Here is a 70,259-nt window from a genome sequence, read left to right on the forward strand (position 1 = left end):
TCCTTCAGAAACCCCAATTTCCTATAGCCCTGGGGTTGCTTGTTACTGGGTCAAAGGGCCAAAGGAGTGATGGTTTAGAGAAGGGCAAGCTTGAATTCAGGAAGATGTTCTGGCACTGGTCACAAGGCATTTGTGGAAAAACCAACTCTGTGTTTCTCTGTTCTCACACTACCTCAATAGCAATCAACCAGAAGACTTCTGTGACCAAATGTGTGGGGTTTTTTCCCCCACCTGCCAAGCAAGCAATCAGTTCTGCTGTGGATACCAGCTGGGTATCCTCCAATTCAAATCTGACACCTGGAGATAGTGTCAAATACAATACTGACAAGCCTGCCAGTGTGTGAGGGCTCAGTCCCACAAGACCACCCCTCCCCAACCATCTGGGCCTTCGGAACTTCTGACCAACTGGCTTCAAGTTGGGGTTCCCACTCTGGGTTAATTTGCTAGAGTGGGGCTCACAGAACTCAGGGAAACATGTTTACCTGTTTATTATAAAGAATGTTATAAAAAATGCAGATGAAGAGATGCATAGGGCAAGCTACGGGGGAAGGGGTGTGGAGCTTCCATGTCCTCCCTGGGTGCATCCCCCCCCCACCCAGAACCTCCACGTGTGCAGCTGTCTGGAAGCTCTCCGAACCCTGTCCTCTTGGGCCTCTCATGGAGACTTCTCTGGCTAGGCATGATTGACAACGGTGTGGAAATGTGCTGGGACCGAAAGGGTGTGATCTGATACTAACAGACTGAGCGGGGAAACCCAGCAAGACTCAGAGTCTTCCTGGCGCCTCTGTGCAGCAGTCTTTCCTCCAAGGTACGGGGCAGGACCCCTTCTGAAATGGGGGTCTTCTGACCCCCAGTCAGGCAAGGTAGGTCAGAGAATTTCTTTATGGCCAGCTCCAAGACAGAAAGGCAGGGAAGGTTCCTGCCTTGGGGAGAAAGAGGAACATGTGAAAGGAGGGAGGAGGTGGTCAGAGAGATTCTGTTTTCTGAAGCCTGCTTCTGAGGCCTGAACTGCCCCAGCATTATAACAAAAGACCATAACAAGGGGTATGCCGAGTTGTGGGCCAGGAACTGTGGATGAAAACATATATATATCTCCTCACACAAAGACAGCCCTCCAGGACTAGTCAATTCCCAAAGAAAGAGGATGCCTGTTTGGCAGTGTTGGACTCATTCACGTACATGATCTGATCAAACCCACCATTTGAAGCAGGAATTGTCCTCAATTTACTTTTAAGGAATGGAACTCACACATTAATATACAGAACATGGTCACAGACCTAGTTAATGGAACTGAAACAAAGATATGATGGAACCCAAGCTTGCTCTTCTATACTGTGCTGCTTCTCAGCAAAACAGGGACCATTACCTTAAATTGAATGACAAATTTTCACTGTGCATCTAATGTGAGCAAGGATGTGCTGGATTAGTCTCTGCCAGTGACTCATGGAGAGCATTTTATAACTGTCAGGTGAACAAAATCTACAACTGAAGGGCAATAGCTTGCCTGACCAGTTCTCCAGTTCAATACATGCGTATTTCAATCTCAGGAACATTTAGGTTTAGAACTTTAAAATACAACATAGTCCAGCACTGGCCAGATCCCTGCCACCCCCTAGTTTTGTCCACCACTGTTCTTTGTTCTCAGCTCAGGGGCAAGAGAGAGCCATTTATGCCACCCCTCTCTGGATAGGGGGGAATCTGACGCTCCCTGAGTAGGTGTGTGGGTTTTTTCCTCTCAAAAACTTCATGTTCTTTCACAACCTTAATAGGCCAGCATTTACTTCCCACCTACAAGAAAGGGGACCAGAAATGGCTTACAGAAGAAATTAAAAGGTTTTATCTCACTTTGAACAAATTAACTTTTAGGCTGTCACTTTCTCCTTCCGGCTTATCTGAGCTAACAGGAAGCGAATGAAGGCTTGTGATTCAGCTACAGGCAGGGTGTCTGCACGAGCAGGTCACATCTATGTGGTCTCATTTGCCAGGAAAAAAAAAAAAGAACCTAAGAGAATAGTCTTCACATTTTGAATGGTGCAACATTGTATCTGCTCTCAAAACTTGGCTGAATGAAGGCAGGAGTTAACAGCTATTCCGTTGATAACTGCTATCGTTACCGGTGAGTGGCTAATAATTGGGAAATTGGAAAATGCCTTGTAGAAAAAGGTAAGAAAAGCTCCAGCAATATTGACTTAAATACATGACTAGGTTGAAAACATAAGTCTTGATTCCTGCATAGATTATCGGCTGTAACGTTCTGACTTGATATTTCCAGATGTCAGTTCTGCACTAATGTCAACAGCTTCTATTCGCGTTCTGCTCTCAGACACTGGTTCTGCAGGATTCCAGACACTACTAAAGTATTCACATGGCCCCAACTGTCCTTCCTTGTTCCCCGGCCCTGGGACAACGAGTAGTCCTAAGAACAAAAGGGCCTTGCGCTCCCGCTCCGGGCACACTCTGGCCTCCCGAGTTCTCGCTACCCGGTCTCGTGCCGAGCCCCTCGGAAGGCAGCCTGGGCCTCTGAGCCTCCAGGAGCCTGCGGCCCCCCAACTTCGCGTTCGGCTGTCTCCGGGGGTGCCAGGGGCAGGCACCCGGGGTGGGGCGGGGAGTGGCAGGGCGGGGCCAGAAGAACGCTGCTCGGGGACCCGTGAGTCTGGGCCCAGCCCGGTAGGCGCAGACGACTGGGGCGGCCTAGGCCGGGGGCCAGGTGAGAAGCCGGAGTCCGGCTGCCCAAGTTGGCGGCGACAGGTGGCCGGGGCGCCCGGGGGTCTGGGAGGGAGGTCCCCGGAGCTCCGGGGGCGGATCCTGCTGCCTCGCCACTTCCCCATTGGCCGCCAGAGCCTGTCAAGGCTTTGACTCGCTACACCGTGTCCTTCCGCCGCGGAATGTAGTCCTCCAAAAGGGCAACCTGACGGCCCGTTCGGCGCCAGCCGCGCAGCCCACTGAAGGTGACTGCGCCCGGCGCGGACGCGGAGGGGCGGGCGCAGCCGGGATTGGGCGGGGCGGGGCGGCGGAGGGATTGCGGCGGCCGCAGCCGGGATAACCTTGAGGCTCGGGCTGCAGAATCCCGCACAAGCAGGAGCGACGCATCCCGCGACCGCCGAGCTCTTCCCTTTGTAACGTAGCGCGAGCCGGACGCCGCCGGAGGTGAGCCCTGGGAGGGGCCGAGCCGCGCGTCCCCACCTGGCGGCCGTCCGCCCGGCCAGCGCGGACCCCCAGCCCGCCTGCCGGCACCCAGGGGGGCGGCGCGAGGTCCTGGGCATCCCGGAGCCGGCCGGGTCGGGACAGGGAGAGGCTGCTCACGCCCGGGGCCTGCGCTTCCGAAGTCCCCAGCGCCCGTTTCTTCCACAGACGGGTCAGCCAGCTCCTTTTCTGCCCTCATCCCTAACCCTCACTATGGTCCTGTCCTCACCTTCCTCTCCCCTCCTCCTCAATCTGCTTCCATCCTCGCCTCCCTTCCCTTCTTCTCTTCTAACTGATTCATCCTTGCCTCCCCCTCTTCTTCCCGCCCCTGCTGCATGCTCGTTTCCTCCCTCTCTTCCTTAATGCTCGTCCTTTTCCCTTTCATCTTCAACCTGTTCATGTTGCCCTCACCCCGATGCTGTCTTTGTAACCCTTTGTAACCTCTCCTTGAAACAACTTCTCCATTTCTCCTCCCATCCTCCAGTAGGCTCGTCCGCTCTTCCCGCGTGCCGGCCCCCTCTTGCTACCCCTTCCCCCATTCATGCCCGTTCCTGCCCCTCCTCCCTCCATGCTGGTCACGTCCGCTCCTCCGCACCCCTCCTTCCCCTCCTCCTCGCTGCCCTGGTCCCCGCCCCTCCGTTCTGGTCACGTCCGCCCCCACCCCGCTCTCTGCTCGCGTCCCGTCCCATCTCCGTAACAGCCTCCCGGACCCCGCAGTCTCGGCCTCTGCCCGGGCCGCGGGCGGCCTGAGTGCGGTGCGCCCCGCGGACGGGCAGGGCTTGAGCGGCCGGCGGGATGCAGCGGCGGCGCGGGCGCAGTTAGAGGGTTACGTAACCCCGGCCTTTCCTGATGCAGGGGAAGGAGGGGTGGCCGCCTCGAATTTTGGCCAGCCTTCAAGGGCCTGGGAGTAGCGGGGCCCTCGAGCTCGCCCCGGCCCTTGCAGGGTGCCACGACTGCGCTTGCTGACTGCCAGGGCCCGCGCGCCCCATCCCGCTGCCGCCGGCTGCACGTAGCGGTCTGCGACCTGCCCGCCGCATCGCTGGCCTTGCGGGCCCGAGGAGCCGCCACCCGCTTCGCGGAGGCCTCCTGGCATCCTGGGCGCTCAGCGGGCTCCTCTCCTCTGCTCCGCGTTCCTTAACAAATGCACCCTGGTTGTGGAACGCGGAGACACGCGTGGGGCGGCCCAGCAGGTTACGGAGAGGATGGGACATCTGTCGCGTTCTCTTAATAAAAACAGTATGGGTCAAGGACTGTGCTGGGGAGGGGGTTGGAGTCTGGGATGACTAGACCGGTCATAGCCCACCGAGCTCACAATCTAATGATGGAATGAACATAAAATTTATCCTTGGTAAGTGCTGTGAGGATGGTACGAACTTCCTGCTGTGGGAGGGACAGGAAGCCTCACGAGGTCTCACCAGGTGGCAAGCACGCGGTTTGAAGAAGCAGGAAAGCACCTTCCGGTCGGAAGGTCTAGAGACCCAGACGTGGGAAGGCATCCCCTTGGCTGCTTAATCCGCATACTCCAAACCCAGGATGTCCGTCCTGTCCTCGCTGGCCTGAATAAAGTGCACCTGATAGCGAAGGGCCCAGCCCGGACAGAGGCGTTGGGAAGCTGTAAACAGGCTTTTTGAATCAGGTTTGACCCGTTAATTTATTGAGACCACTGATGAGGGAATTCAACTTCTGGACCTGAGTTTCCCAGGTGAAAACTGGGAATAACATTTTCCTCATGATTTTTGAAAGGATGGGTCTCTGCACGTGCCCAAGTGTGTATGTTGCATACTCAGTGCAGAGTGTGGGGAGATGCCCAGAAGAAATGCCTCTAAATGATCATATTGGTCTGGTCACTGAGCACGGTTACTTAATCCACAATTGAGCATGAGAGCCTGAACTCCTTGATTCATCTTCTTCCTGCTAGCCCCAAACATGGTACAGTTAATCTTTGGGAGTCAGGCTCTGGAAATACCAACCATTGCCTGGAAACCAGTCCCCTCAGGGATTCTGATACAGTGTTTACAAAGTAACTAGTAATGTTACTTTGCAACTCTCCACTTGAAACAGGAGCTCTTTGGTCTTCCTGGTCTTTCCAGAACACGGACCTCCAGACACAGGAGGACAGGGAGGGGATCATTTAGGCCTTTGCCGTTTGGCTATAAGAGTGGAAACAAACTGCAGAGCCCCAACACTGAAATCTTTTGCACTCCAGATGGGGTTCTAGGACTTGTTAGACCTGATGGTGAGGTTAAGATTGGAGCCAGGGGGCAGTAGTCCCCTGTTGGCAGTACCAAGGGTGTGGCCCCTCACTAGGGTACGGAGGAGGGCCTAGGTCAGGCCTGCCCCTGCTGCAGCATTGTTAGCAAATAATTTGCCCTCTGGTGGCCTGAGGATGCTGTTGGTGGTGCAGCAGGCTGTTCTGTGGGGAAGGGTAATGTAACCCATCACCAGGTCTGTGGGGGAGGGGAGGCTCTGCGGGGAAGATGGCTCGACCTTTCAATTTATCTGCTTTTGAGAAAATTCTCTACGCTGCTGGGTGAGTGGGAAAACTGCACTGTGGTTTTTGCAAGTGTAAGAAATCCCCTCTCCCCTTTCAATGAGTCAAATAATGAAGCATGTATTTCCCACAATTAAAAATGTCTCAACTAGGTGGAAAATGGTTGGTCCAGGCACCTGGGTTTCTATACTGGCCTAAGAACTTAGGTGCAGCGTGGCAGGGTCCTGGGCCCCGGTAATGCAGTGTATGCACCTTCATTCCGGAGCCTTCTGTAGTGGGCATGGCAGCCTCTCATGGGACGTGAATAACGATGACTTAAAGAATATCCTTGAACTCATTTCTGAGTTACTAGATTTGAGCCAAAATATATGGACGTTAGTGTCCGATCTAGCACAGCTGCTTTCATTTTAAGCATTGCATTAGAAATAATTTTAATTTTGAATTCATAGGTTAACAAAGAGCGTTTTTGGCTCTTTTAAGAACTGCACCCCCAGTGACTTGGCAGATTTAGGAGCTGTGACTCCAAACAGCTAGCACCTATGGGAGTTGATTCTGTTACTTGAATGTTGTGACATTAATGTGGGGTTACAGGAAAACCATTTTATTTCTTAATATTGAGGCAATGGAAGAAATGAGGAACTGGCTGTGGGCAGGGAGGTAGAAAAAGTGTAGCTCTTACGTTGCAAACTCACATCACTTGGGTTTTAATTTATCTGGCTTCAGTGTTTATGACGGCAAGTCAGGATGTGTTCTCTTGGCCAAGAGCTAAGACTGAGACCAAGGTAGAGGAAAATGACTCATTTGACATTACTTTTGTTTCTGAGTCACTCCGAATATCCAGTCAAATCCCAATTAACTGGTACACCACAAGAATGAGTTGTTCTTGTGAGCAGAGTCTTAATTGCAACCTTGTTGAGGATCTTTGTGAAATGTTTAAGTGATTTATTTGGTAAAAGGTCACTTTAAGCATCAGTTCTGGTACAGATAGGAGTAACGCTAAATGGCCTGAGGTATGAATACTATTTTTAATACCACCATACTTTCTGGGAGCTTGCATTTTTCACCAAGAGCCAGACGCAGACTGGATAATTGAGTAGTCTGATTCCTTGGGGCTTTGTTAGAGAAGCTGTTTGGGGGAAGGTGAGCCAGGGTGGGTGGTGAATGGTAGTGTGCAGCCGGGCCTTTTGCTGTGACTGCTCAGCTCAGGAGTGGGAGGGAGGCTGGCAGGGCCACCAGGCGGTGCAGTGAGGCCCCGCCCCTGCAGCAGTTTGTGCTGGTCTGCACGTAGGAGAGCTTGGAGAGCAGGCTGCAGTACCTTCGGTGGCCTCTGAGACTCCTCTCTCCCATTTCTGTCTCTAGGCAAAGCTCCTGGGAAGCACTAAGCCTCTTTGCTGATGCCAGCAAGCAGGCGGGCGCTGTGGTGGGGGAGAATCCAAGACCAGCTGTACTAGGGCAGTGAGGTTGCTGGTCATAGCATTTTAGAGTGTGGACAAGTTTAGCTGCTAGTGGAACTCTGCAGTCACAATTCTCTGAAGGGAGCCCTATCCCTTCGAAACATTTGGAATCAACCTACAGATAATATTTCAACTTTAAATAACTGGCATCTCCCCTGTCTCCAGCAACGAGCAGAAAGAATTGCCCCATCAGCAGAGTCAGTCATGGCACATAAGACACACCATATCCAGCATGCCCATTTCAGAGGAGCCTGGGAGTTTTGATTGAGTTAAGTGATAGGGAAGTGGAGACTCTTAGAAGTCTGACAGTATCAAGTGTTGGCAAAGGTATGGAAAGGCACGAACTCATGCTGGTTGTAAATTGATACAGCCACTTTGGAGAGCAATTCAGCAATATTTAGTAAAAATAGAAATGTACCCCATGACCCAAGAATTCTATTTCTGGATATATAGAGGCTCACAAATGCACAAGGAGACATGTACTAGGAGAGTTGCTATAGGTTAAAATTGGTTTAATGGGGCGGGGAATGGCCACCAGTAAAGAGGTACATAAATAAAATGGTCTAGTTGTACGGTGGACTAGTATAGTAGTTCAAATGAATTAGCTAGATCTATATACCAGCTGGATGGATCTTAAATGTGCTGCTCAGTGAAAAAGCAAATTATGATATTGTATGATGTGTACAGTACACTAATTAAGACATTAAGAAAACACAATACTATAAGGTTCCATATAGATACACTTTACCTAGACTTAAATGAACTAGGATACAAAATTCATGCCAGTGTTTGGGTGTGAAAATTCATGATGGGGGTGGGGAGGGTTGAAGGAGCCTGGGGATGGAGGAAAAATGAACTGTATAAAATTGTAATTCTTTTCATTTTTAAAAATTCTAAAAATATAGCTCAAAGGTCACTTCTGGGTGGTAGAGATACAGATGTTAGTTTTTTTTTTCTTAAATTCAAAACAAAATAGAAGCAAACCTATAAAGGCCGCTATAGAAAGACCAGTCACACTGACTAGGTAAGTGCTCTTGGAGAGCTGGCGCTGCCTTCCTCCTCATGCCCTCAGCTAGGATGCAGGGCGGGGCCAGTAAATGTTGAGTTAATGCTCACTTCACTCGGGCTGTCACCCACCCTGCTTGCACCTGACTTGGGAGGATCCTAAATCGGAGTCCCAGGTCCCTTGCTGCTTCCAGAGTGTGGGTATCATGCCCGGAAGTACTGCCCCACTTTTAATCCTAGTAAGGAGGAACCATGTCCCGAGGTGACAAAGGCTTCGCCCAAACTTCCTCCTTCTGGCTGAAACCAGTTCTCTGCTCTGAGCTTCTGGTACGGAACCAGGAAGTCCTCCTCATCTGAGGACATTGTGTGTTCTCTGACTCGGGACTTTTCCCCCTAAAGCTGAGCAGTCTTTTGGGAGATTAGGCCCATGTAGCCATTCAGCATCAGCATTTGTGCCCTATTCAGATTTTTTTTTTTTTTTTAACAAGAGATTTTTTTTTTTTTCTTTTTTTCTTTTTTTGACAGAGTCTCACTCTGTTGCCCGGGCTAGAGTGCCGTGGCTTCAGCCTAGCTCCCAGCAACCTCAAGTTCCTGGGCTCAAGCAATCCTTCTGCCCCAGCCTCCCAAGTAGCTGGGACTACAGGTGGGCACCACCACACCTGGCTAATTTTTCTATGTTTAGTAGAGATGGGGTCTCGCTCTTGCTCAGGCTGGTCTTGAACTCCTGACCTCAAGCGATCCTTATCCTCCCGCCTCGGCCTCCCAGAGTGCTAGGATTATAGGCATGAACCACTGAACCCGGCCTAGTGTATTTTTTATACGATTTTCCCCCCTGGTTTCTGAAGAATGGCCAAAGAACTGTGTCCGTCGTGAAGAAAAGTGTAGCACAAAGAGCAGGAGCCACCTGAGTGGAGGAAGGAAAGGGCAGAATGGGGCCTCGGAGCTGAGCTGCCGTGCCTGCTCCACCCGGCAGCCCAGACTCACCTCAGGTGGTCTTATTTCTCACAGAGGAGAAATGGCTCTGAGGAAGATCCTCCTGCAGGGGCTCGGGCTCAAGAATAAGGTTCCTGTACCCGGGCACGGGGTTTGCTGCCGCCAGTGCATACGCCGGGCTTCCACTGCCGGCTGGAGGTTGGCTCTGCATGTCTGTGCCTCCCAGGAGGATGTGGTAGTGAGTCAGGCTGGCATGGGTGGGGCCACATGTCCTGGCAGGCACTGTCCAGGCCACTGACGTGAGGGAGGGAGCCCTTCCCAAAGGCCCGCCCTGAGAAACCAAGGCTGGGGGAGACTCCAGAGGGTGTTCTGCATACAAATACGACTCCAGGTAGGTGGTCGGTGGGATGCCCGGCTTGTGCTGGGGAGAAGAGGCTTGTGGAGGACCTTGAAGACTGGCAGGAGGCTCTGGCCCTCCCTGCAAGGGAGACCCTAGGACAGAGCCTGAGGGAAGAGAAACCAGTTGGTGACACATGAGGCTTCTGGGTTGGCAGGATGCTTTACAGACAGAAGAGATTTTGTGGAAGTCTGGGTGGACTTGTTGATAAGCTTTTTTGACTGCTGGTGTGTAAATCCACTAAAATGCTAAACTTGTGTTGGTCATTTTTGTACTTAATAGCAAAACATTAGAGCTTGTAGACATCAGATTTAATTTGAGGTGGTGAAATAGGGTTTGTGTTTGAGGGCAATATAATTGTGGGTGGGTATGTTTATTTTAGGGGCAGGGTCTCACTCTGTCACCCAGGCTGGAGTGCAGTGGCGTGATCATAGTTCACTGTAACCTCAAATTCCTGGGTTCAAGCGATCCTACCTCAGCCTCCCAAACAGCTGAGATTACAGGCGCGTACCACCGTGCCTGGCTAATTTTTAAATTTTTCGTAGAGACATGGTCTCATTAACTTGCCCAAGCTGGTCTCAAACTCCTGGTCTCAAGCGATCCTCTTGCTGTGACCTCCCAAAGCACCGGATTACAGGCATTAGCCACTGTGCCTGGCTGAGGCAAATATAAATGTATCTGCTAATGACATCTAGTCCTGGAGGCAGCCTTCTGTACCAGAACATCACAAAGGCTTTACTGTGGAGCTTGAGAACAGACTAAACGGGAAAAGAAGTTAGCTGGATTTGAGCATGTAGCTAACAGGTTTTTGGCAAGAAATTGTCCTATGGACTTTTTTTTTCCCTTTGAGATTCTGAGTGGATTAAAGTTGACTTTCCCAAGCCACTGAAACTGTCCTGCAATGCGTTTGTGACCAAGGGCCTCGGATGTGTATCTTTCCTTTGCCGCCTTTTCAGTAGAGTATTCTTGAAGTGCATAGACCAGCAGTTGATTAATGGAATTGGGAGATTCACATTTCTTTAAATTCCTCCCCAAAATTTTACAGGATGCTTGTAATTATGTTTTTTTCCAAAGGAGGTACACTTGTAATTTTTCTTTCTTTTTTTTTGAGACAGAGTCTCTGTTGCCCAAGTTAGAGGGCTGTGGCATCAGCCTAGCTCACAGCAACCTCAAACTCTTGGGCTCAAAAGATCCTTCTGCCTCAGCGTCCCAAGTAGCTGGGACTACAGGCATGTGCCACCATGCCCAGCTAATTTTTCTGTATATATATTTCTAGCTGTCCATATAATTTCTTTCTATTTTTATTAGAGACGGGGTCTTGCTCTTGCTCAGTCTGGTCTCGAACTCCTGACGTTGAACGATCCTCCCGCCTCGGCCTCCCAGAGTGCTAGGATTATAGGCGTGAGCCACCACGCCTGGCCTGTAATTTTTCTTATTTTATAAAAGTATTTAATATCAGTATATTAAGAAAAAATTTGCCATAATCCTACTGCCCAGTTAGCATACTGTTAAAATTTTGGTATATGTTCTCTCAGTGCTTTTATGTATTTTTACTTTGGTGTTCCTTTCCCCAAAAAAGGGAAGGGACAAGAATAAATAGTGGGATGTTAGTAAATCACAGGTCTAGAGAGACTTTGGGGGGAAGGCAATCTTAGGGTGTTAGGGAAGGCGATAAAACACTCCAGGGGAGGCGGTAAGAACCCACTTCACCTGAGAATCTTCTATCAACAGTGTCTTGGTATTTTGGGGAAGAGACCTCTATTTTTGTTTATAATATAGCAGAATCCCTAGGAGTGGCTACCACCTGGATACCTGGTTATTAAGGTAATTTTTCTGTTACTCCCAAGAGCTTTAGTTACACTCAGCTTTTACCTTAATCCTTGTACAGCTCTTCAGGGCAAACCTTATTCAGCTCTGAGCGGTGTTTGCAAGTGGGGCCACGGAGCCACCCTGAGCCAAAAAGAGAGCATTATGTCACCGGAGACCCAAGCCCACAGAACCCAAGGTATGACCTGCTAAGCAGTGGCCCCAGCCAGATCTCTGCAAAGAGTTCCTAGTGTCTCAGGTCTGGAGAAGAGCTGGCTGATGGTTTTTAAGAAGAGTGGAATTGGTTACTCAGCCCACTCATTCAGATCTTAGTTTGTTCATAATACAGTCCTCAGACTGGATGACACTCTCCCGTTGGAGGCCACAGCAAGGCCTTTGTGTTCCAGTTGGCCTGATGTGCCATCTCTCAGAAATGTCCCCTCCACGGCCAGACCGATCTAAGCCTGGCCGGGAGTGCTGAAGGTACTGAAGCCCTGCCTCAGCTGTGAGTATAGGTAAAGGGACTGGCTGGCCAAGCTGTCGGAAGTGCTTAGATTTCAGGAAGAGGGAGCAGAGGTGTAACTTTGATTCTGATAAAGAGGCACCAGGTTAGACTGACGGTCATTTAACGAACACTGGAATGCCTGCAAGTACTGGGTGCCAGGAGGTACAAGACCGTATAGGTCCTTCAAGAGAGGATTCCCTTTCTTGCGTTGGTAGCTAGTGTGTATTAGGGAGTTAGGAAACACACATTGAAATCAACAGTTTATTTGCCATGTGGGATAGTTAGCCAGTATCTTATTTCCTCATTTTTAAAGCTTTAGATTCTGTTGTTGGGCACTTGTAGCCATCAGTTTTCCATAGCTGACAGACTGTTTGTTCACCACTGGTCTCATGGCTCCTTGGACCTTTATGAGGCCTCTTTGGAGGTGGCAGAGATGGGTGTAGATGCACACTCTGCTTGAGCCACCAGAGAGGCCACACACAAAGTCAGGGATGGAGGAGGGTAAAGGAGTAAGGGTCATATGTATGGATGGCTTGATTTGGGGCCCTGAGATTTAGGAGGAGGTGGGCAGGGCTAAAGAGGGGCTTGTTCCTGAGCCTTGGCTGAAGCATTTCCACTCAAGAGCGTCATATGGAGTAGCCCTTGGTCTGAGAACATGAGGAAAGGAGCCGCCCTCTGCTGAGAAGGCTATTGAGCTTCTGGTCACATCCTTGCCTGAAGGTTCTTCAGATACTGCCAGGAAGCTTCTCCTGGGTCTTTATCTCTAATCTGCTAACAACAGGCTGGGTGAGTTTCGTTGCAAATCAGTAGTGAAGAAAGCAAAGGTCAGGACAGTTGTCAGGATCATGACCCGGCTGGTTAATTACCTAGAACAGGTGGTCTCTGTGACGGAGGGGTGGTGCACTTGTCAGACTCAGAAAGGAAGTCAGGATGTTGTGTCAAAAATCAGCTGGGGAGAAAATTTGACCAGCAACTTTAATTTCCTTATGTTGCAACTGCCCTGTTAATGTTGTTGTAATAATTTTAGAACCATACCAGTGCCCTTGTGATTATCCTTGGTTGTGTGCAAATTGCTTTGCATGTCCTAAAGTCCTCTTGAACAAAAGTAGATGTGGTTTTTAGGTGCATACTTCTGGGATGGAACATTTGCATTTAGGGGAGTCACTTTGGGTTTGGGTGAGGATTGTAAAGAGGGAACGTGGGTATCTGACAACAAAGCAGATATTGCATCACAGGAAGATTGGTTACAGCTTGCTTTTGTGGAAACTCCTTCAGTGCATGTAAAATGATATTATTTATAGGATTGGTGGGAGAGCTGTCAAGGTAGATGTCAGACCAGTATAGGAGAGACCTGCTTACAGTGAGTGCCTGGGAAGTACATATAGTGAGTGACAGGTTTTAACTTGTTCGTTAAGGGACTTTTCCATTTGTTCATGATCACATGAGCCCTTTGCCCAATATGAGGAGCACCCACATATCCAGAGCGTGTCTGGCCTCCCTGTGGCTTACACACAAAGTGCGCTTATCAAGTTAATGTGTAAGCAGGAGACAGCCTCCTGTGCCACGTGGTCTAGTGTATTAATCACTTCTCAGTCTAATCACTCTCTCTTCTATTTCCCTGGCCCCAGGACCTTGGAAGCCATGCCGAAGGCCCACAGTGAAGCCGGGACTGCCTTCATTCAGACCCAGCAGCTGCACGCAGCCATGGCGGACACATTCCTGGAGCACATGTGCCGCCTGGACATTGACTCGGCACCCATCACGGCCCGGAACACTGGCATCATCTGCACCATCGGTGAGTCGGGGTGCCTGTCCTCCCAGAGGGCTTCATGTGGCAGTGACTGTTTCTGTCCTGAAAAGACCTAGGTGCTAAGGGAGATGCTACACAGATTCTTAATGAGAACTCAGGTCATAGGAAGTTACAATAAAGAATTAGTATGCTTTATGTTTTCTGCTCTAGGGAAATTTTAGAGGGTGTCCTCCTTAGCAGATCTTTGTAAGAGCATCTCAGAGACCTAGAAAAGATATTTTTTTTTTTTTTTTTTTTGAGACAGAGTCTCACTTTGTTGCCCTGGCTAGAGTGAGTGCCGTGGCGTCAGCCTAGCTCACAGCAACCTCAAACTCCTGGGCTTAAGCGATCCTACTGCCTCAGCCTCCCGAGTGGCTGGGACTACAGACATGCACCACCATGCCCGGCTAATTTTTTCTCTATATATTTTTAGTTGTCCATATAATTTCTTTCTATTTTTAGTAGAGACGGGGTCTCGCTCTTGCTCAGGCTGGTCTCGAACTCTTGACCTCGAGCGATCCACCCGCCTCGGCCTCCCAGAGTGCTAGGATTACAGGCGTGAGCCACCGCGCCCGGCCTAGAAAAGATATTTTTTTAACAGGCTCTATTAGCCAAGATTCTCGGGTTGGAGATCTGGCTGGGATCCAGTGAGAGTGAAGAGGGCTGGCCAAGTCTTACCTAGGCCTTTCTGATAGGATGGGAGCCTGAAGAATTTGAAGGAAATGAGAGAAGTATCCCTTGATGTCGAGAGAGTGGCTGGCACAATAATAGCTTTCTGTGTGCCTTAGAAAGACTTTTGAGCTATTTGGGGGAGAAAAAGTAGGGGGAGGTAAAGATCAAGAATTCTTCAAACTTAAGCTAACTTATAGTGCTTTTCCTCCTTTGAATAATTAACATGTGTGGCTTTAAAACTTTTCCTAATAGGCCCAGCTTCCCGGTCGGTGGACATGTTAAAGGAGATGATTAAGTCCGGCATGAACGTGGCTCGTCTGAACTTCTCTCATGGAACTCACGAGGTGAGCCTCAGCTGGGCAGTGTGGCCGCTGACCTGGCCTGTAGGAAATGGGGACAGGGTGCAGTGTTCATTTAGCCACAGTGAACCAGGTAAGGACGAGCCAGTGGGAAGGTTGTCCTAAGTCACCCATCTCTACTCTCCTTCCCCTTCTCCTGACACCTCTGCTGGCCAAGTCCCCTTAAGCAAGGAAGACCTGCTTTGTCACTGGCCATGGTTCTCCCACACACCTGTGCTACTGTGAGCCTTCACAAAGGAAGGTGTAGAAGGGTGCTACTGGAAACCCCTCTAAGCCTTGGGTGTCCTGGCCCCACAGTGCTTGACACTCCTGCCTTGGGGTTTCTATAATAGCTCATATTGCCGTGGTGAACCAAAAGGTCATCCTACAGATTGATGCTGGCCTGGTTTAGACCCAGATAACCGGGCAGGTCCAGGAGGAGGGTTTCCACTATTGCAAGTTAAGGACTAAGTCTAATGCACTAACACCAGCTGGCCTGTAATACCCTGCTCCATCAGCGTTATGTTCCTGGCCTGTCTCTTCCCAGGGGTTCTGGAGCATTGAAATGAAAGCTGTCAGCACTCTTCCCCAGCACCTGGTCGGAGTGTGTTTTTGTGCTGAGGCTCTTCGTTAGCTGACTTGACTTGTGGACAGAGGCCTTTCCCAGGCACTGCTGTCGGGAAGGCTCCGTTCCTGCCTTAGTGCCCAAGTTTAGAACAAACCCATTCTGAGGCGTTAGGGGTTCCCTGGACGGCTGTGCCTTTTTAAAACAGTCAGGCTCCGCCATAGATTTCCCACACACCATGGGATTTCATACTGGCATTGACTGAGGAGTTATGGAGAAGGCAACCTTTCCCCTCTCTTGACTTCTGTGCTTCCCGTTCAGAGTAAAGAACATGCTGACCCTGTAAGGGAGAGTGGTGAGGGGTTGCCCTCTGGCATTTGGAAGTTGGTATTAAGTTGGGACTAAAAATAAGACCTCAGGAAGTGCAATCCGAGAGGTGAATTCTTCCATTCTGGAAACGCGAGGCTCTTCATCATAGCTTCCCGTGTTCATCAACAGCCTACGGCCTGGCTAGCAGTCGGCTCCAAATACCATGGGGGCCTGACCTCAGACAGGTTAAGACATGTCCTTGTAATTTTTGGAAAATTCTGTAATTTTCCAAAGGCCAGGGGGTCCTCAGCAGGAGTCACCAGGAATTACTGCAAGTGTTAGCTTAGCTTAAAGAGAGAGCTAAGGACAACAGCGAAGATCACTATTGATCCTGCTGCTAGAGTCTGCCACGCTCTCCTGCGTGCAGGGCAAGGAGCAGAAATAGATTTTTAAGAAGCTGACCTTTAACTAGGCTTTATGGTTCCTTCCATCCAGTGAAATAACACCGCACAGCTCGGACATGGCAAGGGTGCATGATCTATGCTGCACCTGCCGGATGGGGGCTGGTGCAGATTTTGGTTTTGGTTTTATTTGGGAGCTGGGCGCAGTGGCTCGCTCCTGTAATCCTAGCACTCTGGGAGGCTGAGGCGGGTAGATTGCTTAAGCTCAGGAGTTGGAGACTAGCCTGAGCAAGAGCAAGACCCCCATCTCTACTAAAAATAGAAAAAATTAGCCAGACAACTAAAAATAGAAACAAAAAATTAGCCGGGTGTGGTGGCTCCCGCCTGTAGTCTCAGCTTCTCTGGAGGCTGAGGCAGGAGGATGGCTTGAGCACAGGAGTTTGAGGTTGCTGTGAGCTATGATGACGCCACTACACTTGCCCCGGGCAACAGAGTGAGACTCTGTCTCAAAAAAAAAAAAAAAAGACATTTGGAGATTATCTGTATTTTAACTTTTAAGAATTCCCAGATTTGAATTGGGATTTTTTCTTTTTTAATGAAAAAAAACCAAGTCCCTCTCATCATTTATTTTGAGGTTTTAGATTGAGATGAGGTTGTCCCTGGGATCAGGGTTTTAGAAACTGATCTGAAATTACTCTAATATCGTATAATGTCATGTAAGCAGTTTCAATTTGACCACATGTCAGGACTCCTACTTCATATCCACCTTTGCCTAAGGGGTCATGCTTTTCCAGTTCTTGACAATCGTAAATACCCTTCTGAACAGAGCATTGAAATTACGTTCTCACTCTGACAGAGGGACATCTGTATCTGCAGCTGAACTTGTGAAAGCTTTGGCACAGTATCTTTAGCCCCCATGTTTGGCAGTTCACATGGACAAGATGTGTTCTTGCTGAACATGTGGTTCCACAATGCCATGTTGGCCAGAAATACTGACTTTTAAGCAACTTAAATTTAGAGCCTTCCACAAGGACAGCACTGATGGATGAAACCCTTCACCACTTGATAATGTGCCAACAAAACCACAGCCAGAAATGTACCAAAAGATGATAATATAGAGGATTTGAATAATATAATACCTAATAATCAGTAGGTTTTAATATATGATTTTACATCACAAAGACTAAAAATGCATGTTTATTTAAAACACTCATGGTTATAAAAATATATTAGGCCACCAAAAACCTCAAGTTCTGTAAAGTAGAAATTACACAGACACATTCTCTTACATAGTTAATGGTAATTAAGAACAAAATCTAAAGTGTAATCAAGAAAACTTAGTGACTTAAATACACTTATTCCAGAAAGCAAAAATCTCAAGGTAAGTGAAATAAATATTTAACTCAGAACACTAGAAAAAAATAAAAAGGGTGAAGGAAAGAAATTGATTTTGTATAATAAAGCATAGCTTAATGAAATAGAAAATAAATTTGACAAATTAAGAGCTGATTCTTTGTGTGAAAAAATTAATAAAACAGAAGCCCCTGGAAAGCTTGGTCAAGAATACAAGGATATACAAATAAAAGTATGAATAGAAAAGGGAATATCTCCTGTACATTAGCGGTTTTTTGTTTTTGTTTTTTAAGACAGAGTCTTGCTCTGTCACCCAGGCTGGAGTGCAGTGGCATCATCATAGCTCATTGCAGCCTTCAACTCCTGGCCTCAAGCAATCCCCCCACCTCCGCCTCCTGCAGTGCTGGTATTACAGGCACGTGAGCCACTGTGTGATTTTCAAAGTCAAGAAAACTTATAGTTTAATTCCTATAGAGATGAAATTGACTATTTTCTAAGAAAACATTCAGGAGATAGAAACTATGAATAGATTAATAGGCATAAGTTGTAAAAGTGACTAAGATCTAGCTCACCTCAGACAGAACACTAAGGCCAAGTGATTTTTAATGGCTAAATTCTGTCTCCCCTTTGCAGTACAGTTAAATCCTTTGTTACCACTGCTCTAGAGCCTAGGACAGTATAGAAATCTTCCCATTGTGTTCTTCAGAATCAACAAGACCAAAACCAGACAGGTTAGTATAACTAGACCAGTCTCACTTAGAAAGTGCAGAAAGCATAGATAAAATTTAATTATCCAAATCCAGTAGTGTTTTAAAGGAATGGCATGATCTATAACCAAGTAAATTTTATTGTAGGAACTCAGAGTTCTGTGTTGGCATTAAATAGAGTGGTCATTGTAATAGAACATGATAATACTAGGTAACATTTATTAGATTACCATGTGCTTGTCTCTGTTCTAAGTGCTTCACATCAACTCTGAGGAAGAGGCATTTGACAATATTCACCACCCATTCCTTAAAATGGCTATTTTTATTTCTATCCTATATTTGTGTTCTATGTCTATGGCAAGCCAGCAATAGAAAGAAAATTTCATAACTTATAATAAAGACCTCTATAAACAAACACACAAACCAAGCCAGTGTCGCCTGCCTGAATTAGAGACTTTGAGAAACAGGCTTCAGGCCTCACCCCCATTGCAGGCTAAGCTCTGGCTCCAGCTCCCTCCCCTCCAGCCTCCTGCAAATAACAGACTGGCTTGTTTGCAGGTGCAGCTCTCCCAGACAGCGGTGGCTAAAGGACAAGGCCACCAAAAGTGGCCCATAAAGTGCTGAATTAGGTGCCCCTGTTATCAGCAATGTCATACTGATTACACTATCTGAGAACCCATTTGATATCTTGGCTGTGAGCCCTTTTTTTTTCTAATTCTGTTTGCTTTTCTTCCACTCTGAATTACCAACTGAATGTGAGTCCTTTTTTTATCATTTACACATTTAAATATTATATTATAAATGTAATTTAAGCCAACAATGGAACTTGTGGGAATTTTTTTCCCTTTAAAAGAATCCAGATATTTCAGAAGTCAGGAATTGAAAAGAAAAAAAGAAAAACAAAATAAAAAGAATCCAAATACTGTGAAAGTCTATAAAATACTCATCATTTATAATCACAAAATACAATTTTCTAGGCTTTTAAAAAAGTGAGACATAGAACTTACACTTTTAACAATATGACAGACTAGGTTATATATATATATAAAATATTTTCTATTTATATCATTTTTATTAGAAATTTTAAAGAAACATTAAAAAGTGAAACAATAGGAAACAGATGCAAACCATGTTTTGAACTGCAACCTAAGAAAATCAATTGAAAAGAACACATTTGGGACAACTGGGGAACTTCAGTATAGAATGAGTGAATGTTAAGAACTAATAAATTCTAGGATTCTACAATTATGGCAGAATTACCAGAATGAAAGGACTGAAAGTGTCATAGAATCTAATTCACATCTCATGTTTAAATGAACAATAAGGGCAAACGGAAAAGAGAAAGGGCTTAAGAGAGAAGATTGAGTCTAGGATCTGCTATGAGTGAGGAATAGCAAAGGGCAGTTTGTTCAGAAAAAGGCATATGACCACCTTTCCCTATTCTACACCCCTCTCTCATCTCTCCAAGCAGATTAGGAAAGAGAAAACCAGGTCTGCATGACCTTAGCGATGAGTTACTTAGCTTGGGCCGCTGTTGGCTTAGGTCAATCACTTTGGGTTTGAATTGTAGTTGGAATTGATAGAGAACAAACTCTCAGAATGACCACATGTGTCAGTCTGGCTTCGATTGCCCGACCAGTCTTACCCAAGTACAAGTCCTTTTGCCCCAGCTGTCTGCTTTATTTGCAGAGGGTATTTGATGAGTCAGTCGTGGGGAAAAGAACAGCCAAAAGGATGATGGGCCATGTTCACACCTATGCCTTTAATGGGTTTTGGTGGCAATATTGTGAAAAGTGTCTAAGATTTGCCGTCAGGGTAAGCTGGTGCTGTGGTGTGAGTGAGTGGAAGGCAAGGAGGTCATATAAGCAGGGGGACGGTTGTTCAGTGGGTGGGTGGCACCGCAGTTGGAGGATGGAGCTGGAGGTCCGGAAGGCCCACAGGCTTTTCTGGGGTAACCAGCTTTGGCTTCAGGGCAGGGTTACGGGGGCTGCATCCTAGGGTGGTAGGACACTCATCCATCATCTTCCTTCCGTTCCCCAGTACCACGCGGAGACCATCAAGAATGTGCGCGAAGCCACAGAAAGCTTTGCATCTGACCCCATTCTCTACCGGCCAGTTGCCGTGGCTCTGGACACTAAGGGACCTGAGATCCGAACTGGGCTCATCAAGGGCGTGAGTATCCTGGGGAAGAGCTGGGGGAGGCTCAGGTGGCCACGTACCCTACACTCGTCCTCCACAACCTCTGCCCTGCCTGGGTGCCATGTTTTAGCGTAGGTCTACAGATGCGGGTTTTACTCATCAATGTAAAAAGTGTTGACCTACTTTGCTAGGAAATGGTGCCACAAAGGAAGGTTTTTTAATTCTAAAAACGTACTTCCAAGTCTCTAACTTTGGGAGAGCAATTTCTTTTTATCTTTTTCTTTATCTTTAAGTGGCATAACTGAAACATTGTATTAATGGCTTTTCCCTTGGGTTACTTCCATGAAGTATACTCAACTAGAGAATAAGAGCGTTTATTTGCAAAGCAAAACACTTGATTACTTCTAGCTGAGATTCAGATGATGTTCCTGCTGGGGTGGTGAGGGCGCTGGCGGCCATGGTGTGGACTCTGCTTACTCTTGGCCACAGAGTGGCACCGCGGAGGTGGAGCTGAAGAAGGGAGCCACTCTCAAGATCACGCTGGATAATGCCTACATGGAAAAGTGTGACGAGAACATCCTGTGGCTGGACTACAAGAACATCTGCAAGGTGGTAGATGTGGGCAGCAAGATCTACGTGGATGATGGGCTTATTTCCCTGCTGGTGAAGCAGAAAGGTACGTGTGGGAGTCAGGGTCCAGTTGTCTGAAACCATCTCCTGTCTCTAAAATTCCTTGACACAAAGAAGATAGAGGCCGGGCACGGTGGCTCATGCCTGTAATCCTAGCACTCCGGGAGGTCGAGACCAGCCTGAGCAAGAGTTGAGACTCCGTCTTTACCAAAAATAGAGAAAATTAGCCGGGTGTCTTCGTGAGCCCAGGAATTCACGGTTGCAGTGAGCTGTGGTGACGCCACTGCACTCTAGCGGAGAGACAGCCTCTGTCTCCAAAAAAAAAGAAGAAGAAGAAGGAAGGTGGTTGGCTGGCAGCAAGATTGAGTCTATGTGTTCTCAGGAATTCCTTTTATAACTTATCCTCAAAAACAGGTTTTTAGTCCAGCATAGCTATGCTCTTCTGGCTGTGGAGAACATATTCTTTTTTATTTGTCCTTGCTTTCCTTCTCCTTTCTTCCTTCCTCCTCCCTTCCTTCCTTCCTTCCTCCATCGCTCAGTAAGAGATGAACCAGGACTCTCGTGTGCCTGGGAATGACGCTGCCATTCAAGTGCCGGGCACTATTCTAAGTGTTTTACATGATCATTTATTTTAAGTTTTAAAACAATCTTATTAAATCATCCTCATGACAGGTGAGGAAACTGGGGTCCAGAGAGGTTAGCTGGCCTGCCCAGGGTCACGCAGTTAGTGGGGTTGGGATTTGAACTCCGGTGACACGGCTCCTGCATGCCTGATGTGCTACTACCCAGCTCGCCGCACTGGGGAGAAAGGCACCTGCCACCTCCTGTTGGGGACGTGTGCCCTGGTTGCTCCGCCTCCACGACCTCCTCCTTTTCACACAGGTGCTGACTTCCTGGTGACGGAGGTGGAAAACGGTGGCAGTTTGGGCAGCAAGAAGGGTGTGAACCTTCCCGGGGCTGCTGTGGACCTGCCTGCCGTGTCAGAAAAGGACATCCAGGACCTGAAGTTTGGGGTAGAGCAGGATGTAGACATGGTGTTTGCATCTTTCATCCGCAAGGCGTCTGATGTCCATGAAGTTAGGAAGGTCCTGGGAGAGAAAGGAAAGAACATCAAGATAATCAGCAAAATCGAGAATCACGAGGGAGTTCGGAGGTGAGTCCCCCATCGTCCCCGCCCCAGGCCCAGCCCAGCACTCTGAAGGGCAAGGTGTAACCTGGGAGTACCTGGTTCCCAAACCTGGCACCTGCCCATCAGCATGCAGACTCCCGAGCCTGTTCCCGACCCACGGAATCAGAGTATCTTATCGGGGTGGAAGGCATTGGTATTTTAAAAACAAAAACAAGAACGAGCTTCCCAGGTGACTTGAGATGTCAGCAGCTAACATTGTTCCCTAGGCTTGGGGACCAACGTTGCAGAGGACAGGGTCACTGCTCACAGGATTGGGGCCATCGTGCTCTGCTCCTGATGAGGAACACTGCCAGTGTTTGGAATGGGGGAGGAAGACAGCAGAGCAGACCCGTAGGAAGGGGCTCTGTTTGGCCCTCACTGGGGAGCCATGTGGAAGCTCTGGGCTCTGGGCCTGGTGTCCATGCTGAAGCTGTGGCCTCCTGGTCTTCACTTAGCAGCTGGCTCGGTGATTGGGCTAACTCTGGTGTGGTCCTTCCAGCTTCCCAGAGGAAGGTCTGTTCTGCAGCTCGGCTTGCTCATCACCCCAGTGCTCCCGAGCTAGAGCCATATGAGTATGGCCAGCTAGGGACATCTGTTCCTCTTTGCCCCTGCTACTGGGAGAGCTGAGCACTGCTGAAACCCCAGACCTACTCGTGTGGGTTAGGAGTGTGCTTGGGGGGTGGGGCAGGGGGAGCAGCCCTGTGCACCCACCTTTGTGGCCTTGCTGTCTTTAGCTTTGTGTAGATGTCCTTTGTTCCAGACAATTTGGGGTCCTCCCCTTTTTCCATTCTGATAAGCCATGAGTGCTAGCTGACCTTGGCCCCAGGCCAGTCAGAGCCACATTCCCTCTTGCCTTCAGCAAGTCGGAGTGGCCCCCTCGAGGGGCAGCCTCCAGTGTCCTTGACTAGATGGAGCCGTGGATCTTTGTGTGGGAAACAATCAGCAGGCCCTGGGTTCCCTTTCTTCACTGGAAGTGCTGGTTGGAGAGTGGAGATCACAGAGAGACACCTTAGGAGGACCCTTACAAGATGCAGATGGGGAGGAGATGAGCCCGTGGGACTTTGGAGGAGGCCTTGCCCACCCCCCATCTTCCCCTCAATGAAGTGTCCACACTGGTTGTTGAAGAAGGCAGCATTGTTGGCCCACCCTGGGTTAAGGTAGCTGGGATGCCCTGCCACACACCATGGTGATGGCACGGATGGTACAAGGATGTCTAAGTCAGGAAATCCCAGGGGAACTTCCTATTTGTCACTGTACTTCGGGGCCCTGTTCTACGTAACCCCTCACTCTTCCCTGTCAGGTTTGACGAGATCCTGGAGGCCAGCGATGGGATCATGGTGGCTCGTGGTGATCTGGGCATCGAGATTCCTGCAGAGAAGGTCTTCCTTGCTCAGAAGATGATGATTGGGCGGTGCAACCGAGCTGGGAAGCCTGTCATCTGTGCCACGCAGGTTTGTGCCCCTCCCTGCGTTCTCCTTGCACACTCATGTGCTTGCACGGGAGGCTACCTGCTCCTTTCCCCTGGACCCTGGCCCACGTAACAAGCAAACACACATCCCCTGCCCCGCTACGCACCTATACAGAGCTGTGCTTTGCACCTACACACCATCCAGAGCATCAGGCTGCACTCATTTGTCTCTGAAGAGCCCAGGCTCACTAATGCTCTGTCCCCTCCCAGATGCTGGAGAGCATGATCAAGAAGCCCCGCCCCACCCGGGCTGAGGGCAGTGACGTGGCCAACGCAGTCCTGGACGGAGCCGACTGCATCATGCTGTCTGGAGAAACAGCCAAGGGGGACTACCCTCTGGAAGCTGTTCGCATGCAGCACCTGGTGAGTTCCTGCCCCCGGGCTTCCGGCTGGTGCTGGGGTGGAGGCAAGCTCTACCCACGGCCTTTCCTTGTCCCCCAAGTCACAGCAGCAAGAGTGACGGGGTGTGTGGGGGTGGGGTGTCTCTTGGTTTTTTTTTTTTCTGTTCTGCCTTCCCTGCCCACACTCCTTCCCCTATTTCCTTCTGCTCTGGAGGCATCTGCCTTCATCAGACATGACACAGTTCACTTTTGGCCTCAAGGTAATGAATCCTTCCTTTGGCTTAAGTTCTGGGGTACTTATGCAGTCAAAGGATGCCTTGTACCCCTTCTTCTGGACAGTCAGAGGTTCTGAGCACAAAAGGGCAAGGGCTCCTGCTCCCCACTGTCCTCTCTGTTTGGCTTCCAATTGGATTCCCCACCCATCCCACAGACAGGCGTTCCCCGCCCCGGGACTGCTGTGGACCTGCCCTGGAGGCTGTTGCCTGCACTGAGCTGACCCTGAGCTGGCCTTGCATGGTGCCTGCAGTGGGACCTGCTTTGCAGTGTTGCTGCAGCTGCTGCGCTCACCCCAGGCCAAAAAGTGGGGTTAAGTGCCTGGTGGCAGGGCCACACACAGAGACAGGTGGAAGGGTGGCTGACCCCAGCGGGCCTTGGACTGAGCATCTGGAGAGTCACAGAGACTCCCTCTCTTCTTACTCCCCTGGGAGCGAGTTCTTCAGACTCTCCCAGCTGGGCCGTGGCCCACTGCCTGGCCGCTGCTCAGGTTGGAGGCTCTGTGCCTCTGCCCTGTCTATTTCTGCTCCAGAGCTCAACTTAGGGACCAGGTATCAGGGTCACTCAGGCCAGGTAAAATGAGTGCTATACATGAGCTCTCTCCCAGCAGCCCTAGGTCAGTCTCTATAATGTAGAGCTCAGTGAACTTGCCCTCTATCCTGAGATGGTTCTTCTTTAGCCTTCTTCCTCCCGTTCCAGCCAGTCAAGGACCTCCTGCCTTTTGAGTGACCCCAGCCCCCATAAGCCTCCACATTTAAAACAAACAAACCTCAGACTAGTATCTTCCTTTCCTTTTATGTTTCCTATTACCGAGTTTAAACAGCTTCCAGAGAAGATGTGTCATTTATATTAAACACTTTTTCAGTGGTGAACTGAGTTCATACTCGGCTAAAGATGTCTTCTAGGCTGTTGTCCGCATCCTTGGCGGATTTCCCCGTATTGAAATCGTAGAGAACGATCTCTTTCCCAGGGACATTTGTGTGGCCTGACCCTGGCTGTCACATCATGCAGTTTGTGCGATATGATTGCTGTTTTGATGCTTAGGTACTCTTGGCACAGTCTCACAACTGCCCCTGACAGGAAGGTGCCTTTTCTCTCCTAGGACACGGTGTACCTTGAACCAGTCACCTCTAGAGTGGCTGCCTTTACGGGTCTCTCCACATATCCCCTCTAATTCTCTTGTTTAGTTGTATGACCCTGTGACCTCAGAGGTGGGAGAGGGGCTGAACTTGACCTAAACCAGGAAACCACATAGAATGTGAGGACTTATATATCTTTGGGCAAGTCTTTTGACCTCTCAAGACCTTACCTGTAAAATAGATTAGATAAGAAATACTTATAGCCTTAGCATTAAACATTCACTGCTGCTATTATCAAATGTTTGATAAGTCCCTGTGTACATTGATGTAATCTTTATAACTCTCTTTACCTCGATTTATAGATGAGGGTTACGTGCCAGTGAAGCCTGGGTTTGAATCCAGGTCTGCTGACTCCAAAGCCAGTCTTCTGTCCCGCAGCGTCCTGCTCTGTGTAGCAGGAGATGAGGGCAGGTCTCCATTTGGGGCCTGTAGTGGGGCCACAGACTGAGATTCAGGCTCTAGGTTCTGAATTCCATGTTGTTTCCTCTATACCCCAGTCTTCCCTATGAACAGACACCTTAGAACTGCAACGCTTGGATTGCATGGCGCTGCTCGGAAGATAAGTTATGGGGTCTGAGCCAGGCCGTAGCTGCCCCTCCAGGTGGCTCCAGGCCTCTCCCTTCTGTGTCACCAGTTAACACTGGCTGACAGCATCTCCTCTTAACCATTCACTGCCTTCTCCTGTGTCTAACTAATGTAGTTCATGACCTGTAACTGAGAGCAGTACCAGGTATGGTCCTGTCTCCCCTTCCTCTCCTCTGTCCTTCGGGCTGCATGCTTTTCATTCTTCTTACAGAAAGAATGCCTTTAACCTAGTCCATCCTGCCACACATCTGCTTACGCTGTCACATTATGAGCTGGACTACTGATTCCTCCCTCACCCATCATTCAGCACAATGCTGATGATTGTACTGTAATCCTCGATAAGATTTTCTTTCTGATTCTTGGTCTCACGTGAGCCTGTAAATAACTCTGGCTTTCTAGTGACTGTTTTAATCATTAGATTGTAATCAGATGTCTTGTTAACGTATCTGCATGCTTCCACAGGCATCTGTCTCTTCACATGGCTGTTCAGTGTGCCCCCAACAAGTTGGCCAAAGTTGTCCATTCTCTTGCTCAGTCACACCACATGGCCTTGGCTTTGAACCCAGCTTTCCAGCGCTGCACAGTCCGTTTGCATGGCAGACCGTCGGAAAGGCTTGGAGCATCCCCACGCCTGAAGCCAAGCTAGTGCTCACTCTGTACGTGCATGGAAGCTGGGCAAGGGGCCCTGCTGTAACCAGACAGCCATGTGAGGAGAGAGGACCTGTCCCTTCCTGTAAGCGTGTCATGAGGCAGTATGTCCAAGTCCTCTGCCGGGGAGTGATACGGGCCCAGCCTGGGCATATTCCCATGCCAGGGTGCTAGAGCCTACCGCCATATCATCTCCCTCTGCCCCAGTCAAAAAAAATCCTTCCAGAATGGAAGAATGAATCTCCCCTGTATTGGAGGGGAAATAGCGGCAGGGCAGTTGGACTTCCATCACCCAACCTCTGCATCTGCCTCAAGGACAGATTTAGCCAATTAACCTAAGAGTACTTTCCTCTCTGATTAATTCCCCATTCTGTCTTCCCATGTGTTGTCTCTGTCGTTTCTCCTCCTCCTTCCCTCTTCCTTGCCTCCCCTTCCCCTGAACCTTACAGATAGCTCGTGAGGCTGAGGCGGCCATGTTCCACTGCAAGCTGTTTGAAGAACTGGTGCGCGCCTCCAGTCACTCCACAGACCTCATGGAAGCCATGGCCATGGGCAGCGTGGAGGCTTCTTATAAGTGTTTAGCGGCAGCTTTGATAGTTCTGACGGAGTCTGGCAGGTAGGGCCCTGAGGGCAGGTAACGCTGTAGGATAACCAGCTTCTTGCTCTGGCCGCGCTAGGGAAAGACGGCCATGTCCAGCCCTGCACCTGGGCCTGGGCTCGGAGCCTCTTCTCATCTGCAGGAAGAGCCAGGAAGGTCATGACAGGGCAGGACCAAAGGGTCCTTTGGCTCAGTAGGCACAGTGGATGTCACAGGCTCCTGGTGAGGGACTGGTTCTACAGAGTCTTGATCTTGGCTCGGCTCAGCATCTCCAGGGACTGGGCTCCTCTTGGCCTCTGTCCTCAGGGACATGTTCCTCACCAGCTGTCCTTGTGACTCTTCCCTTCCCTTTCCACTTGTGACAAAGCTCTGTCCCCCTCTCGTCCCTCTGGACGGATGTTGCTCCCCTAGATTGCCCGTGAGGCAGAGGCCGCCATCTACCACTTGCAATTATTTGAGGAGCTCCGCCGCCTGGCGCCCATTACCAGCGACCCCACAGAAGCCGCCGCCGTGGGCGCAGTGGAGGCCTCCTTCAAGTGCTGCAGTGGGGCCATAATCGTCCTCACCAAGTCTGGCAGGTAGGAGGCGGCAGTGGCTCCTGGGGATGCCCTGCTTGGTGGCACCTCTCCTTGGGGGTCCTGGGAAGCAGTGCATTAAACAGTGCTCAGATGGTGCTGAGGCAAGGTAAGACCCCTCTGCCTGCCACCCGGACCCTACAGGAAGGAGTTCCCCTGTCCCCTAAGGCCAGGATCTGGCAGTGAGCAGAGCCCCCTCCTGGGACCGAAGCACTCCAGGCAGCATTCGAATCAAAAGCAAGTTTACCCTGGAGACTTGGGCATAACAACGGATAGGCTGGCTATAAATGGTTGATATTTAAAAGCTGGTCCTCTAAAATAGCGAAAAACAACCATTCTACCTATCCCAGTTACCATGTGGTTTTTAAAAATGCAGTTTCACTGTGCCCCCATTTAGTGCACTGGTCCCCGTCTGTCTTTGAGCCCTAAAGACAGGCGCATTCCAGCCCAGAAATGTCGCGGTGCTGCCTTGCTGGCATCCCGTGGGGTGGGGCAGCGGGCTGAGGACTGGCCTTGGCCTGTGCTAGGGATCCTTCACTGCCCGGGACATTGAGTTAACGTCCCTCCCTCTTCTGGTCTGGGAGTGTGTTGGTCGTTCCTGCCCACAGGGTGGGGAAGGTTTCCTGGCAGAGACAAGGGTGGAGAAGAGCAGGAAGGGCACTGCCCTGAGAACCAGGACACGGCTCTGTGCAGGTGCCCTCCGCAGAGGGCTCAAGCCTGCCACTCTTGGCTAAACAGCTTTAACCATCAGGGTTGACCTTTGTAAAAAGGTCCAGCCATTAGGGTTGACCTTTTTAAAAAGGTCCAACCATGGCTATTTGGCTATTTTTAGCTCTAGTCTTCTGGGATTTCATTCCTCTAGACCTGACTTCAGCAACTGTTCCCTCTGAAGGCCTTGTATGGAGGCCAAGCCTGAAGTGCAAGGGCATTCTCTACTGTGATATGTCTTAAGTTTCCCTGACACCTGTTGAGTGTCCTAATAGCTTGCCTTCTGGGACCCAGTTCCTTCTGCAAGCCCCTCCCTAACTCTCAAGACACATCTGCAACTGCAAATGTTCCGTGTCAGTGTTCAAGGAAACACCTGGCAGAGGGGCTTCAAAGGGTCCCTTGACAACCAGAGCTGCTCTCATGCCACTACTCCCATCTCCCATTCTTGCCTCCTGGGTAGCACCTAGATTTCCAGGCCTCATGTAGATACTCAGGTTTGACTCTGGGGCTCTAGAGCTCAGTTACCGGGGCTGTTTCAGGGACCTGGAGACTCCACGTCGGGTGGGGAAAGGGCACAATAGCAGAGAAGTCTGTTGACTCCCAGGAGGCTGATCAGTTCTGCTGTCCTCTGCAGATGTCAAGAGTCAGGTGCTATTCACATGCTGCTTGGCTTGTAGCTGTCACTGGCAGCAGAGGAATGGGTGCTGGTGAGGTTGGGCTGCCTCTCTGTGCCAGAGTTCAGGGTGTGAGCAGGGTTCTGCCAGCCCTGGGCCATGTGGGGTGAGTGAGTGAGACTGGCCATGCCGGGTCGGGCTGATCCTGAGGCCCTGGCCTGTGGGAAAGGGTAGAGGGCAAATGGTAGCATAGCATGCTGTAGAGGATACAGGATGAGGGGCTGCCCCAGCCCCGGGAGGCAGCTCCCTGCTCTCAGAAGGGTCCCAGGGAGCAGATGTTTAAAGTGGTCAGAGCCTTCAGACTGGCATAGCAAGTGAGATTAGAGAGGGTGAACGATTGCTGAAGGCCCTGAGGTGCTTCCTGGGAGGCCCCTGGGGCCCTGTGTAATGGTCTCTTCTGCCTGTCCCTGTCCCATCTCAGGTCTGCTCACCAGGTGGCCAGATACCGCCCACGTGCTCCCATCATTGCTGTGACACGGAATCCCCAGACAGCTCGCCAGGCCCACCTGTACCGTGGCATCTTCCCTGTGCTGTGCAAGGACGCAGTCCAGGAGGCCTGGGCTGAGGATGTGGACCTCCGGGTGAACTTGGCCATGAATGTTGGTGCGTGGTCGGGAGCAAGGGCTAGAGCCTGGAGGTGTGGGGGTGCTTGAGCACTGGCCTCTCCTGGGCCCTGAAAGTTTGAGGAACAGAAAAGGGAACATTTAGACCTTAAGGGGACAAGAGGCCCAGCTGACGACTCCTCACCCTTCCTGGGAATATTCTGAATCCCCTCCTGTTCCCTGCGGTCCCAGCTGAACCCCAGAGGAAAGAGGAGCCTTTGAATAGGGCTCCTGAGTTGACTGAGCAACTCAGTCCCTCTCCTCACTCTTTCAGTCTGGGGCCCAAAGCAAAATTGTCTATTCTTTGGCATCTGCTCATTACTGAGGTTTTGTTTGAGAACTTCTGCACTGTGGGGGGTGGCAAAAGCAGATTAAGTAGTGATGTGGCCTTTGTCCCTGTATTAGGTAGGATGTCACGGGCTAAGAGGAAGCAGCTAGCTCTGACCTTGGGCAAGGCTCTCCACTCCAGGGAATAAAGTGAATGATATCCAAAGGTCCCTGTCAACTCTGCCAGTTGAGTGATAAGGAAATCCCAGGGCCTCCCTCCTCCCTTTGCATGGGCTGTGAGGTTGGTGCCACCTGGTGGTGGAAGACGGAATGGTCAGCTAGCCATGCTCCCTTGCCTCTGGCAGGGCTCTGGTGTAGGGCAGCCACCCTGGTGTGGACCTGCCCGGCTTGGCTTTTACTCACCAACCTCTCTTCTTTTCTCCTAGGCAAGGCCCGAGGCTTCTTCAAGAAGGGAGATGTGGTCATTGTGCTGACTGGGTGGCGCCCTGGCTCCGGCTTTACCAACACCATGCGTGTAGTGCCTGTGCCATGATGGACCCCAGAGCCCCTCCTCCAGCCCCTGTCCCATCCCCTTCCCCCGACCTGTCCATTTAGGCCAGCAATGCTTGTAGAGCTCACTCTGGGCTGTAGTGTGGCACTGGTGGGCTGGGACACCAGGAGAAGATTAATGCCGCTGTGAAACATGGCTGTTTGTAGACCCTGCTCACGTGGGGTAGCTCAGAGCCTGGCTTGCCCATCATGTGGCCCCACCCAAGCAAGGGACAAAGGAGGAATGCAAGACTGGAGGCCCCCAGAGCCTATGGCAAGAGGGCAACAGCACCCTCTCCTTTGTGTACCTGGTTTGGTTTCTGTAGAAAATGGATGCCCAGAGAACTCCCAACCCTGGCCTGGGGTTAGGAGACAGCCAGCAAGAGTTAGGGGCCTTAGGGCGTAGGGCAGTGGTTCCAGTTTAAGCAGACTCTGGCCCTGGCCCTTACTTGCTTCCCCAACCCCACGGCCTCCCTTGTGCACTGTGCTCTTCTGTCCTGCACTCCACTCACCTGTTGCTGCAGACAAACACTCCACCCTCACCTTCCATTTTCCCTACTACTGCAGCTGCCTCCGGGCTTGTTGCTATAGAGCCTACCTGTATGTCAATAAACAACAGCTGATGCACCTGTTTCTTCTCTTTTCTGCTGGGGACAGGGGAGGTGGTTGAACCCCTGCCCTCTGAGCAGCGTGAAACTGTGCCTCATGCCTCACGGTGGGTGCTATGGTGGTGTCAGCTTGCCTGACATCCTGTCCACCTCCCCAGTGCAGAGGTGCCGGGAGAGCAGTAGCCGGCTATCTTAAGGGTATAGGCTACTGCTTCAGCACTCTGCGGAGGTGGGGCAGCTGGGGAGATTTTAATAGCTTATATGGACCAGAGACTGGAGACGGCAGGGACAAGGGCCTCACCTCCTTGTTCTGGTGGGTAAATCCAAGGAGTAAACTGGCCCTGGCCATCCCCTTTGGTCTCCCTGCAATATAGGGATCCCTTACAAGAGCTGTAGGAAGAGCCCCTGCTCTGGCCACTTAAGGCTGGGCTCTGCTCCCAGGTGCCAAAATGGTTGTGGACCCAGGCTCCTCTTGGATATCCTCAGCCCCCTCCATCCCCCACCCCGTTTGCCAGTGACCTCCCTCCATGACAGCAGGGCCAAGGCAGTGTGGGAATGGGACCAAATCTGGCCTGTGCCCTCCCTCCCTCCTTATCAACCACTCCTAAGGACCAAGTAACCTGTTGGGATAGGAGAAAAGAGAGCCTGCAGGCCAGTCAAATTGGAGAATAGGCTCTTTGGGCCCATACTTGCTGCCCAGTTCACCCTAGTTCGTTGTCACACCCTGAGCTCTTCTGCCTGTGCGACCTGTCCTTAATCTCTAGCCGCCCTCAGTCCTGCAGACTCCTCCAAAAGCATATTTCCTTGGGGAGACAGTAAAGTGAGCAGCTCCGGTAAAAGTGCCTGAGAGCATCCTGGCTCCCGGGCCTCTGCTGGTGACCTGGCTGTCCTGACTAGTATGTTCAAAATCCCCTACTTTTCACCCTCACTTCCCTGATGGAATTGAAACAGCCTGGAGCTTAAGGTTGGGAGAGGGTGGGAGTCGGCTCCTGCAGGGGGCACCAAGCTCCTAGCCTAGGAGGACAGTAGAACCTGGAGGGAACACAAGACTCGATTTAAGGGACATGAGGTGCCAGCCCAGGCCCTGGCTTCCGGGACCTTGCAGTCTGGGGGACCGAGATCGGCGCTGCGCCAAGTGTGTGCCCCACCTGTGCGCTCCAGCGGGGAGCCGGGGGCGGGAAGGGGGCGGGCCCGTCCCGCGAGCAGCCAATGAGAGAGCGGGGGCGGGCCCAGTCCCGCGAGCAGCCAATGGGAGGGCGCCCCGGGCAGGCGGGGGCGGGGTCGGGCTGCGAGCTGTCCGGCCGCGGGGTCCTCCGCGCTGGGTGCCGGCGCTGGGATGACCGCTCTGAGCCGGAGCGAGGCCGCCGAGGCAGGCAGGTAAGGGGCCGGGGCCCAGACCCGGGGCCGTGTTCGGGGCCGCTGCCGTGAGGGGCAGGCGGCTCCGGGGCTGCAGGGGTTCGGCGCACTCTGCCCGCGGAGCAGGCACTTCCCGGCCGCCGGAACGCGGGCTGGGGGCCGAGCAGCGCTGCGCCGCCCGGGCGCCTCCGAGGCTGCGCTGTTCGTGCTGGCACTGGGTGTCCGGGCTGAGTCCGCGCTCCGAGTCTAGGGAATGAGAGACGGTCCCGCCGGCATTAGCGCAGTGGAGGGCACCCTCCTTGGGACACCTCCCGTGGTCCCCCCAACTCCCCGCCACCATCGCTGTTCATTCATGCATGCATTCATTCATTCATTCATTCCCCGCCATATAGACCCCAGCTCTGATTGCTCCGCGCCCAAAGGCTTGCACTTCCCCGAGGCCCCTGGAGGATTAGTTTCTTTCCTCTCTCAGCCGGATCTGCGCTTGTAGCGGCCCGCTGTGCCTGGGAGGCAGCGCAGAGCTGTCCCGGCACGACTCAGCCGCACCCGTGCGCCAGGGCTGTCCCGGTCAGGCTAGCTGGGGCGGGTCTCCAAGCCTCGAGATCTGGTCCAAAGTCGCCCTGAGAGGAAGAAAAGTTCTTACAGCTGGTGAAGGGGTAAAGAGGCAGGGCAGACAGGAGGTGGCCTGGCAAGTGACATCAATAATTGCGGCTTCTCCTCCTTAAGGTCTTGAGGTCCTGGAAGTGAGGTTATTTGCTTGAAGACAGGGCCAGTGAGGAAGCTGTAAATTCCTGCCCCTCTCTCCGTCCCAAGCTGCACAGTCTGAGCTCCGGGGGACAGTCTGGTATCCCTGGCTAGCTAGCACTGGGGTAGGTAGGGTGCATGTGTGAGCTCTGTGCCCAAATCAGGCCTGGACACAGTAGGGTGTGGACCCCTAGGGGCTCTCTCTGCTCTGTCCTCAAAGGAACTGGTGGGGCTCTACCCAGGTGTCATTTCCCCTCTTTGCTTTGCTTACCTCACCCTCCCCATGCATGATCATTCAAAAGTGCACCTCCAGAGAGGTCAGGCTCCTAGGGAATGAGAGAGGGTGCCCTGACAATCTGATGTCTTCGCCCCATGTGCACCTCTAGCTGGCTCTGAAGTCCGGCTCCTTTCAGAGCAAAGACTTATGGCATTGCCAAGAGGGGTGGCACAGAGCGTGTCCCTCCTATTCTTCAGTGAGGGGCCAGTATGCCCCCTCCACAGTTTTTGGATCAGGCTGGGATCTGGTTCAGTCCCTGTTATAGACACTCTTAGGTTTGAGGTTGTAGTTTGACAGACATCAAGGGGAGCCTCTGTGGGCATCTCTGGGGCAAGCAGGCAGGTCCAGAGGGCAAAGCTGGTACAGGGGCAGCTACTGAGCTTCCAGGCAGAGTTTCTGCTGGGGCCAGAGAGAAGGCTTCCTTCCCAACTTCCCCTGAGGAGAATTTTCTTAATAGCCTAGAGAGAGCAGGTCAAGCTCCATTCGTGCCTTGATGTTGCTGGTTGTTTTCAAATGTCTGAATTTAGGCCAGTCCTCAAAGCTTTAGAGCAGACCAGAGACCTGCGTGCTAATTCATCCACCCAGGATGCTCTCCTGACCCTTGAGCTGGGGTCAGCAGTAGCCAAGATGGGTTTATGCCAGCGGCCTCGCTGAAGCTCTTAGTGCTGCCTGAATGACTTCACGCAGCCCTGCCCCTGGGTACGCTGTTGCTGTGGCCCTTGAGTGCCACATACCATATTTATCAGACCGCTGTGAAGAGCCTCACTCTGGGAATCAGAAGTGAGTTCTAAGCCTCGCGCTGTTCCTATTTTGCTTTGACTTGGGACAAGTCACTTCTCCCTGGGCCTGCTCTCCCATGAGGTAAGGAGATTGAACTGTAGGCTCTCTAAAGGCCTTCTGCATGCTGTCATTCAGTGATTCTGCTAACTAGCGTGTTTCCTCCTCAATTTCTGAAGGTGTTTCATTTCTTTCCGTAATTTCTCTTGTGCTATGACTACCCAAGGGAAGCCTATGAAGTTGAGAAGGGTGCAGCATTCCACTTTGGTGTCTAGTGTGAGTCTGAACACCAGAAAATTTGTTTTTCTCCTTTCCTGAGAAGTGAAAATAATTTTCTCCCATTCCGAAGCCATCTCTGCTGCAGGTTTGGCATGAAGTCAGTCTTGGCCACTGTGCTGCTATTCACCTGGGCTGCAGGGCATCAATCTGTCACCACCTGTTATCACGAACCTTTGAAGCTTTGATTAATTCCCCAGCTGTTTACTAATGTAGGAAAGGAAGGCAGGGGGGAAGGCAGAAGGCCCTGGGAATGGAGCTTCCTGTGTAATTAAGAAGTAACCGCTTCCCGAGGTGCACCTGTCTGTCACGGCACAGATTCCAAAAGGAAGGCATTGTTCTCGAGAATATAATATCAGCCTGTACAGGAGAAACTGCTTCCTCGCCCCCCCCCCCAACTACGCATTTTTATTACTTCAGCAATGCTTGGTCATAATTTAGGAATGGAGAACTGTTTTAATAACCTGTGGTGGTTGAACCAATCGTTAAAGCCTTGTCCTAAATTAGTGTTTCATCCGTGATGTTTGAAATTACATTGTTAATTTTTAAACAGACATTAGGTTTTGGCTGGCAACATTTTTTTCAACTGGAAATAAAGAGCACATGAAGAATTAATTTAAATAAAACATGAATTGCTTTTCCTCCTGGTGTATTGACATAGCACATCAATGATATGGTAAATCACTGTCAAAATCCTACCAGTATGTCATTTCATTGGCTTACCCACCTTACAGCAGTGTGGGTGGTATGCCTGAGCAAACAACTGGGACTGGTTATAGGAATTTTTTTTCTCTTTCTTCTGTAGAAAAAAAATTTAGGTATTTCTAATATGTGTTAGAATTAATCAGATTACTCAAAACTTGCCACTGATCACTCGGGCCACACAAAATGCTATTTTAAAATAATTTTTGAATTGTAAAAGACTACCTAGAAATTTTATTTTAAAATAACCTAGTGACAATACCTTAGAATTGATATTCATACTAGGCTTCCTTCATTACCAAACAAGTTGAAAAATGGTTATATCTTTAATTGCTATTTTTATTGTGGAAAAATTTAAACATATATGAAAGAAGAGGGAAAAGTGCAATAAGGGGCATGTGTCATAACCCAGCTATGACACCCAGCTATAACAATGACCAAGTCATGGGTCAAGCTTGTTTCATATATACCTCCCTTCTCCCTGTCTCCTGGATTATTCTGAAACAAATTGAAGCTATTATTTCATCCACAGATATGTCAGTGTGTATCTATAAAAGACAAAGCCTTTTAAAAATATTTCTACAATACCACTATTACACCTAAAAAATGACAATAAGTCCTTAAAAATCATCAGATTTCCAGTCAGCATTTAAATTTCCTCCATTGTCTCATAAATGTCTTTGTACTATTTGTTTATTTTGATAAGGATCCAAAGGAGGTTTATACTTTAATTAAAGTCAAAGAGTTGACACTTTGAATCTATATATCTATATCTATAATCTTTTAATCCACAGGTTTCCCTTTATTTCTTTTTCTTTTTCATTGCAAATTACTTGTTAAAGAAGCTGGGTTATTTTCACAAAACCATATTCCAGTTTGTTGATGTTGTTTAAAATGTTCCTTTGGGCCGGGCGCGGTGGCTCACGCCTGTAATCCTAGCACTCTGGGAGGCCGAGGTGGGCGGATCGTTTGAGCTCAGGAGTTCGAGACCAGCCTGAGCAAGAGCGAGACCCCACCTCTACTAAAAATAGAAAGAAATTATATGGACAGCTAAAAATATATATAGAAAAAAATTAGCCGGGCATGGTGGCGCATGCCTGTAGTCCCAGCTACTCGGGAGGCTGAGACAGGAGGATCGCTTGAGCTCAGGAGTTTGAGGTTGCTGTGAGCTAGGCTGACGCCACGGCACTCACTCTAGCCTGGGCAACAGAGTGAGACTCTGTCTCAAAAAAAAAAAAAAAAAAAAAAAAAAAATGTTCCTTTGATTCCTGTATTTCCTATAAATTGGGAGTTGGATCTAGATTCTTGGTTGGATTTGGGTGGTATTGTATGCTTCCAAAAGCACATAAAGTTGGGCACGGTGGCACGTGCATGTAGTACCAGCTACTTGGGAGGCTGAGGCAGTAGGCTTGCTTGAGGCCAGGAGTTCGAGGCCAGCCTGGGCAATATAGCAAGACCCTGTCACTTAAAAAAAAAAAACAAAGAAAAAGTACCAGCACGTGATATCTGGTTATTCTCTTTGGTGAATGGTAGCAGCCATTGACAATTATTTCATGTAGACTTATTATTACATTTCATTAGGAATTGAAAGATGGTATTAGTCTAATTCTGTCTTTCTTCATTCTCTATTAGCTGGAATCTTTCTATAAAAGGAAGTGTCTCCTCTTCAACTATTTGGTTACCATGAGACATAGCTAGTACTAGAAAGACAGAATAAATACTTGACTCTTTCCTTTTATTTACTAGTTTTCAAAATCATAGGATGAATCTCTAGTATCCACCAAAGGTGACCAATGAGTCATTTTTGTATTATTATGATCTCATGGATTTAAACATACTTGATGTGTTTTAGTCCATTGTAGACAATTTATGTGGGGTTTTTTTTTTTTTTTTTTTTTTTTTTTTTTTAGACAGAGTCTCGCTCTGTTGCCCGGGCTATAGCACCATGGTGTCAGCCTAGCTCACAGCAACCTCAAACTCCTGGGCTTAAGCAATCCTCTTCCTCAGCCTCCTGAGTAGCTGGGACTATAGGCATGCGCCACCATGTCCGGCTAATTTTTTCTATATATTTTTAGTTGTCCAGCTAACTTCTTTCTATTTTTTAGTAGAGATGGGGTCTCACTATTGCTCAGGCTGATCTCGAACTCCTGACCTCGAGTGATCTTCCCGCCTCAGCCTCCCAGAGTACTAGGATTACAGGTGTGAGCCACCACTCCTGGCCGACATCATTTATATTGATGCTCAAATTGTCCCATCATTAAATTGGCTCCTGAGTCCTTGTGCCGTGACCCCAGTGTTTGATAGCTTCCTTGGTTTCTTGTCTGATTAGATGTTTTAGGCTCATTTGTGCATTTCTTGTGTCAGTTCTGGAATTAGCCATTTCTCCGAGGAGATGATTAAATTAAAGGACTATTTTTCTGTCATTTAGAGGTCATAGGCTACATTGAGAACCTAATAAAAGTGAATGTTCTCTTTCTGGAAACATGCCCTTTTGTTCAGACCTAATAATTTTGTTTACCCTGCAATCCTTGCCTGGACTCCACAGGGATGGGATTTACGTTAGATGTCAACCTGGGTCCATAATGATGGAAGACTTGGGAGGATTAGAAATAACCAGCTGGCCTTGGGTAAAAGCAGACAGTGGGAAAGCTAATGGATCTTGCAATATAAGACTCAAGAGTTGTAAGAGAAGAGAGGGTCATGGCCCAGACTTTGCACTGGTCACACCAGCAGTGGAGATCCAGTTTTATCAAGGAGGGAATGTGATAACAAATGTTTGTTCCTTGGTGAAGGATCACTAGATAGAAGGAGGTCCATTTGGGTATTGGAAAGAACTTTCTAATAGTCAAGGCTGCAGTGATATGCCCAATAGATGGTACTTACAAATAGACATATATTTTGAAATTCCTGTTATCTAATTACAACTCCACCTTTTTTTGGTCCATTCAAATACTTATTTCTTTACACCAAGTCTCTTGATATGGATAACACTGAATAAGGGTTTTTTGGTTTTGTTTTGTCTTGTCTTTTAAGTCATTCCCAGCTATATAGTCAGTGTGATATTATAGGAAGAGCCTGAGCTTTCAGGCAGACCTGAGTTCAAATCCTTGCTCTACAAGTTACTGCTGAGTTACTACTGGCTCTGAGCTTCCAGTTCTTCACCTATAGAACAGACTCACCTCTGGCCTACTTCAAAGGTTCTTGAGCTGTGTAATGGCCTTGTACACAGTAGGTGCTCACCAAAAAGTACTTTTCCTGCAGTGCCTCTAGGCTTGAGAATCTGAGATTAGGCCTCTCTGTGATGATTCAGTCCTAGGTCTGAGAAAAGTTTCTTCTATTTTCCTTTTCAAGGTACAAAGTTCATTTTTTAAAATAAACTTTTTATTTTGAGATAATTATGGACTCACATGCAATTTTATAAAATAATATCCTCACCCACTTTCCCCCAATGGTTACATCCCGCATAGCAATAAAACACTATCACAACTAGAAAATTGACATTGATATAATCCTCAACCTTTTTCAGATTTTACCAGTTTTATGTGGACTCATTTTTCTGTGTGTGTGCATGTGTATTTAGTTTTGTTCAATTTTATCACATGTGTGGATTTGGCGAAGTTCATTTTTAAAACCAAGGTTTACTTTTCTGTTGGATTCTGAAGGTTTCCATGTAGTGAAGGATGAAATTTTTGGAATTTGGCATTTCAGAGATGTCTATTAGTTGATATTGTAGTCTCTTTGGAACAAGATTTTTCCTACCTTCTCTTTTTTGTAAAAAAATTCTTTTCACTAAATGAAAATAGTTTGTTCATTCTGATCATAAAATTCAAGCAAAGTATACAGAAAATACAGAAAAGTGTAAAGAAAGAAATAAAAAACATGGTAATATCCCAATTCATGGAGAAAAACATTGTTGGAATTTTGATGTGCATTCTCCTAAATATATTTTATCATGCATGCTATTCTATGTAATACTTTTCCAATGTTATATAATGCTATCCTTCCATGTTAATATAGACTAATTTTTAATGTTTTAATAATAAATGTTGATAAATATAATTTTAATGATTATATATAGCCTTCTATGAATAAACCATAATTTGTGCCCTATTGATGGACATTTATATTATTTCCTTTTTTTCTCTTCTACCTACACTTTAGTAAACATTTCTTATTATACAATCAAATTTGTGTCCAATTATATCCTAACAATAAATTATTAGAAATGGAATTTATGGACCTGACAGGTACCTATGTATAAAATTTATGTACCTTTCTCATACTGCTATGCCACACAGTAGTGTGTGAGACTGCCTGTTCACCAATATGTTGATCGATATTACATACTATTAACTTTTTTTAGTAAAAGAAGATATTTCTACCTTTAGTTTTAAATATCTTTATTGTTTTTTATTTAAAAATTATTACACACACACCTGTTAGAATAAGTTTGAACAAGAGACAATATATAAAGGGTGAAAATCATTCCATAGCTCTCCCCCCAGATATAAAGACTATTGTTAATTGTACACCTGTAGATATAAATTTTATTTTATAAATAGATTATATCATACTGAACTGTACCTACTTTTCACTTAATACATTTTAGACTTTTTTCTATATTGGCACATGGAGCTATGTCTTATTCTTTTAGTCAGTTGGATACGAATCCATTATATTGATAAAATACTATTTTGGTATTTCTACTTTCCCCCCCATAATTGTTAACCACGTGAGTATACATTTGGGCTATTTCCTTAACATCAAATTTCTTGAAATGAAGTTGTTGGATTAAAGGATTTGCATTTCTTAAGGCATTTGATATATATCAGAAAGGTTGACTCAGTCTTTAGTCTTATGGGTTATAAAGAATGCCTATTTTCCATATCCTTGGTACACTGAGCACTATATTTTTTTAATGTTTACTGATAAGATAGGTAAGATAGGTTTTTTTGTGTGTGAATTGCCTGTTCATATTCTTTACTCACTTTCTATTAGATTGTTTACCTTTTTCTTGACTTGGATGAGCTCATTACATATTAAGAATACCAATCCTTTGTTTAAATTTTGATGTACGAAAATTTAAAATTTTTATACAATTAAATCTTTTATGTGTTCTGGGTTTTATATCTTGCTTAGAAAAGCCTTTCCTGATATTTTAAAAATATTCTCTTCTATTTTATTCTAGCTCTTTACAGCTTTAGAAAACATTTAGATGTTTTATCTACCTGGAATATATTTTTGTGAATGGTGTGAGGTAGCCAGTTGCCCCAATATCATTTCTTGCACATCTATTCTTTCTCTACTTATCTGAAACAGCTTCTTTATCATATACTAAATTCTCATATACCTGTAGATCGTTTTCTGGACTGTGGCTTATGTTCCATTTATCTATTAATCTTTCCTACACCAGTAAATACTTCTCTATTTAATTGCTCTATCTTTGTAGTTTGCTCTGACATCCGGCAGGGCAAAGCCTTTACATTATTTGTCTTTTTCAAATTTTTCTTGCACACTCTCTGTCTTTCTTTTTCTCTCACGCGTGCACATACGAGTGGGCAAACACACACACCCTATTGGAACTGAATTATGTTTATAAATTAATTCGGGGGTAAATTTGCTTCCTTAAATCTTTCCACTCAAGAACAAGATCTATCTCTCCATTTATTCAAGTCTTCTTTGATGGGATTTAAAACATGCTTATGATTTTCTTTTCATAGATTTTCTACATTTTTAAAATTTATTCTTGGATATTTTATTATTTTTTGTTGTCATATGAATATAATCATTTTCCCAAATACATTTTATAACTGTATTGCAAGTTAACAGTTATAAAATGTTCATTTTAACAGGTTAACAGGAAAAAACTATTGATTTTCATGTTGATCTTGTAACCATTAGAATAGTAATTAATTCTGCCTGGCTTGGTGGCTATAATCCAGCCACCTGCATTATAATGCAGCCTATAATCCCTGCACTTTGGGAGGCTGAGGCAGGAGAATTGCTGGAGGCCAGGAGTTCAAGACCAGCCTGAGCAAGAGGGAGACCCCCATCTCTACAAAAAAATACACATGCTTGAGCTCAGGAGTTTGAGGTTGCAGTGAGCTATGATGACTCCACTGAACTGTAGCGGGGTTGGGGGGGCGGAGGGGGACTCAAAAAAAGAATACACAAGAGTTAATTATGTGTCTCTCCCCCTCACACTTTTTGAAGGCTCACCAGTTGATTATGTGTTGTAAGGTAGTTTATCTTACCATCTTCAAATAATAATTGCCACTTTTTAATACATAAGCCTTTTATTTATTTTTCTCGCCTTTGTGCAATGGCGAGAGCCTCCAGAACAGTGTTGAATAATACTGGCGGGAGCAGGCATTCCTCGGGGATTTCCATCAGTTAGACAATCTGGGGTTCTTCCTGGAGGAAGCGGTCCCAGGACCTAGCAAGCTCCTTACGACTAGGTCGTTGGTCAGGAATCTGAAGCCTCAGTGGGAGCACAGCTTGGGGGAGCCGAGTTGGCGGGAGTCTGCCACAGGGTGAGGAGCCAGACCCTGCCTGGGGCGTGCACAGTCCGGGCCAGCTACCACGTTTGGTGCCGGGCACAGATCCAGGACGGGGCTCGGGTGGGGCTCCGGCTCCCTTTCCCGCGGGGCGGCAGGCGGGCGCGGCTGCGGCACCCCGCAGCTCCCCGTCTGCACTAGCAGGGCGCCTGAGGACCCCCAGGCCCTGCAAAGGGTTGGCTGGGGCCTCGGTGCCGCCGCAGGCGCCGCCTCTGGAGCCGCTAAGGGTGGCGCTGGAACTCCGGGTGCGGCTGCACTGCAGGGCCGGGCCACCCGGGCCTTCCAGCCCCGTCCAAGGCGGCAGAAATAGACTTGTGGTCGGCGGAGGAGCCGCAGGCCAGGCCGGCGTGGGGAGCGGTGGGCCGGGCAGCGGGGCTGAGGGCCAGGGCAGCCCCCTCCCTCCCTGACCGCAAACATCCCCTCAGGGCACCAGCAGAGAAATGTGCCATCCCGTCCTGCCGGGCCCCACCCAGGGAGCGGAGAGAGGCAGGATCCCAGGTTGGTGCGGGGCTGAGCTGGCTTGTGACCCGGTTTCCTGCTGTGCTCAGCAGCATCCTCCCTTGTGGACAGTGGCCTGTCCTCACTGTACCTCCCCGGGATGCAGTCACCAGCCTGTGGGAGAGGAAGGAACAGCAGACCCCACTGCTGCACCGGAGTTGTCCTGGCTAAAGTTACCGCTCCATGGTGGCAAATTCGGTGTCTGCCCTCGAGGCCTGCTCTCACTTGGCCTCTCAGTAAACTTCCACGCTGCTTCCCCCTTCCTCCCTGTGAAACACTCCTTTGGGCTCCATGGCAACCTGTACACCTGGTTTTCTTTCCACTGCTTGGGCCACTCTCTCCTGATCTTGGGGGCCTCCCCTCTTCCTCCGCCACACGATCTTTAAGCCTTAGGGTTTTTCAGGCCCCAGACTCCTCCCCACTTTGCCCTCACTCCTTCCTGTCTTCACTAAGGTATAATTCACACACCGTAAAATTCACCTTTCTAAAGTGTACAACTCAGTGGGGGTGCGTATATTTGCAAAGTTGTGCAACCATCATCGCTATCTAATTTCAGAACATTTTCATCATCCCAAAGAGAAACTCTAGATACCATTAGAAGTCACTCCTCATTTCTCCCTTCCCCCTAGCCCCAGGCAGCTACTAAGGTACTTTTCATCTATACGGATTTGCCTACTTCAGACATTTCCTATACATGGAACCATGTGATATGACTGGCTTCTTTCCCTTAGCATCAGGCTTTTAAGGTTCATTCGTGTGGTAGCATATATCAGTGCTTCATTCCTTTTATGGCTGAATTCGATTCCATTGTGTAGATACACCACATTTTGTTTATCCATTCGTCAGTTGATGGGTGTTTGAGTTGTTTACATTTTTTGGCTATTCTGAAAAATGCCGTTGTGAGTATTCATGTATGTACAAGATCTTGTGTGGACATACGTTTTCAGTTTTCTTGGATATATACCTAGGAGTGTAATTGCTGGGTCATAAAGTAACTCTGTGTTTAACCATTTGAGGAACCACCAGACTGGTTTCCAAGGCAGCTCACCATGTGCATTCCCACCAGCAATGTGTTCATCTGAGGGCTCCAGCTTCCCCACGTCCTCACCAACACCTATTCTTCATTACAGTCCCCCAGTGTGTGTGAAGGGGTCTCTCATTGTGGGTTTTTTTGTTTTTTTTTTGAGATGGAGTCTCACTCTGTTGCCCAGGCTAGTGTGCCACGGCGTCACCCTAGCTCACAGCAACCTCAAACTCCTGAGCTCAAGCGATCCTCCTGCCTCAGCCTCCCGAGTAGCTGGGACTACAGGCATGCGCCACCATGCCTGGCTAATTTCTTCTATATATTTTTAGTTGTCCAGCTAATTTCTTTCTATTTTTTTAGTAGAGACGGGGTCTCACTCTTGCTCAGGCTGGTCTCAAACTCCTGAGCTCAAATGATCCTCCCGCCTCAGTCTCCCAGAGTGCTAGGTCTCATTGTGGTTTTGATTTACATTCCCTGATGACTAATGATGTTGAGCATCTTCTCATGTGCTTATTGGCCATTTAATATCTTCTTTAGAGAAATGTTTATTCAAACATTTGCCCATTTTAAATTTTTAATTGGGTTATTTGTCTTTTTTATGGGTGAACTGTAAGAATTCTCTTGAAAATTTTTTTAATTGAGGTAAAAAAAAAACCCACATAACATAAAATTTATCATCGTAACCATTTTTAAGTATACAGTTATTATTGTTAAGTATGTTCACATTGTTGTGTAACCAATCCCTAGAACTTTTACATCTTGCAAAACTGAAACTCTATATTGATTAAATAACTCCCCATTTTCCCCTCCTCTCAGCCCCTGGCAACCACCATTCTTTCTGTTTCTGTGAATTTGATTACTCTAGATACCTCATAACGGTAGACTCAGGCCAGGTGCAGTGGTTCCTGCCTGTAATCTCAGCACTTTAGGAGTCCAAGCCGGGAGAGTCACTTGAGCTCAGGAGTCCCAGGTTGCAGTGAGCTATGATCCTGAGAGCGAGGACCTTGTTTCTAAGGGGGAAAAAAAAGTGGATTCATAAGTATTTGTCTTTTTGTGAGGCTTATTTCACTTACTATAATGTCCTCAAGGTTGTCAGAGTTCTCTGTATATTCTGAATACTAGTTCCTTTTCAGACATATGATTTGCAAATAGTTTCTCTCATTCTGTGGATTGTCTTTTCACTTTCCTGATGGTATCATTAACAGCACAAGTTTCTAACTTTGATGAGTTCCAATTTATCTTTTTCTTCTGTTTCTTGTACTTCTGATATCATATCTAAGAGACCATTGCCTAATTGGTCATAAAGATTTACACCTACATTTTCTTCTAACAGTTTTATAGTTTTAGCTCTGACATTTGTGAGTTAATTTTTGTGTACAGTGTGAGATAAGGGTCCAGCTTTATTTTTTTGCATGTGGATATTCATTTGCTCAAGATCATGTGTTGAAAAGACTGTTCTTTTCCCCATAGTTGTTGGCAGTCATGTTGACAGCTTCTCTTCTTTGTGTACTCACTTTCCCTGGGGGATCTTATTAGCATTAGCTCCTGTTCTCGTCTATGGGCCAGTGACTCAGAAATTTATCCCTCCAGCCTAGACCTTTCTTCTCAGCTGCTTAGTCATATACAAGTATAGCTTATTTCCACTCAAATGTCTCTCATACATGTTCAAGACTGAACTCATGGTAGGGCAAGGTGGCTCATGCCAGTAATCCTATTAATAGCACTTGGGGAGGCAGAGGTGGGAGGATCACTTGAGGTCAGGAGTTCAAGACCAGCCTGAGCAAGAGCAAGACCCTATTTTCTACAAAAAATAGAAAAATTAGCTGAGCATGGTGGTGTGCGCCTGTAGTCCCAGCTACTCAGAAGACTGAGGAAGGAGAATCACGTGAGCCCCGGAGTTTGAGGTTGCAGTGAGCTATGATGATGCCACTGTACTCTGGCCTGGGCAATAGAGTGAGACTCTGTCTCCAAAAAAAAAAATGAACTCATGATTTTTTTCCCTCCAAATATGTTCTTCATCCAGTGCATTTTTCCCTGTTTTGTTTCAGCAAAACATCCCGCTATCCTGCTTAAGGCAGAAACCTAGAGTCATACTCAACACCTCCCTTTCACCCTACATCCAATTGATCACCACGTCAGGTCGGTTCTATTTGGAAACACACATTCTGAATCCATCTCTGGCCCTCCATCACCACTACTGCCAAGTCCAGGACACTCTTTCTCTGCTGAGCTGCAGCCTCCTGACTGATCTGTCTCCATGGAAAATTTTAAACACACACAAAGGATGAGACAGTTGTACAGTGGATCCCCCGGTATCCGTCACCCAGCTACAATAACCACAAACATAAAGTCATTTCTGTTTCATCAGTATTCACCCTTCGCTGCCTCTGCCCTACTTCCATTGGATTACTTTGAAGCAAATCTGGTGATCTTTTATGAATTTAATTTTTATTTATTTATTTTTGAGTAGCTGGGACTATAGGCACGCACCACCACACCCGACTAACGTGTGATCTTTCCAGCACACAAATTAGTAGGACACGTCCCCGTTTAAATCCCTTTGTTGGTTCTCCACTGCCTTTAAGATAATAATCAAAACTGTTGCTGCTGTCCACAGGGCACTGCGTGATCTGGCTCTGCCGCCTGTGCAGCCTCTTGCTCACACTTCGCTGCTCACCTCTACCCTCCAGAGCCAGAGGTTCTATTTATTTCCCTTCTATGTGCCGTACACCTCTGGCCTCAGGGCCTTTGTGTATCTGATCCCATTCACAGTGACTCCTCCCCAGCTAGGCCCCCCTCTCCAGCTAGTTAGCTTCTGTCAGATGTCCGCTCCCACCCTGCTGCTTCTTCCAGAAAGTCTTCCCTGCTCTCGGTGGTTGCGTCAGGACTCCGTGGTAGAGGTCCTCCAGGGACCCTGTGCTTTCCCTTCATAGCATATGCGACACAGTTATGATTCTGTATTGGTTTATGTAAATATTTGTTCCGTGTCTGCCTCTCCCACCGGGCGTTTTGGGGCCGGTGCCTGGCCTCCCCCCTCCTGGTACACACAGCACTTACACAGAGCTGAGCCAACAGCGGCATTCACCTGGTGTTTGCAGGGGGCCGGCAGAGGGGCCGGCAGCGCTGTGAGGACTGTGCTCTTGCCGGCCTCTCCTGGGCTAGGGGTTCTCTGACCACAGAGGGCCAGTGGCCATCTGCAGTCCACCCAGTTCCTGGCCTCTGCTTTCTCCCTCAGACAGCATTTGTTTTCCCTCCTGGGTTGCGACTTGCTTGTCCCTTTGCCGAGGAGTAAGTGAGGCCCAGAAAGAGACAATGGCTTCCTGACGGCCCCTCAGCAGTGAGAAGTAGTTCCAGGCCTGCATCTCTGTCCTCCCACCCCAACCGCAGGCTCTTTCAGGACCCCAAGATGCTACAAACTTGCCTGTGGTCCTAAGAAGAGCCTGGTCGGTCCACAAAGCCAGAGTGACTCTGAGGTGGGTGTCCTAGGTGGTTGGGGTGGGGTATCTGGACTGTATCCATGGATGCACAGAGCTGACTTGTCCCCCGAGTAGCCACTCCCCCTAGCAGCCCTGAGTAGGGGCGTCTGAGTGGCTAAGGCTGTCTGGGGGCGCCCCCCTCAGCAGGCCCAGCCAGGGGGTGGCCACCAGGAGCACAGGGGTGCTCTGTTCCTTAATGAATGCAAGTCTGTTTTTAGACCTGAATGACCAGCTTCTTGTCTGGCAATGGCCAAGCCCCAGGTGGCCTGCCAAGAAAAAGTGGTCTATAACCAGGCCCAGGGGGCCAGCTCCAAGAAATGCTGCTATAGCAGTGGGCACTACGGGATGAGGCCAGCAACCGGCAGGGCGCCCTCTGCAGAGCCAACTGCCTGCTTTCTGGTGTGGCCTGGGCTTTGTAGAAAAGCCTGGATATGCCCAGGAGTGAAGCTTCCCAGTTTCAGCTGTTTGTCTCTGTCTGTCTCCCTGGTGACTGTTCTCACTCTGCGGTCCTTTGAGTTCTGGGCAGGGGGGGCCCCCGCAGTTGCTGGCCTCAAACCTCTGGTGGAGGGAGGAGCAGAGGGAGAGGGAGCCTGGACATGGCTGGGCCTGAGCTGGGGCGGTGCCTCCGGGCCTAGACTGGTGGGTAGTCACTGGGTACCGCCAGGTATAACGAGGGCCTTGCTCTGGGCTGTAGTCCCAGAGGAAGGATTCAGGCTTGCAGGGCAAGTATGGCACTTTGTGGGTACAGCTGGGGCCCAGTGGTGCCCCCATCTTCTCTTCCCAGGGGCAGATGCACTTCGAGGTATCCTTCATTCACATGATGGGATGTGAAGGCTAACTCAGCTCTCAAGTGGTGCTGGCAGGGGATGTGATACTGTCGGGGCCCCCACCCCCACCCCAGACCGGGCCATGACCTCTCTCAGGTCCTCATGGCAGTCCTGAAGGTCTGCAGGTCAGGGAGGAGATTTCTCTGCCATTTTATAGAGGCACAAACTCAGAGGACCAGGGTGGAGCCCCAGGACTAGGGTGGAGCCATAAGCAAACCTGAGTGAGTTGCTCTCACTCCAGGTCTGTATCTGTGCCCCAAGGGCCTCACTGCTTCTGAACACTGAGGAGCCCTTCTGCAGGGAGCATTTGTTTAGTCAGTGAACAGTTATTGAGCACTTACTGCATGTCTGAAGCTGGTGAGGCCCTGGGGATGAGAGATGACTAACAGGCAGCAGCAAAGGAAGAAGTGAGAGCAGACAGTGTGGACATAGGGAGGGGGGGCTTTGCTCTCCCTGGAGGTGCAGACCCGGCTTCAGGGAGGAGAGGTGCTGGGGGATGAGGGTGAGGGGTCTTCATCATGCGCAGAAGCAGGTTAGCAGAGGAGAGCCCAGATAGACCTGGGAGGGGCAGGTCATCAGCACTCCCATCCCACCCACCCACCCTACCAAGTGGGGACAGTTGAGCATCGTGCTCTGAATTCCATCGCCATGAAGAGCTGGGCCCTTCTGGTGTGTGGAGAGAGCCGAGACCTGGGTGGGAGCAGGGAAAAGGGAGATTGGGGCCCATTAACCATGGGTAATGCCATCATCCAAGCAGCTAAGGGCTTGGCTGACCAGATTTGGGCTCTAGTGACAGAACTGGGCAGTGGGCAGCATCTTAGTGGCCAAGGGTGGGAGATGGGGGCAGCCTTGATCTGGCTCTCCCAGTGCTCCCTGGTTGGGAGGACCCTGGGGTTTCTGAGATTGCTGTAGGTGGAAGGAGCTCTTGCTAGCACCAGAGCTCAAAGGGGTCCTTGTTCAGCCTGGATGCAGCCACCCCCAGAGGGCTAAGCCAGCCCACACCTACTCCAGAGCTACCAGCTCTCCCAGTGTGTTTGCTTTGAGTAGAGAAGAAAAAGACTTGGCGGGGGGAGTGTCTGATCTAGAGAATCCTGCTTTCCGGAGGGCCCCTGCATGGTCAGCTCAGCCTGAGAGACCTCCCTTTTGTCTCCCTCAAACCCCTTCTACTGGGGCCTTTGGGGAGAGCTGAGGCCTGGCCCTGCAGCAGCCAGGGAAAGCTACAGGATGGGCAGAGTTCCAGGGCCCTCCAGCCCTCCAGCCCTGCAGCTCTCCAGCCCTGCAGGCAGTGTGCCTCAGTGGAAAGAGTACACACTCCTTGCAGGACTGGACTATGAATTAGAGTTCTACCACTTTCCAGTTGTATGGTCAGGAGCAAGGTGCTTTGCCTCTCTGGGTCTCAGTTTCCTCATCTGTATAATGGGATGATGCCATCTCCCTTGTAGAACAAGAGCTGAACTGGGGATTAGAGGGATCATGAGCCAGATCTCTTCACCTCCTTTCTCCCCAGGGGCCACCCCGGGAAGGAACATGGCTCCCTGGGCTCCAGGGGCTTGACTTGGTTTGAACATTCTCCAGAGTCCTCTCTCCTTCCTGGCCCTTAAGGCTCCCTAGGGGGATGGCTACGACCAGGCTTGGGTGTCAGACAGACCTCCATGGAATCCTGGCCCTGCCAGTGACTGTGTATGGGCAGGTCACCACACTCAGCTGAGCCTCCATTCTCCACCCATGAGACAGGTAGTACCACCTGTCTCACGTTAATGGTCTAAGTGACATCACTTGTGTGCCCTGGTTTGTGCTCTTTGGGCAAACCAGGCATGGAGGTTTCTTGTCTGGCTACAAGTGCTGGGGCACTGGGAGTTTGTGGGCCTCCAGGGGGAGCAGACCCTCTTTGCTATCTCCCAGACTGGGAGCCTGGCCTGTGGCCCCCTGCTACTCTCTGCACTCTGCTCCCTCGTCCCTCATTCTAGGGCCGGTCTCTGGTGCCCCCAAAGGCTCTTCTCCAGCATGCCTGCAGCTTGTACCCTGCCATGGTCTCTCCTGCCCATCCAGTCCTGGCTCCCCTCCTCCACATCTTCTCGGATTTCCCAGTTAGGATTCATTAGACAGGGAATCTGATGGGCCAGCTCTGCTGGTCAGCTTGTAGATGGCTTTGCTTGTGTCTGGAGCATGCCGTGGTTCCGCCAGCTGTGGCCAGGGCCACTTAGTAGGTCTTGGGAAGAAGGGGCCCTGGCCCTCCACATGCCCTCTTCATCTCAAAGCTACTGCAGGGGGTGAAGGGAAGCTAAGCCCAGTCCTGGCCAAGGTGTTCTCAGAGCCTGTCCTGGGAAGCAGGCACTGTGACTGTGCAAGTGTCTGCCCCTCTCTGTGCCCTTGCCAGGGAAGGGCTGCATTGGGGCCCAGTGTGTGGCCCCCAACTCACTGAGCCCCTTCCACTCAATATGGAATTCATTATGGTAAGAGGATTTTCTCCCCTTTTCTAGAGGTCAGTGGAAAGGACAAAGTAGTAGTTATCCTATATAGAATGTCAGCTTAGAAAATAAAAAGTGGAAAAATAAAAAGAAAATAAAAAGGGAGGTGCAGCTTCAGCAAAAGTGCAAGACAGCAGTAACAGAATTATTTTTGCAAAAGAAGGAAATTACCTTTTATCTTCAAGTTTCAGCACGTTGGCTCAGCGTGGTGGCTCACGCCTGTAATCCTAGCACTTCGGGAGGCCAAGGTGGGGGGATCACTTGAGGCCAGCTTGGGCAACATAGTGAGACTCCCCGTCTCTACAAAAATATTTTTTAAAAAATTAGCTGGGCGTGGTGGCATGTGCCTGTAGTCCCAGCTACTTGGGAGGCTGAAGCTGGAAGATCACTTGAGTTTAGGCATGTGAGGCTGCATCGAGCTGTGACTGTGCCACTACACTCCAGCCTGGGTGACAGAGGGACACTCTGTCTCTAAAAAAGAAAAAGAAAAAAAGTTTCAGCTCATCGAGGATGAGCCTGACTCTATCCACATTGTCCTAGTTTGTGCTCAGCAGAGGTCTTGTCACTCGGTTTCTAGGCTGTGTTGGGACTGTGGCCCTGAGAGAACATAGGGAGGCTCTCGGGAAGGACACTGTGGTTTGGAAGTGGCCACTGCCACGTGGGAAAGCTGGTTTTGTTACTTCCTTGGCACAACCTGGGAAATGGACTCTATGGCCTTAACAGATGAAAGAAATCTGTATTAACAATGGGATTCAGGCTGGGCGTGGTGGCTCACGGCTATAATCCTAGCACTTTGAGAGGCCGAGGCAGGAGGATCACTTGAGCTCAGGAGTTCAAAACTAGCCTGAGCAAGAGCGAGACCCTCCCCATCTTTACAAAAAACAGAAAAATTAGCCGGGCGTGGTAATGGGCTCCTGTATGTCCCAGCTACTCAGGAGGCTGAGGCAGGAGGATCCCTGGAGCCCAGGAGTTTAAGGTTGCTGTGAGCTGTGATGACACCACTATACTCTAGCCTGGGGAGATAGAGTGAGACCATGTCTCCAAAAAAAAAAAAAAAAAAAAAAAAAAAAATGGGATTCTCTGCCTTGCCAAGAACATTCCTGAAACTCAAGAGGGGCAGGGTGGGCCGGGCGTGGTGGCTCACACCTGTAATCCTAGCACTCTAGGAGGCCCAAGCGGGTGGATCGTTTGAATTCAGGAGTTCAAGACCAGCCTCAGCAAGAGTGAGACCCTGTCTCTACTAAAAATAGAAAGAAATTAGCGGTACAACTAAAAATATATAGAAAAAATTAGCCAGGCATGGTGGCACGTGCCTGTAGTCCCAGCTACTTGGGAAGCTGAAGCAGGAGGATTGCTTGAGCCCAGGAGTTTGAGGTTGCTGTGAGCTAGGCTGACGCCACGGCACTCTAGCCTGGGCAACAGAGTGAGACTCTGTCTTGGAAAAAAAAAAAAAAAAAAAGAGGGGCAGGGCGAAGGCTCAAGACCCCAGGTCCAGAGCCCAGGCAGGTGATTGGCCTTGGAGGAGGAGGCATACTTCTTTCTCCCTCTGCACCACAGAGAAAGGAGGGGTGGGGACAGGATTCTTTTATCAATTTCTTAACATTGGCTGTGGGTTTAAAATCACCTGAGAGCCTTTAAAAGCCTGATGCTGAACATACACCTCATGACCCAACAATTCCAGTCCTAAGTGTTTACCCACAGAAGTGAATACTTGTGTGCACAAGACTGGTACTAGAATTTTCATAGCAATTTCATAATCGGCAAAAACTAGAAACTGCCCAAATGCCTATCAATAGTAAAATGAATAAATTGAATATATCCATACAAAGAAATTCTAAACACTAGTGAAAATGCATAGCTCACAATTGCACACAGTACGGTAGATGATTCTTTCAAATGCATTGCCAAGTAAAAGCAGCCACATAAGAGTACATGTAATACAATTTCCTTCATATAAAGCCCAAAAGAAGCCAAGGCAATCTGTGTTGTTGGAAGTCAGGGTGATGGTTATTCTTGGGGGTGAGGGGGTGGGTAGGGAAACCAGCAGGAGCAGGAGGGGCTTCTGGGTGGCTGGTTCCCAGGTATGTGTCCATTCGTGAAATGCATTAAATTGTACACTTATGTTATGTGCACTTTTCTATATGTAAAGTATACTTCAATGACAGCTTAAGAAATATTTAGTTACTGAAATGCTACTCCCAGAGATTCTGATTTTACAGGTCTGAGACAGCTCAGGCATCATTTCTTTTTCTTTTTCTTTTTTTTTTTTTTTACCCAGCTGGCTACACATTAGAGTTAAGAGGAGGGTGTCTTTTCTCTATAAAGTAGGAGGTGAGCTGGTGCCGAGGGAGAGGTGAGGATGGGGTGGGGTACCTGGGTGGTTTGGAGCAGCTACTGGCGGGAGGAGCCCCAGGTCCAGGCTGCTGAACCCCAGTGTTTGAATTTCCACCCAGGGCAGATGTCCACGCAACTTCCTGTCCCTGGATGGCTATTTCTGTGGTTTCTGGGTTTGTGCCCTCAGGGGCTCACTGCTATGATGTGTTCTTTGTTTGGAAGAGAACAGTGGTGTTTTAGGTCTTTCCTTGGAGCTCACTGGGGCCTAGCGTCCTGCTGGCTGCACAAAAGGGTGGAGCTGTCCCTGGCCTGGCCTTGAGAAGAGCTGGCAGGACCCACAGAATAATATCTCAGATGTCCACAAAGCCAACTTGGGAGAGTGTGGTTGCTTTCCTGGGGGAGGAGATGCCCAAGGGGCAGACCCAGCAGGCTCAGGCCACTGGGTCTGGCTGAAGCACTGCCACCACCAGAGGCTTGGCTGAGCCTTGGAGGGAGGTTTGCCCTGTGGTTAGGAAGGGCTGGGTGTGGGGAAAGGGGCCGGGTAAACTGGGGGAGTGTTGCCTGCGATGGCCAGCCCAGGGCAGTGCAGCTCAGTGGACACTTCAGGGGAGCAGGAGGGGCCCAGCTCGTGCTTCCCTCAAATGCCCCATCCCATCCGGGCACTTTATCCTCTCCTACGTGCTTTCAGCCTGCCATCTGTGTTCCCCCTTTGATCAGTCAACCAGTATGGGCTGAGTGCCTGCTGGGGCAGGGCCAGGGCTCCTGCAGGGAAGGGCCCAGCTGGGGCTGACCCCCTCAGTCCTGTCCTTTCCCTCCTCCTTTCCTGCTGGGTGTCAGTCATTCTCTGTGCCCCTTCACTCTTACTGCCTGGCTTTTTTCTCTCCTCCTCCCTTTTGTGGTGTCATCATCTCTCTTTCTGTCTCTCCTTCCTTCCTTCCTTCATTTAGCAAACACCATATGCCGGCTGTGTGCTGGGGAGACAGAGATGTACAAGACACGCCCCTGCTGGAGTTCAGAGTCAATGGGGGGAGACAGAAGTGTAAACAGACAAGCACAGTCTGGCATGGTAAGTGCAGGGGCAGCACCGGGGAAGGCTTCACAGAGGGGGTGACATTTGAACAGGGGCTTGTAAGATGACCAGGAACTCCCCAGGTAGATGAGCATGGAAAGGATTCCAGGCAAGCTAGCAAGGCATGCAGGTATGAAAGGAAGCTAAGGCAGCTGGCTGTGCTGCAGGGGAGGGAGTGCTGGGGTGAGAGAGGGAAGAGAAGCAGGAAGGTTCGGGGGTGAGGAAGTATTGGGGGCTAAAGAGGGAAGGTGAGCAGGAGAGCAGCAGGATCAGCTCTGGGTGGCCCTGTTGGTAGTGTGCACACGGGAAAGGGCAGCCGTGCATGGGCAAGGCGGGGGCAGGTGTAGTCAAGGAGCTATTGCCAGCATCCAGGAAAAAGCCGATGGTGGCCTGGGCTCGCGTGGTGTAGCAGGAACAGAGAGAAAAATAGGTGGTTTCATGGGTTATCTTGGCGGGTGGAGGGCCTGGGGCTTGATTGGTTGTGGGGTGGGGAGAAGAATGAGTTGAAGACTCTGGCTTGGATAACTGTGCGGAGAATAGGGCCTTTCTCCGATATTGGGTGCTTAGAGGAAGCAGCTTGCGGGGGGGATGATGCTGAGTCACTTTGACGGCAGGGACTGAAGCTCAGGTGGGCAGGAAGTGTCAGGTTAGACAGAGATGTGGATTTGGGAGCATCTGCCTGGTGGGGTATTGTGAGCCTGTGGAAAGTAGCTAGACTGTTGCATCTCTGGGCTTCCCACTCACTACCTCTTCCTCTCCTAGCCTTTCTGTCTCCCCTCTCCTGGCACCTCCCTGTGCTGGCAGCCCTCAGGCTCCTGCCGTGCTAAGCTCAGGGAGTATTTCTTTGGACTTGGGCTTGAGAGAAGCAGACACCTGCTGTGCCCCCTCAGCGGGGGGGGGGGGGGGGGCAAAGGGCCTCATCTAGGGTGTTTTCCAATCCTTCCTACTCCCTTTAATGTCAAAAATACTGCCACTCCCCTGCTCCATCTCGCTCATGACAATAATTATATTTTTTGTGGCTTTCATTCAGAAAAATAGATATGGATTTCAGGACCTCTGACATTGACTCCACAGTCTGGGATGGGATGAGTAGGAGGGTGGTTCACGACCCACAGGGTATGAGCCACTGGCTAGAGGAGAAGTCTGCGGGTGGGAGTGGACAGAGGCCACCGGCAGGGTGGGGGAGCCAGGCTGATCCCCCTGCTGTTGAAGCCTCCCTCTTGGTCCTCTGGGTCAGGGCCCAGTTGGTCACGGGGTGTCCCCCTGCCTGACTGGTTTTGCTGGCGAACACTCAACAACCACTTTGCCCTGGACTTTTTCATGTGGCATCATTCCCATTTCTTTATTTTCGTTCATTTAAACAAACACTATAGGGAGAAGACAAGACTAATTAGGAGACAGTCTGAATTGAAGATGACTTTGAGAGCAGTGCAGGTTTACTCGTTTTGGCCACAGGCTGGACCTCTGGGCCAACAGCGGTATCAGAGGAGAGATTTTCTTTATGTAGATGCTGCAAGAAACGCGTGCAGCCTTCCTGTCCTCGCTCACAGCCTTCACGCTGTCGGCAGCACTTGTTCCTCAAGCACTCTGAGTGCCTGCTCCTTGGCGGCACCGGGCTCAGGGGGTTCAGTGATGGACGAGGCAGAGTCCCTGACCTCCTAGAGCCCCCGGAGATGGACAGTCACAGCACACCAACAGTGTGTGATGAGAGGGAGACTTCTGATTAGGGCGCTGTGGGTGCCTGAAGTACGGACTCCTCACCTAGGCTTGGGGAAAGCTTCTGTCCCTGAGAAAGTGATATTTGGACCTAAGGATGCATTTGGTTTAGAATCTATGCAAAGAGGCCGGGCGCGGTGGCTTACGCCTGTAATCCTAGCACTCTGGGAGGCCGAGGTGGCTGGATTGTTTGAGCTCAGGAGTTCGAGACCAGTCTGAACAAGAGTGAGACCCTGTCTCTACTAAAAATAGAAATTAGCTGGACAACTAAAAATATATATAGAAAAAATTAGCCAGGCATGGTGGCGCATGCCTGTAGTCCTACCTACCTGGGAGGCTGAGGCAGGAGGATCGCTTGAGCCCAGGAGTTTGAGGTTGCTGTGAGCTAGGCTGATGCCACGGCACTCTAGCCCGGGCACAGAGTGAGACTCTGTCTCAAAAAAAAAAAAAAAAAAAAAGAATCGATGCAAAGACATGATTATCCACGCAAGATTATATAATCCATGCAAGATTATAATCCCACCCAATTTATAAGGCTCAACTTCCTTGTCTCTAGGAACCTTGCAGTGATTATTTCGGTCCACAGGGATCTATGTGTCTCTGAGCTCCTGCAGCCCAGAGGACTTGAATCACACTCTCCAGTGCCTGAGGAACAGGCTCCTTGTCTCTGAAACTACAATTCAAGCTCCTTCTCATTGTTTCCCCACTTTATCTCTTGTCCATCCTTCAGGCTGGAGCGGATATTCTTTGGAGCTGAGTCTACATGCTTTTCCCTGGTGGCCTAGGGGATTCACAGGACTGCAAGGCTTGAGCTCTATAATGGCTCAACGATTTGGCCTGTATATGCTACTCCTTAGGGGACTATCCTATAGAAGGACTCAAACCAAGTGAGAAACAGATAGATGGAATCTACATAATAATTAAACACAAGTACAGCAAAGATACCACAGACAAAATTAAAAGACAAATGACAAATTCGGGGAAATATTTGCAAAAATCATAAACTAAGGATTAATATTCTCAATAAAGAAATTATACAAATGAAGAAAGATTCTGGCCAGGTGTGGTGGCTCATGCCTGTAATCCTAGCACTTTGGGATGCCAAAGGGGAAGACCCTGTGAAATGTGAAATTGATGGAACCAAACCAATCCAAAAATTAACTCTGAGAGCCAAAGGGTCAAATTACTAGCACAATCTGTCACTTCATAAGATTCAGTGAAAATGTATTGGTATGTTTGCCAAAACTCTCTATAAGGTTGAGAACCGAGGTCACCAGGCCATATGGCTATGGCTGGGCTGATTTTGTGGTTGAGATCACCTGGCTCTTCACTGTAACACTGGGCACAGCCTGTCCCTTGACAGGACTGTTTCCTAATTTGTACAATGGTATGCTGGGAGGGGGTCAGACTATTCTCTGAGGGTCCTGGCAGGATCTTGAGCTGACTTGATAACTCTGCTCTTGAAGAAGTGTGTGATTAGGCTGGGACTAGCACTTTGGGAGGCCGAGGCAGGAGGATTGCTTGAATCTGGGAGTTCGAGACCAGCCTGAGCAAGAGGGAGATCCCATTTCTACAAAAAATAGAAGAATTAGCTAGGTGTGGTGACACTCACCTGTAGTCCCAGCTACTTGGGAGGCTGAGGCAGGAGGATTGCTTGAACCCAGGAGTTGGAGGTTGCAGTGAGCTATCATGACACAACTGCACTCTAGTCCGGGCAACAGAGTGAGACCTTGTCTCAAAAAGAAACAAAAAAGAAGAGTGTGACTAAGCATTGCGATTTATAGTGTCCAGATCTCAGCTCCTTATTGGCTGAGGGACCACTGCACTTGACCTTGTTACCTCTTCCTGACCACTGCGCTGCCCTGGCTTGTCCCTGCTTCTTGGCTACCCTCTCATCCTTTTTTTTCCTTTTTCTTTTTCTTTTGAGACAGAGTCTTGCTCTGTTAGCCTGGCTAGAGTGCCATGGGATCAGCCTAGCTCATAGCAACCTCAAACTCCTGGGCTCAAGCGATCCTCCCGCCTCGGCCTCCCAGAATGCTAGGATTACAGGTGTGAGCCACCGCGCCCAGTAAACCCTCTCATCCTTGGTCAGTCCCTGAGCCCGGTCAGTTAGGGCTAGTTTGACTGCTCAGCCTTTATTGGTTCCAAGCCTGGAGGAGCAGGATCAGGGAAACTCTGTTCTTTGGAACTGTTTATTGGAGGCAGGAACTGAAGGCCGCTGGGGAGCCCCACCTGCCCAAGGAGGGACTATCTCCTCCCTTCTGGGCCCTCTCTCTGGGACATTTTGAGATGGTTTGGCTCTCAGGACTGAGCTCTCCTGACTCTGTCCAAGGCCACTTCCTGGTATGGGGCAGCCCCTCCCCTCCCTGCCGTGGTCACCTGTGGGCTGACTGGAGTCCACCTCCCACATCTTCAGCTGCATCAGCTGTTCGGCTTTGATAAAGCCTCCTGCGCTTGGTGTCCTTTCCCAGAACCTGACAGTTCACAGTAACGCTGCCGGGGTACCTCAGAAGTCTGCTTTGAGGTGGGAGCAAGTCTTAGAGTCACCCCTCCCTATGTGTCTCCTCAAGGGTGGAGCTGGCGACCTCCCTCCACCTGGCCTAACAGCTACCTGACGCTCCGGATAAGTGAGACAGATTGATTTTCCTTCCAGTCCAGGCACAAACTGAACTTCAGGCTTTCAGGAAAGACGCTGTGTGAGACTCCCCACCCCTCCCACCCCCGCCACGTCAGCCGGCCCAGAACCCCTCCCTCCCGAATGTGACATCTTCAGCCTGAATATCAGAGCCAGTCTTGGGTGGGGGACAGAGGCAGCTGCCCTGGGCATGGTGGGGCTGGTGGGGACAAATGTCCTTATAAAGCCCCCATTCCTGATATGGGCCTGTTTCTCCCTAGCAACTAGCAAATGCCTGGAAAGACAGCTTCTCTGAAGAGCCCTGTGTCCTGCACAGAGGACCCGGACAATGCTCAGGAGCCCTCGGACTACAGGTGAGGACCCCCTTCCCAGTTAGACATACATACAGATTGGGGGCTGGGAAGGCCTCAGGAGGTGACGTGTTAGAAAGGGGACCTTGAGGCTGAGTCAAAGGGGACCCTTTGCAGGTCTGTGAGGTGGGGTACCGGCTGCCTGGGGCCTCTTCCTCCTGCCCCTCAGGCCTGTCCCAGTGCACTGGGACCTAGCAGAGTCCAGGCTTCTCAGGTTACCAGCCTCCTCCCTGCTCACCTGTCCTTTGCCAGGGCAAAGGTTTGCATTTCAGCGCCACTCCCCCTTCCCCAGCTTGGTGGCCTCCCTCAGGTCGGGTGAGTCTGTGCTGAGCTCCTCACTGCAGAGGCCACAGGGAGGAAGCGGCAGGAGGGCAGTCCTGCTGGGAGCATGGCCAGTGGCCAGGCCCTAGAGCTGTGAGTCTGACAACTCCATCTCACCCCCTCCCCAAACTAGTCCCTATTCCTGTGCTGCCTGCTCCTCTGCTTACGCCTGGGCCAGAGACATGGAAGAGAGTCTTGGACACACAGGGGTGGGCAGCTCCTAAGCATCTCTGGGAGAGCGTGCATACCCCCAAGGGCATGTGCTCACCCGCATCTGGGAAGGAGGGCTCTCAGCGACCCCACCCTGCATCCAGGAGTGTCTTTCCTCAAGGATGAGCTATGTGCTTGCTGTTCTTATCGCTTGCTGTGGCCCCTAGAGAAGGGCCCTAGTCTCCAGTCTCTCCCAAGCTCTGGCTGAAAGCCAGGGCAGAATTGGCACTGAGGAAGCATGGGCAGGACTCAAGGGTTCCTTGTCCCTGGAATGGAATGTCTCCTTTGCAGTTTGCACTGGCCAGAAAGCTTGAAGGGCGAAGAGATAAAGAAGTGCAGCCGAGAAGGGGTAAGTGTGCGGAGGCTGACTTCTCACTGTTCACCAAGGAAGGGACCCTGGGCTGCCTGAATTCAGTGGCTCCCTGGCCACCAGGCCTGTCACCAGGAAACCAGGAGACCTGAGTGGGTGTCCCTTCCTGGGTGGGAGTGGTGTATCCCCTTCCCATCACAGGCTACCTGTCAGGACCCAGCATCGCCAGGAGACAAGCTATGCTTGGAACTCAGCCCTCCACAACCACTGGCTGTTTACTGCTTCATGCTAAGTTCCCAGGAGAGGGGGGGCTGTGGCATTGTTTCCTGTTGGCTGGAGCAGGGCCCTTTTGGTGGTCTGATCTCCCAGGGCTTCTCAGACCCAGCCCGTGTGTTTGCAGACACTACTGAATAAATACAACCAGCAATACCACAAGCTGTTTAAGGACATCCCTTTGGACGAGGTGGTTCTTAAAGGTGAGCTGTCGTCTCCCTGCAGGCTCAGGGGCCTTGGGCCAGGTCTACCCTGGAGCCTCCAAGGCACAATTTAGATATGGGAACCGGCTGACCTTTGGATGTAGTTAGTCCTTTTTTGTCCAAAAGTATGATAAGAACTGGGCTGGTTTGGAATATGAAGTTGGATTTATAAAAGTTTTCTTGAGGACATGTCAGGGCTTCCGAATTATTTCTGTTCTGCTCTTATCAGTGCCTGTTCTTCCCTGCTCAGGCCTCTCACTGAGCATGTGGGGGCTTCTGCACACTCAAGACAGGGCAGAGCAGAGGAGAGTGAGGCAAGGGTTCTGCCTGAGGTTGTGCGAATCCAGGCATGGAGACCAGGGCAGGAACCTGCCTGGCCCCTGCCGGGCATGGGTGGAGAAAGCTGCAGCATCTAGCAGTCTGGTAGGGTGGAGGGGCAGTCGGGAGAAGAACCCTTAGAGTGCTGGGGGGATGGATCGTTTGGGGCCTCAGATGGGGAAGGGAGAGTCCGAGGAAGACAGGCCTTGAGGCTGGACTCTGGGCCCCTGAGTGTGAAGACCCAGCCCTGAGCTCCCGGCTGACTTTGCTTATGGCACGTCTCCTCTTCTGTGACTTCCCAGTGTGCTCCTGTGCCCTCCAGAGGGACCTCCTTCTCCAGGGCCGGCTCTACATCTCCCCCAACTGGCTCTGCTTCCATGCCAGCCTCTTTGGCAAGGATGTCAAGGTAGTAATGAGTGGTAAGGGCTGCCATGGCCCAGCGAGGCCCAGCCCCAGCCCTGTGGGCAGGCCTCAAGTCATGCCTGTCCCTCTGCACACTGGGCCCTTGGTGAAGCCTCTCACTGGTTGGATAAGCAGCTTCGAGGCATCCCATCCGGTGTCCAGGGAAGTAGTACTGCCCCTTCTAAAACAGGGGTCCCAGTCTAGACCCCACATCTGGCCTGAGCTGGCCTGAATGGTTCACAGCCAAATTATTCTGCCTCTGGGTATCTCAGAAATGCCTTCAGAATCAGGGCAGGATATGCACTTAGGGGGAGCCACAACTGTGGCCAAGAAGTAGCTCAGGGAACGCCATTACTAGAGTGTGGGATTCTCCAAAGCAAGCGTCCTTGGCCCCAGGGATAACAAGGATCATACCTAGGAGAGCCCAGAGTGGCATGGACTGTCAAGGCTGGGGCAGAGGGGTGAGAGGAAGCTAGATGAGAAGGTGGATGGTTCAGATCCTTCCCCAGGTGGAGCCAGGTCTCTTCATGGTGTCCATGCTTGGCTCATAGCCAGCTATGGCTGGGGTCTTATGCAGGGAGCAAAGGGACTTGGGGGTGAGTCCTGAGAGAAGCATGCTTCTCCCTCCCAGGTGGTCATTCCGGTGGTGTCTGTACAAATGATCAAAAAACACAAGATGGCACGGCTCCTTCCCAATGGACTGGCCATCACCACCAACACCAGCCAGAAGGTCCGTGAGTCTCTGGGCCAGCACTCCCTTGTCAGTCTCCCCATCCCATCCCTGGGAGCCCCCAGCCTGACTCGAGCACTCTCCCAGATCTTTACTTTGCTCCACCTTGCAGCTCTCCAGTGGATATTTTAGGACATGTAATAAGCTGGAAGAGCGGTTCCTAGGCAAGGTCTTGTTGGCCTAAAATCCCTGTGGGCCTGTCCCCAATTCATGGAGGGGGGCTGCTGGCACAGTAAGGGGTCTCATCTCACTCCATCCTTTGTTTTCTTTCCATGTCCCAGTATGTCTTCGTGTCACTGCTCTCCCGGGACAGTGTGTATGACATGCTGAGGAGAGTCTGCACCCACCTCCAGGTATGGAGCTCAGGAGTGGGAGCTGGGCCAGGGAGGCTGCCCAGGCCTGGACTCAGGGCTTGGGACAGGGGTGCTGGGGGAGGGCGGCCTATCTCTCTAGCACAGGGAGCAGGGGCAGGGACAGGGGAGTGAAAGGCTTAGGCTCAATGTACCAGAGGCACTACTTGTGAGCATGTCTTTCTGAGGCCAGTGGGCCCTTGAATGTCCCTATGAACAGATGCTCCTTGACTTATGATGGGGATATGTCCTGATAAGTTGAAAATATCATCAGTCGAAGATGCATTTAATACGGTGTGCCTAACCTAGCTTAGCCTACCTTAAACATGCTCAGGATACACACATTAGTCTACAATTCGGCAAAATCATCTAACACAAAGCCTATTTTATTGTAAATTGTTGAATATCTCATGTAATTTATTGAATACTGTACTGAAAGTGAAAAACAATGGTTGTATGGGTATTCGAAATACAGTTTCTACTGAATGTGTATTGCTTTCGCACCATGGTAAAGTCGAAACATCTGAAGCTGAACCATTTTAGTCGGGGACCGTGTGTGGATCTGTATGCCCTCGCTGTGCTTCCTTAACGTACAGATAGATGGAAGCAGGTGGCTGTTGCCCACATGCCCTACAACTCTCTCTGGCCCATGCTGAGTGGAGGGGAGGGGCAGCAGCACGGGAGAGTCAGGTGCCTGCCATTTGCCCTCTGCTCCAGCATTAAACGGAGACCCCCTGCAAACTCTGGGAGTTGGGCTTCCCCGACACGACACGAAGTGGCTTATTTGGAGGTAGAGCTATCTTGGAGAGTGCTAAGGCTTCCCCACACCTGACTTTGCCTGTTCCAGATGGACAAGTGACCCATGTTCCCTTTCCTCCTCAGCCTTCCAGCAAAAAGAGTCTGAGTGTAAGAGAATTTCCGGAGGAAGCAGCGTGCAAGTCTCTGGTGAGAGCCAGGGCTGGGAGGAAAGGCTGCTGGCCTGAGAGTGCCCGTAACTCTGAGGCACCAGGGCATCCCAGGAGGGGCCCACAATGCAGAACTGGGGCACCAGGCTCAATGCTGTGCTGGGGCACCCCGAAACCTGTCATGTTCTACCATGCAGAGCCTCGGCAGATTTGCTGACTTCCCGAGAACAGAAGTCCAGCCCCCAGAACACTGGCCAGGTTGGGTCCCACGCCTGTGTGGACACAGGGCCAGTGATCCATCCTGTTTCCTTTGGCTGAGTCAGGAGGGCCTTCAAGAGGATAGAGATGTCTCTGGGAAAGAACTCCAAAGGCTATTACTGAAGCCAGATAGACTTATTTTGGATTGGCTGAGGTCTCAGCAGTTTCTTTTGGCAGGTGGGGCCCCCGGGTAGGCAGAGCTGAGTTTCTAGGGCAGGGATAGAGGTAGAAATAACCCCAGGTTGTTTGAAGTCTCCTTCAGTAACTATTAAGCATTTAGCCAAGCATGCAATATGCATAATACCACACAGGGAATAGAAGGTGATGTTCCCATTTTTGTTGATGGGGACTCTAAGTTCCCCCTGCCAAGGTCAGTGACTTGCTCAGGGTCAGGGCCTAGAACAGAAGGAGCCATAACTAATCTAAGACACATTGTGCCAAGCACTTGGTCATGCACCTGGGTTGGCTTACATCTAAGATCCCACCGTGGTTCTATACTAGCAGCCTTCAAAGACATTGTTTCCTGGGCAGATGGCTAGTCACAGCAAGAAAGCAGACAGGAGAGACATGTGGCTATGGCAACTGTCCCCCAGCCCCTCGTACCTGCTTCCATCCCTGGCTAGGCCTCCATGTGGGTAATGTCTGGAGAAAGCTCTGATAAACCTGGTGTGGGCCCCTTAGGGCAAGTGAGATCCCAAGGGCCAAGGTGAGACGGCTTCTCCTGTCTTTTCTGCAGGAAGTCTTCATCCCCGAGATGAAGTGGAGAAAAGTGTGCCCTGCCTCCAGGTCCTTGTCCCTCCCAGACAACATCCCTTGTATCCCTCAGGCATCCATGGACTCCACAGACAGTATCTTCCCCTCCAGAAAGCCTCCAAGGTCTGGTGAGTTCAGGGGCTTGACCACGGCAACTGTTCGCAAAGGCCAGACTTTCTCTTTTCCTAGTGGAAAGGGCTCACAGCCAGCAGGGCTTCTGAGAGCTGATTCTTTCCTTCTCCAAATCCACATGGAAAAGTCAAGAGCCTGAGCATCTTCAGAAAATGGGGGGAAGTATGCATGCCCCAAGCTGGGTGTTCTCCCGTTGCAGGGGATGCTGTCTGTGAGGACGACGAGCTGGAAGAGGAGCCCAAGAGTGACAGGGAGCCGAAGCTCTGGGACTACCGGCTCTTCAAGGTCTTCTTTGTGCTGTAGGTGACTTTGGGGGCGGGGGCAGACCCACCTGGTGTCTAGGTGTTTGGAACAGGGGCTTTGGAGTGTGGGGAGATCACTATCCAGAGCCAGGGGAAAGTTCTGAGTCAAATTTCAAGCTCTTGGGTAGTGTCTGAAGGCCACGTGGCGTGCCCTTCTGTAGCAAGAGAAAGGATCTCCATTTTTGTTCATTACACCCTGTAATTTAGGGTTAAGACTGTGCAGTGGGGAGGGGCAGGATATGGAACAGCTGAGAGAAGGAAAAGTTGCTGCACAGGATTGGAGAGGAGGAGGCTGGCAAAATTGGAGAGGGCCATCAGCTGAAGGAAAATACTGACTAGGGAAAAGCCTCCCCACTGCCTACCACTAGAGCAGTTTCTGGAACCCCTGACTTGTCTGTACCTCTGTCTAAGAACCGGTGGAGTGCCGAGCATGGTAGGAAGTTCCATGAAGAGCCAGCCCCCAGCTTTCCCATGGCTTATCCCTTTAGCCTCCTCTGGCTGTGCTGGCTGGGTTTTGACCGTCAACCTCAGTGCCTGCTGTGGAAATGGGCCTACCACCTTAGGGCTCAGACAAAGGTCCCAGAACTCCTGCTGGGCTGCAGGGCCACCTGGGTGGGGATGTCTCAGGACCCTCATGTGGCCTCTGGGAAGAAAGATGCCCAGGCCTGAACACAGCTGAATGACAAAGGGCTCTTTAAGTCTTCCAATTGCAAGAGTAGCTTAAGGTCCCACTATTTCTGGTGAGCCTCCAAAAATGCCCCTTTTCTGGAAAAAATATTCAACTCTTTCTTGCCCCTCTTTCTCCAGGATCTGCTTCTTGGTCATGTCCTCATCCTATCTGGCGTTCCGCATCTCTCAGCTAGAACAGCAGTTATGCTCCTTGAATTGGGATGGCTCGGTCCCTGGGCACAGGTGAGGCCTTTTTTCTTCCTAATGCCTGTGGGATTGAGGGTTGAGGACAGGGGCCAAAAACCTAGGGCCAGGCTGTCTGGCTGACTTGTTTTAAGCTAGCTGGTTTGATGGTCCTAGCAAGGTTGGGCAGTGGGTGCAGGGTACACAGATCCCACTCTGGCCCACTCTCAGTGTGTGTGTATGTGGTGGGGGGCAGGAAGAAAGGTGTCACCGGCTCTTCTGCCCATGTCTTCTGTCTTCTGGGCTCTTTCCCTGATCTGGGCATCTTTCCTGTGTGCAGGTAACAGCCACTTGGCCTTTGTTCCCACTCCTTCTCCAAGAAGATTCTCTGGGTGCTAAGTCTCCACCAACGATCTCCTGGGTTTATGCTGCTGCTGTGCTGAGATTGAGTACGAAGGAAAATATTCCAGATCCCTCTCCCTTCCCCCAACTCTTCTCCCTCCCTCAATGAGTGATCTGAAGTACTGTTTACAGAGTAACTGGCTCCTACAATTTTTGGACTCAAACAAAAAGCCAGAGTTTTTGGAACCAGCTGAGGAATTCTGTACACTAAGCTTCAGCAACCACTTAAATGAGAAAAAAATTTAACCTGCTCCTTGGAAACAGTTCTGGCACACAGGCAGAACACTGGAGGCCACCTCAAGGGACAAAGCCATGCTTTGATACCTGGAACGTGGCTCTCTGTCACATGGCTCACTCCAGTGGTGGGGTCAGAGGCCAGAACACAAACCAGCAGTGTGGGCTCTGCTCCCCCTGCACACTCTCCTCCCACGGAGCCAGGGGCCTGCTGAGGGCTGCAAACGCAGAGAGGAGGGCTCGTGGCCAGGATTCCAGCAGGAGGCGAATTTTCATGCTCTGGGCTGAGGCTCTGTGCTGGCCCCTCATAAGGAGGCTGGCTGAACTTGGGAAGATGCTGCCCGCAGCAGGGGATGGTGGCAGGGGCTGGGAAGGAGAACTCCTAGAATTCCATGTTCTCAGCTCTCGCTTTCTGGTGGGACGGGTGGAGCAGGGCTTTTGATCACTGTGGCCACAGACCTGGTACTGGGTCTTGCCCAGGTGTGCCAAACATTTCCAAGGTGTCCCAGGCCCTGGAAATAGGGGATGGGAAGGATGGAGGCTTTGATTTGAGGTCTTGCTGTGTACTTCCTGCCTGATTGCCTGCATCTTGGGCATGGCCAAGAGCAGCCTGTTAGGGAGGCTTGGCTGGGCAGCCAGGTGTGTTGGTGTTGGGCCATTACAGGGCAGGGCTCACTCACATCACCTGCAGTCAGTGTGTTTCAGGTCATAGAGGAGGGTCCTCCATTTCATGGGGTCTGTTCTCCATTAATAAGGTGGTGGTGTCCAAGGTGGGCCTGGTGTAGTGCAGGAAACAGGCCAGTGGGGTCCGTCTGATACCTTTGGGGACAAAAGAGATAGGGGAGGAGAAGGCTGGACATGGAGTTTGCCTTGGAGATTCCTCCTTCTCTGTCAGGGCCTTCTCTATTCATAAGAGCTTCCCGGTGCCCCAGAACTCTGGTCTGATCTCCCTGGGACTTCATCTGCTAAGATAGTGCCTTTGGAGGTTCTAGAAGGGCCTTAAGTTAGGGGTCCAGAGGTATCAGGGAGAGTCATTGGTGATGGGGTGGGGGGTGTCAGAAATAGTCACTGTTTTCCCCTCTTCAGACACTGAGAGGTTAACTAGGGGAAGAAATTCAGGTGGAAATTATTTATTGCAGAGCCATGATTATCTGTCCTGTTTATTACAAAACCCAACTGAGGATTGGGGGGACTGATAGAAAGTGACAACTCCCTGAGCTCAGACTGGAGGTCTCTTCATCCTCTTCCCATCCCAGTTTCTAGGATTAAGCTTATAGTCTGGCTGTGTGTGTTGCTTACACCAAATCTGTATGTCTCAGGCGAAACTCACTGTTCCATTCTCCTTAAAGTGCCACACTGGATGAATATCCAGCCCTTTTTTTTTTTTTTCTTTGAATCAGCCCTTTTCATCAATCTTTTCCATCATATTTTCAGGGAAATAATCCTTGCCCCAGCACTTCCCCTCCCTCATGGAGGTGAACAAAACCATTCTCAGCCTTGCTAGGTTGAGCCAGAGGCCTCAAGAGGTGCCAAGTCATAGGTGAATGTGCCAAGATGCTGGTGAACCTAGTTTTCAGCTATACTTCAGGCTCAGAAAGGGCGAGAGGCATGCAGTAGGGTAGGTGGTTTTGGAGTCGTGCTTGGGGCCCTGGGCTTTGAGTGGTGTGGCTGTGCCTGTCCCTCTGGAAGGCTTTCTGTTTCTCCCTTTTGTCCCCAGCCTGGTCCTCTGGGGCCACTGTACCTTTTATTGTGCTTGTTTATAAACCATGTGTATTTATATTGACCTGCTTGCATTGGCTCATGCTCATCTAATTCCCTCAAAGTTTGGTTCAACCACCCTTGGGTTGTTCCACTATGAGCTTAGCTTTTTAAAATATTTTAAAATAAAAAACCTGATTTTTCTAGCATCCTATGGTATGGAGAGTTCATTTTTGTCCTTTGACTATTCACTGAAGGTAGTCTTACTGACATACTCAGCACCAAGGTGACCGATGGAGCCCACGTCATTCCCAGAATCCCAAATACTCTGCTAATCTCAAAGGACTTTAGCTGAGCTGGCTTACACCTCAGGTGTATGGGGAAGGGAGAGGATGGCCACAGTAAACCTCTACAGCCTCCTGCCTCTGTTGGGTGGACACTGGGGATGGTTCCCCATTTCTCCTGGGCTACTCTAAAGCCATGTGCCTACTGAAATAGTACCATGCTTCTGATTCAGGAATTAAGGTATGGAACTCAGCCAGAAAACTCCTGTGGCCTTTTCTATGACTTAGAGCCTAGGTATGGAGGTAAAATTACAATTTGAGCCATATCACCTTTCCTCGTTCTCCCTACAATGCCCCCCTCTAGTAGTGATTCATTCATTCAATAAATACTATTGAGTTGAGACTATGTGCCATGTACTAAGCCAGGAACTGGAGATATAGCAGTGAATATGTAAGGCAATGTCTGTGTCCCAGTGGCATTGAACTTACATTCCATGTAAAAGTAAATTCCAAGTAAATATGTAGACAAACAAGGTAATTGCAGATTGCAATTAAGTTCCATGAAGAAAAGAAACAGTGATATAGATAAAGAGGGAGATGGCTTTCAATGATGTGGTCGAAGAAAGTTTTCTGAAGTGACAAGCAGATTTCCTAAAGGATAAGGAACCAGTCATGGGAGGAGCTGGGAAAAGAACATTCCTGGAAAAGGGATCAGCAACTGCAAAAGGTAGGAAAAGGCATATATATCCCTGAGGAACAGAGACACTGCATGTCAGTATCCTAGGATACTAACCAAATGGGAGAGTGACATAAAAAGAAGTTGGAGAGGTCAACTCAACAACAACCAACCAAATGACTCAAACAACTAAATGACCCAACAACAAACAACTAAATGACCCAACAACAACCAACCAAATGACCTGAACTGCCATTTCTCAAAAGAAGACATACAAATGGCCAATAACCAATGAAAGGATGCCCAACATCACTGATCATTAGGGAAATGTCAATCAAAACTACAATAAGATATCACCTCACACTCATTAGGATGGCTACTAACAAAGAAACAGAAAATAAGTGTTGGCAAGGATATGGAAAACTTGGAACTCCTGTGCACTATTAGTAGAAATGTAAAGTAGTATAACCACTTTGTAAAACAGTATGATGGTTACTCAAAAAAATAAAAATAGAATTACCAAATGATCCAGCAATTTCACTTCTGAGTATGTACCCGAAAAAATTGAAAGCAGGGTCTTGAATATTTGAACACTCATGTTCATAGCAGCGTATATGCACAATAACCTGAAGGTAGAAACAATCCAAGTGTCCATTGATGGACAAGTGGATAAACAAAATGTATATATAATACATACAATGGAATATTATTCAGCTTTGAGAAGGAAGACAATTCTGACACATGCTATAACATGGATGAAACTTGAGGACATTATGCTAAGTAAAAAGCCAGTCCCCCTCTCAAAAAAGACAAATACTGTATGATTCCACTTCTACAAGGTACTTGGAATAGCCAAAATCATAGAGACAAAAAGCAGAATGGTGGTTGTCAGGGGCTGAGAGGAGGGAGAAATAAGTTATTGTTTAGTGGGTACAGAGTTTCAATTTTGCAAGATGAAGAGTTCTGGAGATTGGTTGCACAACAATGTGAATTTACTTAACACTACTGAACTGTACACTTAAAAATAGTTAAGATGGTAAATTTTAGGTGTATTTTACCACAGTTTTTTAAAATTTAAAGAGGTTGATAAGGTAGGCAGGAGAGGAGTTTGGATTTTATACACTCCCTGGGTTGTAGCTCAGATCTGAAAGTTTGGGGCTCAGAGGGTGGATGAATGGTTGCTGAAACCAAGTTCTTTCCTTTGCTAGAGGAAATAAACACCTGGATATAAGATACAGAAAAATACAGCTGATATGACTTAGAGATAACCAATAAAACTCTTTAAAATATGCCTCCTTCTCACTATTCCCAGGGTTGGGTTCATAGCAGTAGCATCATGGAGAAGGCATATAATCATATTTGTAATTTTTAAGGTGAAATGAGCTGACTTTATAAGGGAGAAATAACTGCCTTAAATTTGGGGAAACAGAAGGAAATACATTAATATGTTATGCTAGAGCCTCAATTTTGCAACATGGGCCCTTAGCCAGGGAATCCGGGTCACGGGAGGGGCAGGGTTACTAGTGAAAAGGGCATCCAGGAATGAGGGGAGGTCAGAGAGAACTTCATCCCAGAGGAGAGGGCCTGGGAATGAGAAATGGCCCTTCCCCCACTCCTAGGTGCCCACCCAGCCAGCCAGCCATGGCCCTCCTACCTGGTTGCCACGGCATCAGGACACCTACCAAACTGAGTGAGGTCTCGAAGCCCAAGCTGCTCCTCTCCTAGCTGAATCAGGGAGTCCTAGGACTGCAGTTGGCCTCAGGACTGGACTGAGGCCAGATCCCAGGCTCAGTCCAAGGCTGCTTGTCTCCCTCTGAGGAGGAAAAGATGACAACTGACCCACTAGGTGGCAGCAAAGTCCAGCAAGAAGACCCAGAGCCAAAAGGCTAACAGACTTCATTCTCCTTTCTCAGAAAAAGGTCCCCGCTATCTCCTTGCTGGGTGAAAATGGGCCCAGGCCTCTCCTAAGTCCAGTGCATCTACCAATCCGACGGGGATCTTCACACAAACCTGTGTAGCTGCTTCCCCCAAAAAGCGGCTCTATTCCTGTCCCCTCTGGCCCTCTCCTCCTCTCCCTTCTCTTACCGCTTGGGACAGGCCTGCGGCGATTCTGGAAGGAAAGCGTGTCCAAGGGCTCTCCAGACTTTCCCAAGGTCTGGCAGTAGAAAGGCAGAACTGGCAGGTATGAAGAACAAGCCTGTGTGTCTGGCCTGCGAGGGTGGAGGGTCAGGGTGAAGAGCTTAGCTTCTAGGGCGTAGAAATCCCAGCTCTTCCCCTGACCTGCCCTCGTTATGAGGAGCACAGAATTGCAGAAAGCTGGCTGCTGTGAAGTGTGATTTCCCTATGGCAACAACACCCTCTCTCCTCTTACCTTTATTTAGAGAGCACGAGCTGGACCCTAGAGTAGAGAGGTTTAAAATTTAACAGTTACATATGCTTTGTTCACTGAAAGTGAGAGGGAGGGAGGCGGTTAAGCCTCTGAAATGATAATCCAGAGAAACCTGAGTTCATCCCTCTGCGTGCCTGACCTCCAGGGAGCCAAGGAGCACCTGGCGCCCAGCGGGGCCCTGCTTGCTGGGCCGCCTTCACGTTGGCAGGGCTCCTTGCCTTCCCGGAATGTGTTCCTTCTTGTTTGCCACTCAGTGCCTGGCCCAAAGCCAAACCTGGGCTGCTCAGAATG

General features: G+C 49.6%; 2 protein-coding genes across 10 annotated transcripts; both read left to right on the forward strand.

Annotated features, from left to right (window-relative positions):
• The first annotated feature begins 2,687 nt into the window (after positions 1-2,687).
• PKM (pyruvate kinase M1/2) lies at positions 2,688-30,901 on the forward strand. Of its 9 annotated transcripts, XM_069482253.1 has the most exons (12): positions 4,318-4,667; positions 8,067-8,068; positions 13,403-13,569; positions 14,488-14,579; positions 19,949-20,080; positions 20,537-20,723; positions 21,560-21,830; positions 23,146-23,296; positions 23,524-23,676; positions 26,749-26,915; positions 29,276-29,457; positions 30,170-30,901. In XM_069482253.1, coding segments are annotated over exons 2-12 (1,611 nt in total). In that variant the 5' UTR covers positions 4,318-4,667; the 3' UTR covers positions 30,277-30,901. The 9 variants fall into 9 exon arrangements, with proteins under 9 accessions (XP_069338382.1, XP_069338372.1, XP_069338389.1 ...); XM_069482281.1 differs by lacking the exons at positions 4,318-4,667; positions 8,067-8,068; positions 26,749-26,915 and adding exons at positions 2,688-2,707; positions 27,309-27,475 and having other exon boundaries at positions 30,170-30,893; XM_069482271.1 differs by lacking the exons at positions 4,318-4,667; positions 8,067-8,068; positions 26,749-26,915 and adding exons at positions 2,889-2,948; positions 27,309-27,475 and having other exon boundaries at positions 30,170-30,893.
• A 26,985-nt stretch (positions 30,902-57,886) lies between these two features.
• On the forward strand, positions 57,887-64,349 carry GRAMD2A (GRAM domain containing 2A). The gene is given in 11 exon segments (XM_069491884.1): positions 57,887-57,969; positions 58,789-58,846; positions 59,208-59,283; positions 59,904-60,007; positions 60,635-60,733; positions 61,015-61,086; positions 61,966-62,028; positions 62,983-63,125; positions 63,252-63,307; positions 63,310-63,430; positions 64,241-64,349. Coding segments are annotated over 11 exon segments (984 nt in total).
• Positions 64,350-70,259: the final 5,910 nt, after the last annotated feature.

The sequence above is a fragment of the Eulemur rufifrons genome, chromosome 2, assembly GCF_041146395.1.
Source record: "Eulemur rufifrons isolate Redbay chromosome 2, OSU_ERuf_1, whole genome shotgun sequence".
NCBI classification, from domain to species: Eukaryota; Metazoa; Chordata; class Mammalia; order Primates; family Lemuridae; genus Eulemur; species Eulemur rufifrons.

Bases quoted from the DNA above. Each gene is read 5' to 3' on its own strand.
- PKM (XM_069482253.1), top strand. The intron at 20,724-21,559 runs GTACGTGTGGGA...CTTTTCACACAG, and splicing joins CCTGCTGGTGAAGCAGAAAG to GTGCTGACTTCCTGGTGACG. The intron at 23,297-23,523 runs GTTTGTGCCCCT...GTCCCCTCCCAG, and splicing joins CTGTCATCTGTGCCACGCAG to ATGCTGGAGAGCATGATCAA.